Source organism: Nerophis lumbriciformis, linkage group LG17 (genome assembly GCF_033978685.3).
Source record: "Nerophis lumbriciformis linkage group LG17, RoL_Nlum_v2.1, whole genome shotgun sequence".
NCBI lineage: Eukaryota > Metazoa > Chordata > Actinopteri > Syngnathiformes > Syngnathidae > Nerophis > Nerophis lumbriciformis.
In genome coordinates, this window is record NC_084564.2 from 14497501 (window position 1) to 14554400 (window position 56900).

General features: G+C 38.5%; 1 protein-coding gene and 1 long non-coding RNA gene across 3 annotated transcripts in view; one reads left to right on the top strand and one right to left on the bottom strand.

The window, feature by feature from the left end:
• The window catches only part of LOC133614533 (cell adhesion molecule DSCAM-like), a 299360-nt gene extending 291871 nt beyond the window's left edge, over positions 1–7489 (bottom strand). For both annotated transcript variants that reach the window (XM_072914993.1, XM_072914992.1), the window contains exons 1-2: positions 7383–7489; positions 7112–7281 (exon numbers count right to left, since the gene is read on the bottom strand). In XM_072914993.1, coding sequence (XP_072771094.1) covers positions 7112–7154 — 43 coding nt within the window. In that variant the 5' untranslated portion in view covers positions 7155–7281; positions 7383–7489. The remainder of the gene's footprint in view (positions 1–7111; positions 7282–7382) is intronic.
• Positions 7490–30861: 23372 nt separating this feature from the next.
• Positions 30862–56552, top strand: LOC133614202 (uncharacterized). Its single transcript, XR_009816543.1, has 3 exons — positions 30862–30960; positions 42381–42537; positions 56251–56552. It is a non-coding gene; the product is annotated as an uncharacterized lncRNA (long non-coding RNA).
• Positions 56553–56900: the final 348 nt, after the last annotated feature.

A 56900-nucleotide genomic window follows, 5' to 3' on the forward strand; every position in this document is an offset into this window, starting at 1 on the left:
TCATAAAAACAACACAAATCTTAACATTTGAAGATATTTGTTTGCATTGGCCACTGCAGAATGTCACTTGAAAAGTACCCATGTCCAACTTTTGTCAGTTTTGTTTGTCTTATCGTAAAAACAACAAGAAAGGTCACATTTGGAGACACTTGTTTTTCATTGGACACTGCATTTCACTGACTGTCACTTGAGGAGTATCTATGTCCAACTTTTGTCAGTTTTTGTCTGTTTTATCCTAAAAACAACAAAATAAACTAACATTAGGAGATACCTGTTTTTCATCAGACACTGCATTGCACTGACTGAAGATCATCTATGTCCAACTTTTGTCATTTGTGTCTGTTTTATCATATGAAGAGCACATATGTCCAATTCTTTTAAGTTTTGGTTGTTTTATCGTAAAAACAACAAACAAGTAACATTTGGAGATACGTGTTTTTCATTGGACACTGCATTTCACTGACTGTCACTTGAAGAGTATCTATGTCCAACTTTGGTCAGTTTTTGTCTGTTTTATCATAAAAACAACAAAAGAAACTAACATTTGGAGATACTTGTTTTTCATCAGACACTGCATTGCACTGACTGAAGATCATCTATGTCCAACTTTTGTCATTTGTGTCTGTTTTATCATATGAAGAGCACATATGTCCAATTTTTTTCAGTTTTGGTTGTTTTATCGTAAAAACAACAAAAAAGTAACATTTGGAGATACGTGTTTTTCATTGGACACTGCATTGCACTGACTGTTACTTGAAGAGTATCTATGTCCAACTTTTGTCATTTTCATACTTGCCAACCCTCCCGGATTTTCCGGCAGACTCCTGAAATTCAGCGCTTCTCCCGAAAATCTCCCGAAATTCAGGCGGACCTGAGTGACGTGTCGACAGCCTGTTTTCACGTCCGCTTTCCCACAATATAAACAACCTGCCTGCCCAATCACGTTATAACTGTAGAATGATCGAGGGCGAGTTCTTAGTTTCTTATGTGGGTTTATTGTTGGGCAGTTTCATTAACGTCCTCCCAGCGCCGCAACAACGCACAACAACAGCAGTCACGTTTTCGTCTATCGTAAAGCAGTTCGTCTGCCGTAAACAGCAATGTTGTGACACTCTTAAACAGGGCAATTCTGCCATCTACTGTGCATGCATATGTGACATTAACATCTAGGGCTTTTAGAGAGTGCAGTGCACAACTGCGCACACAACAAGGAGACGAAGCAGAATGCATCATCAGAGAGGGTGTTATATTTATATATATATAATAATATATAATATATATATATATATATATAGCTAGAATTCACTGAAAGTCAAGTATTTCTTATATATATATATATATATATATATCTATATATATATATATATATATATATATATATATATATATATATATATATATATATATATATATATATATATATGAAATACTTGACTTGGTGAATTCTAGCTGTAAATATACTCCCCCACCCCCCAACCTCCCGAAATCGGAGGTCTCAAGGTTGGCAAGTATGGTCATTTTTGTCTGTTTTATCATAAAAACAACAAAAAAAACTGACATTTGGAGATACTTTTTTTTCATTGGACACTGCATTGCAGTGTCTGTCACTTGAAGATCATCTATATCCAACTTTTGTCATTACTGTTTAGTTTATCATAAAAACAAAAACAAAAAAAACCTAGCATTTGGAGATACTTTTTTTTCATTGGACACTGCATCACTCTGTGACTGTCGCATGAAGAGCACATACCATACTTGCCAACCTTGAGACCTCCGATTTCGGGAGGTGTTGGGTGGGGGGTGGGGGCGTGGTTGGGGGCGTGGTTAAGAGGGGAGGAGTATATTGACAACTAGAATTCACCAAGTCAAATATTTCATACATATATATATATATATATATATATATATATATATATATATATATATATATATATATATATATATATATATATATATATATCCTGAAAATATGCAAACAAAACTGTGTTTAGATAACTGATACTTCAAACTTGCATAAATAAATATTAAGGAATATAACATAACTTGACTTCTGAGAGCTTCAAAATGTAATGAATAAAATGCTAAAGTTGTTGATAAACAAGCAATTATTTTAATAATTAAATATGGTCATTTTAAATGAATTATTATGATAATTTAAAATTAATTATTTCAAATATGTTTATTTTAATGTATAATTCTATGGCTGGATGTAATAAGGAGTCAGAAAAAATACAAATAAAAATACAATTAATTTTGACGTTTTTAGCAAAATATAGTAAAAATGTATTTAGTTTTTGTTTTTTTTAATTAATAAATATATTTATTTTTAGGTAAGATAAACATAATAATACAATTTATCTCTAGTCTGGATGATTTAGTTCTTGTCACCCTGTTGTCCTCCCGTCATGAAAAAAGGCTGTCCTCACTCAGGTCTGCATGGAAATCGGGAGATTTTCGGGAGAATATTTGTCCCGGGAGGTTTTCGTTAGAGGCGCTGAATTTCGGGAGTCTCCCGGAAAATTCGGGAGGGTTGGCAAGTATGGCACATACGTCCAACTTTTGTCAGTTTTTGTCTGTTTTATCATAAAAACAACAACAAAACTAACATTTGGAGATACTTGTTTTTCATCAGACACTGCATTGCACTGTCTGTCACTTGAAGATCATCGATGTCCAACTTTTGTCATTTTTGTTTAGTTTATCATAAAAACAACACAAATCCTAACATTTGGAGATACTTTTTTTCATTAGCCACTGCATTGCACCGACTGTCACTTGAAGATCATCGATGTCCAACTTTTGTCAGTTGGTGTTTGATCACAAAAAACTCCTCCCACCCCCCACCGAGGACTGTTTTCACTGCTGGACTCTAGAAAGAGGTTCCGCAGCCTCCAAAGCAGAACCTCCAGGTTCTGTAACAGCTTCTTCCCTCAGGCCGTAAGACTCTTGAACGCATCATAATAATGCCCTCAATTCCCCCCAAAAATGGATTAACTCGCTGGAATATAAAGACAATATAACATACATCCATAAACCTGGATGCATATGCAAAAGTGCAATATATTTATCTGTACAGTAATCTATTTATTTATATCTGCACCTTATTGCTCTTTTATCCTGCACTACCATGAGCTAATGCAATTAAATTTTGTTCTTATCTGTACTGTAAAGGTCAAATTTGAATGACAATAAAAAGGAAGTCTAAGTCTAAGTTTAAGTCTAAAACTCACAATTGGAGATACTTGCTTTTGCATTTACTCTGTCACTTGCGTAGCATGTACTGTATATCCAACCTTTTCTAGGGTTTTCCACTAATTATGAAGACAAGAAAAACTGGGGATACTTGCTTTTCATTTGACATTGCCGATAAACTCTTTGTGTATGTTCTAATTTAACACCGCGACCAATGATGTGAGTGGTGAATGGACTTCATTCTCTACAACAACGTTACGAAAATTCATGGTAATGTACGTGGACGTAGATTTTTAGAATAATTGTACTTGTGTGTTAGCCTAAGACTGGGCAACTGCAGGATTTTCTCAAGACGAAATATAATATCCTGGGGGAAAAAATCGGTTTGAAAGAGTTGAACGTATCAGTTTAAAAAAAAAAAATACCCCTGTCAGTCTAAGACAGGGGTCGGCAACCCGCGGCTCCGGAGCCGCATGCGGCTCTTTGACCACTCTGATGCGGCTCAGCTGCATTCTTGCCAACCCTCCCGATTTTTCCGGGAGACTTCCGGATTTTACTGTCTCTCCCAGGGCAAACATTCTCCGATTTTCACCCGGACAACAAAATTGAGGGCGTGCCGTGATGGCACTGCATTTTGCGTCCTCTACAACCTGTCGTCGCGTCCGCTTTTTCACCGAAGAAACAGCGTGCCGGCCCAGTCACATTTTGTATGCGGCGTCTGCTCACACACTAAGTGACAGCATCGCATACTTGTTCAACAGCCATACAGATCACACTGACGGTGGCCGTATAAACAACTATAACACTCTTACTAATATGCGCCACACTGTGAACCCACACCAAACAAGAATGACAAACACATTTCGGGAGAACATCCACACCGTAACACAACATAAACACAACAGAACAAATACCCAGAATCCCATGCATCCCTAACTCTTCCTGGCTACATTACACACCCTGCTACCACCAAACCCCACCCACCTCAATCTACGCACGGGGGGTGTTGTTGATGTGTGGGGGGGCAGGGTTGGGGTGGCGGGCTTTGGTGGTAGCGGGGGTGTATAAAGTAGCCCGGAAGAGTTAGGGATGCATGGGATTCTGGGTATTTGTTCTGTTGTGTTACGGTGCGGATGTTCTCCCGAAATGTGTTTGTCATTCTTGTTTGGTGTGGGTTCACAGTGTGGCGCATATTAGTAAGAGTGTTAAAGTTGTTTATATCGCCACCCTCAGTGTGATCTGTATGGCTGTTAACCAAGTATGCATGGAATTCACTTATGTGTGTCTGCAGAAGCCTCATATAACATGTAACTGGGCTGGCAAGCTGTTTGTTCAAGCCGTAGAGGGCGCTAAAGGTAGTGACATCACGGCACGCCCTTATTATTGTTGTTTGGGTGAAAATCAGCATACATTCGAGAGAATAGTTTCCCTGAAATTCGGGAGTCTACCGGAAAAATCGGGAGGGTTGGCAAGTGTGACGGTGTCAAGTGCCCTTCATATAAAACTCGCGGGCCGCACTAACATTACATTTCCATATTATGGTGCGGGCCGCGTGTCTGAGACCCCTGGTTTATACATAGCCATACTTGCCAACCCTCCCGAATTTTCCGGGAGACTCCCGAAATTCAGTGCCTCTCCCGAAAACCTCCCGGGACAAATATTCTCCCGAAAATCTCCCGATTTTCAGCCGGAGCTGGAAGCCACGCCCCCTCCAGCTCCATGCGGACCTGAGTGAGGACAGCCTTTTTTCATGACGGGAGGACAACAGGGTGACAAGAACTAAATCATCCAGACTAGAGATAAATTGTATTATTATGTTTATTTTACCTAAAAATAAATATATTTATTAATTTAAAAAAAAATTAAATACATTTTTACTATATTTTGCTAAAAACATCAAAATTAATTGTATTTTTATTTGTATTTTTTCGTGACTCCTTATTACATCCAGCCATAGAATTATACATTAAAATAAACATATTTGAAATAATTGATTTTAAATTAAAATAATAATTCATTTAAAATGACCATATTTAATTATTAAAATAATTGCTTGTTTATCAACAACTTTAGCATTTTATTCATTACATTTTGAAACTCTCAGAAGCCAAGTTATGTTATATTCCTTAATATTTATTTATGCAAGTTTGAAGTATCAATTATCCAAACACAGTTTTGTTTGCATATTTTCATATATATATATATATATATATATATATATATATATATATATATATATATATATATATATATATATATATATATGTATGAAATACTTGACTTGGTGAATTCTAGCTGTCAATATACTCCTCCCCTCTTAACCACGCCCCCAACCACGCCCCGCCCCACCCCCGACCACGCCCCCACCCCCACCTCCCGAAATCGGAGGTCTCAAGGTTGGCAAGTATGTACATAGCACAAAGCAAAAAAAACTTTGTATGTAGTGTTATTTCATTTTAAATTTCAAAAGAGTTTTGTGGCTCCCATTGTTTTCTTTAATATGTGGAAACGGGTCAAAATGGCTCTTTGAGTGGTAAAGGTTGCCGACCCCTGGTCTAAGAAAACCATTCCACATACACAAAAGGTGAGAGGCGCTGCCATTTTAAAAGAGCGCGGTCTTGAACGACGACGCGGTAAACAACTGTGCACGACCACCACAATACGATTATTCCGTAGACCTCGTCTTACGGCGGCTCTTTTCGGGAACCCGTTGAGCAGGTTACCATAGAGACAGGGCCAGCGAGGATGTGATAGGCCCTAACTCTGAAACAACAAGAACTGTCTGGAATCCAATCACGGTGCTGCCTCCTGTCGACAAGGTCATTCATCCAGTCGGCCACTGAACGCCTCGTTTCGCAGCTAATCAGCGACTGCTATCAACAAAACCAAAAAAAAAAAAAAATAACCCAGCGAAAAACGCACTCATGGTTCCTGAGTCAGCTTAGGAACCATCCCAATAAGACCCTCGACTCGCCTGTTTTGATTAATGATGATTCCTCATTGTTCTTTTATGAGTTTCAGTAGCGGGAGATACCATTTTAGACAGTGTCAATAAATGGAGAGAAAAAAAAAGGAAAAAAAAGAGCGTCGCCAAAATCCATTCCGAAGCCTTCATTTATCGTCCCAGCAAGAAGGGAAAATCAATTTTAGGCACACACCGTCTCACATTACGGCATATTCACGTACCATATTTGTGATTTCAGCTTTTTCCTTGACCCTCCATTTTGATTGTGTGGACCCTCTTAGACATTTGCCTCTTTTCTTTGCACACACCCAAGCAGCCATAATCCTCCCTTCCTTTATACCGTATAACATCTTTTTTCTCCAAGTGATCATGGAAAGGAAAATCCACCACACAAACGTGTATGTGTGTGCACGGGTGCCCTATAGCTCATGCAAATATTGACACCAAAACAAAAACAAAAAAATAGATATTTCAATGGCGAGAGCGTGAGATCTTCCCATTTGCATTGTTTGGTCAGCTAGAAAACACGCATTTTAAAGTTTTTCGCATTGCTAATAGAATATTAAAATATGAACACTGGATAAGGAAATTGTACTGCGAAAACAATAGTGATTTGGAGTGAATAAGCTGAAGGAAGGAGAGTGGCCGTTCAAATCAAGTACGTCACCTATTACTAAGGGCCTCTGACAGGATAGATATCCTTAAAAAATAAAAACAAATAAATAAAATGCACAATATCCATGCAAACGACCACAATAAAAGAGAAAACAAATTGGATATTTTCAAGGGGGTTATGAATAATGCATGTTATGGTTCCTATATAGTTCACCCCCAGCCGTGCAAAATCATGTTCACGTGGGTCACAGGTGACCCCACACACACACACACACACCCCTCCCTCATGTAAAATGCATGAATAGTAATAATAATAATAATAAAGAAAAAGCAACTTACCATTCAAGATGCTCTGGAACAAGGTAAAAGCCAATATCCACATGCCCTGCTCCGTTCAAGCCCCCCCCTGCAGCCTATGCTTCTTTCTCCTCACACCGGTGGCGCCTTGATGGGCTTCTCTGGGTGATGTTCAACATTTGTCGCTCCAAGACTCTCAGTCTCAACCTCCTCTTAAAAAAAAAAAAAAAAAAAAAAAAAAAAAAAAAATTGTAAATCTTCTCCTGGTTACTTTTTGGGTGTGTGTGAGTGTGTGTGTGTGTGTTGTCCTCACTTAGTTGCATCAAAGAGGGAGGCTGATTGTCTCGGGGAGAGCTGCGCACACTCTCCTCTGCTGCGCGCCTTGCTGCTTCTCAAAAAGGATGCTGGAGGAGGAGGAGGGGGGGCTGGGGGGGGGGGGGGGTGAAGCCCAGGTGCGTGCGTGTGTGTGTGTGTGTGATGTGTGTGTGTGTGTGATGCTGAGTCAGAGTCCGACAGCTCCTTAAAAAGAAGATAATGCTACACCTGCCTTAATTGGATGTTGGAGGAAGAAAAAAGAAGAAGAAAGTGGTGCGGCAGCGTCCAAAGTCAGAGCATCTTCTTCTTCTTCTTCTTCTTCGCCTCCGCGCGTCCAGCAAGAGGCGAGCAAGCGCATCTTTCTTCTCCCCGCTGCTGCCGCTCGGCTCTTCTGTCATCCACCGTGGCAGCGTGGAATAAAAGCCCCCCCCCCCTGCCCTCCCTCCCTTACTTCTTCTCACTGCCCCCTGCAGACGCTTTAATTCCTCCTTGTCTTAAAGGAGCAGAGGCGCACATATAGCCGCCTGGTCCTGAGGGCGAGGAGCCCCTGGAGACTTGCAAAGCTCGGCATTTTTACTGGCATGCAAAAAAAAACCACATGAATGCAATTAGTAATGTGTCGTCATACTAACTTTTTTTTTTTTTTTTTTTTTCCAACAAGGCTCCAGCACCCCCCGCCACCCCAAAAGGGACAAGCGGCAGGAAAGTTAAGCGGTAGGGGTTAAGCTATGGAATTCTCTTTACAATGAGATAAAAGATTGTAAAAATATATTCCAATTGAAAAAAATATATAAAGACAGAACAATAAGATCATATGGACAGCCATAAGTGTTTACATTTACTTTATATAATATTATATATATATATATATATATATATATATATATATATATATATATATATATAACATAACTAAAACTAAACATGCAAAATAGCTAATAATGCCTGAAACAATTTATCTTTGTGAGTTTTACTCGAAACATATGCTTTTTTCAGGCTTGCAAACACAAAAATGTGTTTTTTACTCAATATGACAGTAATAATCTTAGAATCCTGAGATAATGCGGAAAAAAAGCAATAAAAATGTATTCAAACAATTCCAAAACCAAACATGCAAAATGTCTAATAATGCCTAGAATAATGTATCTTTGTGAGTTTTACTAGAAAAATTATCTTTTGTAAGGTTTGCAAAGACACAAATTAGTTTTTTTACTCAATATGACAGTATAACTGTCATACTAAATAAGAAAGTTATACAAATATAACTCCAAAACCAAACATGCAATATGTGTGAAAATGCCTGTAATAATGTATCTATGTGAGTTCCACTAGAATCAGGTGTTTTTTTGTAAGGTTTGCGAATACAAAAATGAGGTTTTACTCAATATAACAGTATAACTGTCACACTCAATATGACAGTTATTTAAACATAACTATTTAAACCAAACATGCAACATAGCTAATAATGCCTGAAACAATTTATTTTTGTGAGTTTTACTCGAAACATATGCTTTTTTAAGGCTTGCAAACACAAAAATGTGTTTTTTACTCAATATGACAGTAATGTTCTTAGAATCCTGAGATAGAGTGAAAAAAGCAATAAAAATGTATTCAAACAATTCCAAAACCAAGCATGCAAAATGTCTAATAATGCCTGGAATAATGTATCTTTGTGAGTTTTACTAGAAAAGTGATCTTTTGTAAGGTTTGCAAAGACACAAATTAGTTTTTTTTACTCAATATGACAGTATAACTGTCATACTAAATATGAAAGTTATACAAATATAACTCCAAAACCAAACATGCAATATTTCTGAAAATGCCTGTAATAATGTATCTATGAGAGTTCTACTAGAATCAGGTGTTTTTTATAAGGTTTGCAAATACAAAATTTTGGTTTTACTCAGTATGACAGTATAACTGTCACACTCAATATGACAGTTATTTAAACATAACTATTATAAAACCAAACATGCAAAATAGCTAATAATGCCTGAAACAATTTATCTTTGTGAGTTTTGCTCGAAACATGCTTTCTTCAGGCTTGCAAACACAAAAATGTGTTTTTTACTCAATATGACAGTAATAATCTTAGAATCCTGAGATAATGCGAAAAAAAGCAATAAAAATGTATTCAAACAATTCCAAAACCAAACATGCAAAATGTCTAATAATGCCTGGAATAATGTATCTTTGTGAGTTTTACTAGAAAAAATGATCTTTTGTAAGGTTTGCAAAGACACAAATTAGTATTTTTACTCAATAGGACAGTATAACTGTCATACTAAATATGAAAGTTATACAAATATAACTCCAAAACCAAACATGCAATATGTCTGAAAATGTCTGTAATAATGTATCTATGTGAGTTCTACTAGAATCAGGTGTTTTTATAAGGTTTGCAAATACAAAAATGTGGTTTTACTCAGTATGACAGTATAACTGTCACACTCAATATGACAGTTATTTACACATAACTATTAAAACCAAACATGCAAAATAGCTAATAATGCCTGAAACAATTTATATTTGTGAGTTTTACTCGAAAACATATACATTTTTAAGGCTTGCAAACACAAAAATTTGTTTTTTACTCAATATGACAGTAATGTTCTTAGAATCCTGAGATAATGCGAAAAAAAGCAATAAAAATGTATTCAAACAATTCCAAAACCAAACATGCAAAATGTCTAATAATGCCTGGAATAATGTATCTTTGTGAGTTTTACTGGAAACATTATCTTTTGTAAGGTTTGCAAAGACACAAATTAGCTTTTTTACTCAATATGACAGTATAACTGTCATACTAAATATGAAAGTTATACAAATATAACTCCAAAACCAAACATGCAATATGTCTGAAAATGCCTGTAATAATGTATCTATGTGAGTTCTACTAGAATCAGGTGTTTTTGTAAGGTTTGCAAATACAACAATTAGGTTTTACTCAATATAACAGTATAACTGTCACACTCAATATGACAGTTATTTAAACATAACTATTAAAATCAAACATGCAAAATAGCTAATAATGCCTGAAACAATTTATTTTTGTGAGTTTTACTCGAAACATATGCTTTTTTAAGGCTTGCAAACACAAAAAATGTTTTTACTCAATACAACACGACAGTAATGTTCTTAGAATCCTGAGATAATGCGAAAAAAGCAATAAAAATGTATTCAAACAACTCCAAAACCAAACATGCAAAATGTCTAATCATGCCTGGAATGATGTATGTTTGTGAGTTTTACTAAAAAAAGTATCTTTTATAAGGTTTGCAAAGACACAAATTAGTATTTTTTCTCAATATGACAGTATAACTGTCATACTAAATATGAAAGTTATATAAACATAACTCCAAAACCAAACATGCAACATGTCTAAAAATGCCTGTAATAATGTATATATGTGAGTTTTACTAGAATCAGGTGTTTTTTGTAAGGATTGCAAATACAAAAATTAGGTTTTACTCAATATGACAGTATAACTGTCACCACACTCAATATGACAGTTATTTAAAGGCATAAGACAAACAAAAAAACATTAAAAATAAAATTATGATCAACAATTTAAAAACAAGTATCAGTACCGTCAATAACGGCCATGTATGTACTTGATATCGGATGCCAAAATGTGCAGTATCGGTCAACCCTGCTTGCAATGCATTCTGGGTCTATTAGCTGTGGGAGATATTATTGTTTTGAATAAGACATACTGTCTTCATATAAAAGGGAAAATACCATTTCAGAAACTAGTATTACAAATGCTGTATCATTGCTACTGTTTGTTTTAGGTATTGCTGTACAATTTAAATTACAATTTTAAATATTGTCTCTGTTTTGAATTCATAATTATTGCACTGTTTTTATATTATTTTATTGTATTGTATTTATACTTTGATATTTTGATCTCAGGTTAAAAAAAAAAAAGGGAGAAAAACATTTATTTTAAAGACATATTTTTCTCACTGAAACGACCCGCAGTGCAGAAAGGATAAAGAATAAAAATGTAGGGCAACACTTTAGTAAGGGGAACATATTCACCATTAATTAGTTGCTTATTAAAGTAACAAAGACACTATGGGAACATATAAGGGTTAGGGTTAGGGTTAAGGTTACTAATAAGCAATAATTCTGAGGTTATTGAGGGAAGACTCTTAGTGACGGGACGGCGTGGCGTAGTGGAAGAATGGCCGTGCGTGACTCGAGGGTCCCTGGTTCAATCCCCACCTAGTACTAACCTCGTCATGTCCGTTGTGTCCTGAGCAAGACACTTCACCCTTGCTCCTGATGGGTGCTGGTTAGCGCCTTGCATGGCAGCTCCCTCCATCAGTGTGTGAATGTGTGTGTGAATGGGTAAATGTGGAAGTAGTGTCAAAGCGCTTTGAGTACCTTGAAGGTAGAAAAGCGCTATACAAGTACAACCCATTTATCATTTATCATTTAATGACTTACTGATTGTATAATAAGGCCATGCAGAATAAGCCATTAATAAGTACTTAATCATGACTAACTAAGAGCCAATATGTTACTAATTTGCATGTTCATAAGCAACTAATTAATGGTGAATATGTGTTCCCCATACTAAAGTGTTACCAAATGTAGAAATGTCAAATCAATTACAAAATTTGAAAAAGCCTACAGCCAGTACAAATATAGCAAAATGCACTATCATATAGGTTAATTAATCATGAATATGCTCGTGCAAATGTAAATAGAAGCAATACAGTCCAGTCAATGAGGTCAATAAGACAGTTTTCGCAGGAATTTAGTGTAAATACAGCACAATGCTTGCAGAAAAGACAGGGTTAAAACCCAAGCATCCCCCACCCTTGAGGCAAAGGCATCATGCACACATGCGTGCCCCCCCCAACCCCTTAATCCAGCCAGCACCAGCGACGCCGCCACCCCTCCATTTTAATGCCTGCCTTCGAGTCAAGGGTGTATGGAGCTGCAGCAGCCGTGGACGCCTGTGGGTCCTGTCCACAGAGCCGGCTTCCACTGGACGTGATTTTACCAGCAGGGTAGAAAGTCTGCATCTCATTCTCTATTCCACATGACAGAATACAAGGAGAGTTGTGTTTGTTTACCGCAGGATGTTCACTTACTTTTAAGGCACGGAGGCTCCGCAAGGAAAACACACAAAACACCAACAGTATTTAGTTCCTTTCCAACATGCTTGTACGTTGCGTGTGTACTGCTGCACAATTCAACATGTCTGAAAAGCAGAAGGAAGAAGCAGAGCTTATGAAATCCATGTGCTTAATTAACGACCTCATGGCCAATGATATGGAACACTATGGTATTGGTTTGGTAGTGATAAATGGTGAAGTCAGGATAAAAATATCAGATGCTGTGTTTTTAATAAATATAACAAATATTGAATACTGGATAAATGATAATAGGCACTGTGGTTTTTATCAAACATTAATCTAGACCAGGGGTGTCAAACGTACAGCCCGAGGGCCGGATCAGGCCCGCGAACAGGTTTTATCCGGCCCGCGGCATGAGTTTGCTAAGTACAAATATTAACCTGAAATTTTTGAATGAAAGAAACAGCTGTTCTAAATGTGTCCACTGGATGTCGCAATAGCAATTATTTGTATCTTTGTAGATGATGCCACGGACCGTATTTCCTTGAATTGCCGCCGGGTATATAGTATGCGCATGCCTAGAATTACCGCCGGGCAGGGGCGTCACTAGCTTTTAAGGACAGGGGGGGCTTTGCCCCCAGGAGATGCACAGGATGCGAGCGAATGTTACGCACGAGCACAAAACTTCACAAACGGCTAACAAAGACTTAGAAATTATTCATTGTTATTACTATTATTTTAAAAAAATGCACGGGACGAAATGAAATGCTCCCCGGGACGATGGCTTTTAACCATATATTTTCTTTTTCTTTTTATGTATTTATTCATTTTACATTTTATATTAAATGTCTTGGTTTTTCCTCCCTCTGAAAATCCTATTAAATGTTTAACAAGCCATCCTATAATAATAAAACAGCTATTAATGTAACTATACAATAAAACAAATATATTTAATGATATTTTTTTCATTATTTTAACAATAGGCTTATGTATATTACTTTATATAGATTCTACAAGAAACACAAAACTTAAAAAATAAATGATTTACAATTGCACACACAAGGTTTTGTGCAGCTTCACTCATTGTAAAGGAAGATAATGTGCTTTGTACACCTGCAGGACCGCAAGCAAGGTCGCAGAGAAAATGCGGGCTGGAATTTGAGTGATGTGGGCATTTTCTATATGAACAAGTGGAATGGATTGGATACCGACGCACGAAAGGGGCTCTCTACCTTACGCTACAAAGTGAGGGGAAACTGAGTGAATAATAACAGGTTATATGATTATTTATTTAAACTCATATTTGGGCCACTTTATAATGAATATGTCGGAATTTATTTGTAAAAAAAAACAAAAAAACACCAAATTATGTAGGGGGGCTTAAGAATATTTTAGGGGGGCTTGAGCCCCCCTAAAATAGGCCTAACAACGCCAATGCCGCCGGGTCAAATTCGTTTTGCAAAATATTATTTTTATTAGCGCATGTCTACAATTTCCGCCGGGTCAAACTTGTCACGTCACGAGTGACACTTCACCTGTCATCATTTTCAAAATGGAGGAGGCTGATTCCAATAATTTGAAATCGCATAAAGGGAAGAAGGTAAAGAGCTATTCAGTAGGATTTAAGGTCCAAGCTATTGAATATGCTGAAAAGAACAGTAAGCAGCTATGTTTTATTAATATACCGTAGCTGCGTGTGTCAAATATGAGTCATTAAATGACTCCCGCCTCCTGGTGGTAGAGGGCGCCAGTGATCCTTCTTGCGACTTCTCGGCTGCAGAAGAAGTGACAACAAGCAGCAACAGTTAGCAGCGATCGTTTATTTTTTCCTCTCGCTTGCACTTTTAACATGGAGGATTACATATCTAAAACAAAACAGTTTTCTAAACTGGACTTTCAATCGAAGCAGGAGGTAATAATTAAAGGAAGATCTCCATCGAGACAGAGAGACTTTTGAAACTGAAGAAAGATAAGGAAGACTTCTATAAACAAGTTATCGATGCTTTTGGTCAGAAGGAGCGGCGCATGGACTTCATTTATAAGTAAAGGTAAGACCATAATAACGTTTTTTTTTTAATTAAATGTGCTTTTCATGATGGTATCCTTACATCACACTCAAATCGCAGGCCTAAATTTACCGCATGCCTTTGGTAAGTGCCGGAGTGAGAAGAGGTTTTAAATTAATTACCGACCCGGCGGCAATTCAAGGAAATACGGTATGTACAAAATAAACAACATGATGTTAGTACATCAGTCAAGGAAAATGATCAAACTACATAAATAACATCCTGTAATTTGATATTGATATAATGTTTTTATCTTGACAGATTGAAAATGAACATCGATGAGTTGACTGATGAACATTATCACATAATTTATAACGAAAATATAAATAACGACAACTAAAGATAGAATACTATTAACCGCAACATGTAAGTGTAAAAAAACAACAACATTATGATTTGTACATTTTCAGAATGTGCTTGTTCTATTTTTAAACAAAGAAAACAATCTGAAGTTGTCTTTGTTTTTAAGTTATCGTGCCGTGATTTTACCAGTCCGGCCCACTTAGGAGTAGATTTTTCTCCATGTGGCCCCCCATCTAAAATGAGTCTGACGCCCCTGATCTAGACGCTGTGGTTTTCATTCAAAATTAAATAAATGGCTTCAGGATAAATGATGTCAGACACTGTGTTATTCCATATATTACAACAAATAATGACTTAAGGCTAAATGGTATCAGACACCGGTTTTTACTCATAAATAAATTCATGATATCAGACACTGTGGGTTTCATTAAATAACGATAAATCAATGACTTCAAGAAAAATCCTATATCAGACACAGTGGTACAGTATTTCTTTGATAATAATACATGATTAATTCAGGATAAATTATATCAGACACTGTAGATTTGATTAAATCATAACAAATAATGAATTCAGGACAAATTGTATCAGACACTGTGTGTGTTTTTTTTTTTAAACTTTTTTTTATGTATCCAATATATCAGAGGCAGTGCTTTTATTTGAATAACAATAAATAAATACATGGCTGATAAATGAAGAATTTGGGCTAAATAACATTAGACACAACAAATCATCAATTACGGATAAATTATGTCACATTTTTTCAGTTTAATCTATTATATCAGACGATGCAGTTTTCATTGAATAACAGTAAAATAATGACTTCTGGATAAATAATATCAGACAATATAGTAATTATTTCATATTAAATGATGAACTCAGGATAAATTATATCAGACACTATGCTTTTCATTAAAACACAACAAATCATGATTTACAGATAAATTATATCAGACACTCTGTTTTTCCCCCAATTTAATCAATTATATCAGACATTGCGGTTTTCATTGAAATGCTACAAAAAAATGACTTCAGAATAAATAATATTAGACACTGTGGTATTTGTTTAATAATTCTAAATGATGAAAACAGGATTAATTATATCAGACACTGCGATGTTCATTAAGTCATAACAAATAAGGAATTCAGGATAAATGATATCAAACAATGTGTTTTTTATTTTTTTTAAAGAATCCATTATATCAGACACTGTGGTTTTCAGCGAAAAACAAAGAATAAATGACCTAAACATCTATGGTATCAGACATTGTGGTATATGTTCGATAATAATAAATTATGAATTCAGGACGAATGATACCAGACACTTTGGATTTCACTAAATCATAACCAATAATGAATTTAGGATGAATGATAGCAGACACTGTTTGGTATTTAAAAAGTATCCATTATATTAGATGCTTTGGTTTTCATTGAATAACACCGTATTGACTTCAAGATCAATGATATTAGACACTGATATTTGTTCGATAATAAATGATGAATTCAGTATGAATGATATCAGACACTGGGGTTTTTAACCAAATGTAATCCATTATATAAGACCGTGTGGTTTTCATTGGATAACAATAAATAATGACTTCAGGATAAAAGATATCAGACACTGTGGTATTTGTTTAATAATAAATAATAAATGACATTACCATGTACAATGTACAGTATATGTAACAGCTGCAGCAAAATAAAATAAAAAATAAAAATAATATAAAACTAGTGCAATAATCGGCCCTGTGATGAGCTGGCGACTTGTCCAGGGTGTACCCCGCCTACCGCCCGAATGCAGCTGGGATAGGTTCCAGCAACCCCCGCGACCCCGAAAGGGACAAGCGGTAGAAAATGGATGGATGGATGGAAGTCAGGGTAAATTAAAGCAAATAGAGGGGCTTTCATTAAATCATAACAAATAATGCAATCAGGATACATGGGGAAATAGATGGATGAATATCAGACACTATGGCTTTCATTAAATAATAACATAAGGAATTCAGAAACAATTACATTTTTAATAATGATAAAAAATATATATAACGGAGGTTGTGTTTTTTTTAATTGAATTAAATAACAATAAATACATTACTTCAACATAAATAATATCAGACACCGTGCTTTTCGTTAAAAATTAGTCCATTATATTAGACACTGTATTTTTCCCTATAACAATAAATTTATGACTTTAGGATCAATGATATCAGACATTGTGTTATTTAATATTAATACATTAAGGACAAATTATATCAGACACTGTGTTTATTTATTTTTTCATCATAATAAATAATGAATTCAGGGAAAATGATATCCGCCTTCCGCCCGATTGTAGCTGAGATGGGCTCCGGCGCCCCCCGCGACCCCGAAGGGAATAAGCGGTGGAAAATGGATGGATGGATGGATGGATATCAGACACTGGTATCTGTTTGATAATAATGCATGATGGATTCAGGATGAACGATATCAGCCACGTTGGTTATCATTGAATAATAAATGAATGAATTCAGGATGAATGATATCAGACACATTGCCAAATGTTTGCTGATGTGGGGTCCAGTTGGTTCTTTCTTTCTTTCTTGTTCTATTTTGGAATGCTGCTAATGGCACAGGGGTACGTGGGACCAGACGATCTGTGCTTCTTCCCACTCCTTTTGGACGGTTGATTACTTGAGCAAAAAATGTGGGCTTGTGAAGTTTTAACATCTTCCAGATAAAATAAATTGATTAATTGACAACTGATTTACTGTTTCTATTAAAAATAATCCATTATATCAGATGCTGTGGTTTTTCTTTGAATAACGATTAAAAAAAACTCAAGGATAAATTATATCAGCCATTGTGGTATTTGTTTAATAAGAGAAAATGACAAATTCAGTATGAATTATATCAGATACTGTGGTATCTTTTTATAATCATAATAAATTGATGATGATGATGAATTCAGGATGAACGATATCAGCATCTTTGGTTTTCGTTGACTAATAAATGATAAATAATACATTGAGGGTACGTATACTGTATGTGATATCAAAGACTGGGGTTTTTTATTAAATATTAAGGAATTAATTTGAGATAATTGATATCAAACACCGTGGTGTTTATTAAACACTCGTAAATGATGAATTTATAATGTATTTTAAGATATAAACACTATATGCTGTTAACACTATTGTTTGAGTTCCGTGCTAAGTCCGTCATTTTGTTAAAGTTCCACTCGACACATTGATATGCTAAAAAGTTTTTTTTTTAATGTTTTGTAGTTCTAGTGTACACATCCTGTAGTAACATACAGTCGTGGTCAAAAGTTGTAAAGAACATAATGTCATGGCTGTCTTGAGTTTCTAATCATTTCTACAACTCTTATTTTTTTTTGTGATAGAGTGATTGGAGCACATACTTGTTGGTCACAAAAAACATTCATGAAGTTTGGTTCTTTTATGAATTTATTATGGGTCTACTGAAAATGTGACCAAATCTGCTGGGTCAAAAGTATACATACAGCAATGTTAATATTTGGTTACATGTCCCTTGGTGAGTTTCACTGCAATAAGGCACTTTTGGTAGCCATCCACAAGCTTCTGGTTGAATTTTTGACATCACATGGACAAAGATAAGACCTTCTGGAGGAAAGTTCTGTGGTCAGATGAAACAAAAGTTGAGCTGTTTGGCCACAATACCCAGCAATATGTTTGGAGCAGAAAATGTGAGGAACACCATCCCTACCGTCAAGCATGGTGGGGGTAGTATTATGCTCAAGGTTCAAGGGTTTTATTCGTCACATGCAGAGTACACCACAGTGAAATGCTTTTTTTCCATGCTCTTCAGATATTGCGTACAGTGGGATCCAAACACTAGTTGTCGAATCTAATGCACTAAATACAAAAAATACAACAATTTGAATAGCTCTGATGTACTTTAATCACAAGGCAATAAGTTGCACAATAAGTCCCAGTAATTATGGTCGAAGTATCAGTACAAGTAAAAGTACAGTAGTCACATACAGTACCAGTGCAATATCAAATAGTATAACAGTATATACAGTATAGGAAGTAATAAATATTAAGGTGTCTACATTTCTTTTGGCAGTTGAGTAGTGACAGTGGTAATGGAACAGTATGACTTCTTTATACTCTTGTTTTTACATTATTTACAGTCATTGAATGAAGAGTATTGTAGTCCGGTAATTACAGCGGTAAGTAAAGTCATTCTTGTGCGTGCGGTTTTGTGCAATTGTGATAAGTGTTAAAGGGGAACATTATCACAATTTCAGAAGGGTTAAAACCATTAAAAATCAGTTCCCAGTGGCTTATTTTATTTTTCGAAGTTTTTTTCAAAATTTTACCCATCCCGCAATATCTCTAAAAAAAACCTTCAAAGTGCCTGATTTTAACCATCGTTATATACACCCGTCCATTTTCCTGTGACGTCACATAGTGATGCCAACACAAACAAACATGGCGCATAGAACAGCAAGCTATAGCGACATTAACTCGGATTCAGACTCGGATTTCAGCGGCTTAAGCGATTCAAAAGATTACGCATGTATTGAAACGGATGGTTGTAGTGTGGAGGCAGGTAGCGAAAACAAAATTGAAGAAGAAACTGAAGCTATTGAGCCATATCGGTTTGAACCGTATGCAAGCGAAAACGACGAAAACGACACGACAGCCAGCGACACGAGCGAAAGCGAGGACGAATTCAGCTATCGCCTTCTAACCAACGATTGGTATGTGTTTGTTTGGCATTAAAGGAAACTAACAACTATGAACTAGGTTTACAGCATATGAAATACATTTGGCAACAACATGCACGTTGACAGCCCAATTTTCATCAATTAATATATTCTGTAGACATACCCTCATCCGCTCTCTTTTCCTGAAAGCTGATCTGTCCAGTTTTGGAGTTGATGTCAGCAGGCCAGGGAAGCTAGGGTCGATATTCTTCTCTTGATCATCTTCGGTGGCAGAAGGGACGGTGTGAGCCAAGACATCCAGGGGGTTTAACTCGCTCGTCTGCGGGAACAAACTGCCGCCATTGCTTGCCGTGCTACCGAGGTCCTTTGTCCCTGATTTGCTCACACACTCCGGCAGATTCAATGGGGGTCTGGCGGCAGATTTATTTGACTTTATCGTTGGAAATGCATCTGCTTTGAGTGTCGCAGGATATCCACACATTCTTGCCATCTCTGTCGTAGCATAGCTTTCGTCGGTAAAGTGTGCGGAACAAACGTCCAATTTCTTGCCACTTTCGCATCTTTGGGCCACTGGTGCAACTTGAATCCGTCCCTGTTCGTGTTGTTACACCCTCCGACAACACACCGACGAGGCATGATGTCTCCGAGGTACAGAAAACAGTCGAAAAAACGGAAAAAACAGAGCTGATTTGACTCGGTGTTTGTAATGTGTTTGAGAAAATGTTGTGACGTCATCGCTCCGAGAGCGAATAATAGAAAGGCGTTTAATTCGCCAAAATTCACCCATTTAGAGTTTGGAAATCGGTTAAAAAATATATGGTCTTTTTTCTGCAACATCAAGGTATATATTGACGCTTACATAGGTCTGGTGATAATGTTTCCCTTTAATCAGCGGTGCAGTTGAGCAGTCTGATGGCTTGGGGATAGAAGCTCCTCCTGAGTCTCTCCGTGTTGGTCATGAGACTCCGGTAGAGTTTGCCTGACTGCAGCAGTGAGAAGAGGAAGTTGCTTGGGTGGCTAGAGTCCCTCACTATCCTCTTGGCCTTAGATCTACACCGCCTGGTGTAGATGTTGCAGATGGTTGGGAGCACACCTCCGATGGTGCGCTCGGCTGATCTGGCCACTCTCTGCAGTCTGTTGCGCTCGTGTGCGGTGCTATTCCCAAACCAGGAGTGTGATGTTTCCAGTCATGACACTCTCTGTTGTGCATGAGTAGAAGTTTCTGAGGATCTTGTGGTTCAGCTTGAACTTCCTGAGTCTACTTTTTTACCGCGTTGTCTATGTGTGTGTGGTCCAGGACAGGTCTTCTGATATTGTCACTCGGAGGTATTTGAAGTTGGTCACTCTCTCGACCGGCGTCCCGTCTATGCTGAGTGGACTGTAGTTCCTTGCCCCCCGTCTCCTAAAATCCACTATGATCTCTGGGCCTGTTTTGCTGCCAATGGAACTGGTGCTTTACAGAGAGGAAATGGGACAATGAAAAAGGAGGATTACCTCCAAATTCTTCAGGACAACCTGAAATCATCAGCCCGGAGGTTGGGTCTTGGGCGTAGTTGGGTGTTCCAACAGGACAATGACCCCAAACACACGTCAAAAGTGGTAAAGGAATGGCTAAATCGGGCTAGAATTAAGGTTTTAAAATGGCCTTCCCAAAGTCCTGACTTAAATGTGTGGACAATGCTGAGGAAACAAGTCCATGTCAGAAAACCAACACATTTAGCTGAACTGCACCAATTTTGTCAAGAGGAGTGGTCAAAAATTCGACCAGAAGCTTGTGGATGGCTACCAAAAGTGCCTTATTGCAGTGAAACTTGCCAAGGGACATGTAACCAAATATTAACTTTTGACCCAGCAGATTTAGTCATATTTTCAGTAGACCCATAATAAATTCATAAAAGAACCAAACTTCATGAATGTTTTTTGTGACCAACAAGTATGTGCTCCAATCACTCTATCACAAAAAAATAAGAGTTGTGGAAATTATTGGAAACTCAAGACAGCCATGACATTATGTTCTTTGCAAGTGTATGTCAACTTTTGACCACGACTGTATGCATGGTTTTAAAACACTAGTAGCTCATGACTATCATCTCTAATAGTGGTCTTCACTACACACCACTTCAGAAATACGATCAATGCTGAGCAATGAGACGAAATCAAACATCAATTTTCCTTTCCCAGTGGCAGTGAGAAGACTGCCTGGTGAATCAGGGCAGTGGGTCATGCATCCTGCCTGTCGTTTACACTGGATTAGGAGTACTACGCTGGCGTTTTTAGCTCTGGATGCTTGGCATTTGAAGCCAATATCGTTAGCAGCACAAAAACAGGCTGCATGGAAGCGATGTAGGACCGATCGAAGCTTATTTCTGCAACATAAAACACAAAATGTAAGCCTCTGATACCAAATATGAAGCATATTCAAGCCCTATAGGTGACCAGTTGTAGCATTGTGTACATTCCCTTAAGTCAGGCTTCAGCTAAATCAAATAGGGGTTTTTAAAAGCCTGCAAATGATGACAAAATAAATGTAAGGAAGCAAGCAAACAAGGCAATGGACAAGCTAGAATAGATAGAATTATTTTTATCAAGCTAAATTTTGGAGAGATTTCTTTTTTTTTTTTTTTAAACAAATGAACATGGTAATAATAAAGTAATGGTAATTTTGATAATAATAAATGAGTAACATGTAAAAAAAAATGATACAATAAATTATCAAATGTAATATAGATCGGTAGGTTGTGAGTTCAAACCCCGGCCGAGTCATACCAAAGACTATAAAAATGGGACCCGTTACCTCCCTGCTTGGCACTCAGCATCAAGGGTTGGGATTGGGGGTTAAATCACCAAAAACGATTTCCGGGCGCGGCCACCGTTGCTGCCCACTGCTCCCCTCACCTCCCAGGGGGTGATCAAGGGTGATGGGTCAAATGCAGAGAATAATTTCGCCACACCAAGTGTGTGTCTGCATGGTACTTTAACTTTAACTAAACGTATATTGTGTGTATTATATAATATGTATTTATTAATTATTGCATACGATTATTGCACTATCCATCCATCCATCCATTTTCTACCACTTGTCCCTTTCGGGGTCGCGGGGGTTGCTGGAGCCTATCTCAGCTGCATTCGGGCGGTAGGCGGGGTACACCCTGGACAAGTCACCACCTCATCGCAGGGCCGATTATTGCACTGTTTTTTTAATTTGTTTTTTATTTTGCTGAAGCTGTTACATATACTGTAATATTGTACATGGTAATTGGGATTTTTATATATTGCATATATTATATAAAAATATAATATAATGTAATATATCAATATATATTTTATAATGTATATATAATATGTAAATATTACATATATGTTATATTTTTTATTTTTTATTTTTTATTTGATATATTATCCTTTCCATTCTTACCCTTTCCATCCTTTGAAACTGAGCTACTGTGTGGAACAATTTCCCTTGTGGATCAATAAAGTTTGTCTAAGTCTAAATATATTTATTTTATTTACCCTTTTATTATTTATTTTTATTTATTATTAAATATTTGTTGTATTTATTTTTTATTCAGTGTTTTGCAGCTTTAGCTCTGCAGACAAATACTGTGGTACTTTCTAAACAACGCACAAAGCTGCGATCCTGGCAGCATTTGCAAGGGTGTGGAGGGGGATTGTGTGTACGGCATATACACACTCACACCACTGTATATATACACACAAACACATGTTCCATACGTTTATAAGCACACTTCTACAATGTGTGTTTGACCACAAACAAACATGGACGTTCACATCAATACTGACCGTACGACCTGACTCAGTGACAACAGGTGGGAGGAACATAAATAGGTAGATATTGTCCAACAGTTTGTAAGCCGTTCAAAAAGACTGCAAAAACTGAAATCTAAGTAAGATTAAATATCTCAAATAATGGTGATATTTGCTTATTTTCTGTCTGATAAGATAATTCTTCTCACTAAGCAGATTTTATGTTAGAGTGTTTTACTTGTTTTAAGAGTTTTGGTCCTAAATGATCTCAGTAAGATATTACAGCTTGTTGCTGAGATTTGATGACCTATATTGAGTAAAACATGCTTGAAACTAGAATATCAACTGTTGCAAAGCTTTGTCATCAACACTCACAAGTATAAAACTACTTTTTTAAAGTAATAATTTCTTACTTCAAGCATGAAAAAACAAAAATCATGATGCCGAGCACATATGATTATGTCAAGATAATGGCACTAGCATTTACTTATTTAAGAATATTTTTCAACATATTAAACAAAAAGGTCTAATTTTTTTTTCTACCAAGAAAAGTGCACTTGTTATTAGTGAGAATATACTTATTTTAAGGTATTTTTGGGTTCATTGAGGTTAGCTAATTTGACTTGTTTTGGAAAGTCTTGACAAGCCAAATTTTCTTGTTTTATTGGCAGATAATTTAGCTTAGTTCAAGTAAAATACCCCTAATTTTTGTATTTTTTGTTTTTGTTTTTGAACAATGACTTTTTGCAGTGTAGTTCTTATAGATAACACTGAGGATCCAAAGGTCCCCGCACGGGCTCTTGTGTCCTTACGGAAAACAGGTGCTGAGTTCATCACTTACACAAGGAGGACAGCTGGACAATTGAGTAGCAGCCGACTGATAGGAAAGACAATACTCCAAATTTTCACACCCAAGACAAGAGCCTTGACCTTGTCAACTGTGCATTCAGGGGGGACTCCTATTAGATTCAATTCAGGCATGTGACACTGACTGTGAATGCCTCGTAGCTTTAAAAACATGCATATAGATACTAGGGTTGTGTACTAATTAAGTACTGCGGTACTAATGCATTAAAAACGGTACTATACTGCCTCTGAAAAAAAAAAGACATTGCTGGTAAAACGAGCAGACTGCCGCATGTTAGGCAACGCACACGCACGGTGTACTTACAAGCAGACAAACTGTGGAGACATAAGCGGGAGAATGGACGCATTGAACAAACGATAAAGGTGAAACTTTTCACACTAGTGTTGTCCCGATACCAATGTTTTGGTACCGGTACCAAAATTATTTCGATATTTTTCGGTACTTTTCGATACTTTTCTAAATAAAGGGGACCACAAAAAATTGCTTTATTGGCTTTTGTTTTTTTTACAAAAAATCTTAGGGTACATTAAACATATGTTTCCTATCGCAAGTTTGTCCTTAAATAAAATCGTGAACATACAAGACATCTCAGCCTTCCCGGTAAGGTCTGTTCAGGTGTACTGGAGAGGAGACTACGCCGGATAGTCGAACCTCGGATTCAGGAGGAACAGTGTGGTTTTCGTCCTGGTCGTGGAACTGTGGACCAGCTCTATACTCTCGGCAGGGTCCTTGAGGGTGCATGGGAGTTTGCCCAACCAGTCTACATGTGCTTTGTGGACTTGGAGAAGGCATTCGACCGTGTCCCTCGGGAAGTCCTGTGGGGAGTGCTCAGAGAGTATGGGGTTTCGGACTGTCTGATTGTGGCGGTCCGCTCCCTGTATGATCAGTGTCAGAGCTTGGTTCGCATTGCTGGCAGTAAGTCGGACACGTTTCCGGTGAGGGTTGGACTCCGCCAAGGCTGCCCTTTGTCACCGATTCTGTTCATAACTTTTATGGACAGAATTTCTAGGCGCAGTCAAGGTGTTGAGGGGATCCGGTTTGGTGGCTGCAGGATTAGGTCTCTGCTTTTTGCAGATGATTTGGTCCTGATGGCTTCATCTGGCCAGGATCTTCAGCTCTCACTGGATCGGTTCGCAGCTGAGTGTGAAGCGACTGGGATGAGAATCAGCACCTCCAAGTCCGAGTCCATGGTTCTCGCCCGGAAAAGGGTGGAGTGCCATCTCCGGGTTGGGGAGGAGATCTTGCCCCAAGTGGAGGAGTTCAAGTACCTCGGAGTCTTGTTCACGAGTGAGGGAAGAGTGGATCGTGAGATCGACAGGCGGATCGGTGCGGCGTCTTCAGTAATGCGGAAGCTGTGTCGATCCGTTGTGGTGAAGAAGGAGCTGAGCCGGAAGGCAAAGCTCTCGATTTACCGGTCGATCTATGTTCCCATCCTCACCTATGGTCATGAGCTTTGGGTTATGACCGAAAGGACAAGATCATGGGTACAAGCGGCCAAAATGAGTTTCCTCCGCCGGGTGGCAGGGCTCTCCCTTAGAGATAGGGTGAGAAGCTCTGCCATCCGGGGGGAGCTCAAAGTAAAGCCGCTGCTCCTCCACATCCAGAGGAGCCAGATGAGGTGGTTCGGACATCTGGTCAGGATGCCACCCGAACGCCTCCCTAGGGAGGTGTTTAGGGCACGTCCGACCGGTAGGAGGCCACGGGGAAGACCCAGGACACGTAGGGAAGACTATGTCTCCCGGCTGGCCTGGGAACGCCTCGGGACGAAGTGGCTGGGGAGAGGGAAGTCTGGGCTTCAACAATATTTACTTTTTAAAAGTAACTTTCAGAACCCTGGTTATTGTTAATGTTGTTAAAATTGTATGCATGTTCGAAATAAACCAACCAACCAACCAACCAAATTGTGCAGTAGCCACTTTAGTTTGTTAACAAAAATGTTTATTTAGCATTCAATACCACAAATGTAATACCCAATCTGATTCAAACAATATCCCGCACATTCTAAATAAGATAAGCTTTATAAAAATGTGTTATCTTGTTTACTTTAGTTAGTTGCTATAAAACGTTTTCAGTTGTATATTATATTGCCAAAGTATCGGACCAGAAACGGATATCAGATCAGATCATACCAAAGACTATAAAAATGGGACCCATTACCTCTCTGCTTGGCACTCAGCATCAAGGGTTGGAATTGGGGTTTGAATCACCAAAATGATTCCCGAGCACCGCCACTGCTGCTGCTCACTGCTCCCCTCACCTCCCAAGGGGATGGGTCAAATGTAGAGGGTAATTTCACCACACCTAGTGTGTGTGTGACTATCAGTGGTACTTTGACTTAACTTTTTTTTTTAAATAGGAGTAATACAACTTTAATTTTTGTTGTTGTTGTATTTGTTCATTTGTATGCACGTACAACACTTAAAACCTTTAGTACATCAGTATGTGGAATTAAATTATGGAATGGATTAAGTAAAGAAATCAAACAATTGTAAGTAATACGATCCAATTTAAGAAACTGTAAACATTTTGAGTTTGAACAAAGTACAAAGAAGAACCATGATAAACATTTTATTGATAATAAACTTATTGATAATCGTATTCATCTCACTATATAAAATAAAACTTACTTCACTATTTATTTTCAATTTTTTTTATTTAATATTTATGGAGTCTATTGTGAATAAACCATACTTGCCAACCTTGAGACCTCCGATTTCGGGAGGTGGGGGGCGTGGTTAAGAGGGGAGGAATATGTTGACAGCTAGAATTCACCAAGTCAAGTATTTCATACATATATATATATATATATATATATATATATATATATATATATATATATATATATATATATATATATATATATATATATATCCTGAAAATATGCAAACAAAACTGCGTTTAGATAATTGATACTTTAAACTTGCATAAATAAATCTTAAGGAATATAACATAACTTGGCTTCTGAGAGTTTCAAAATGTAATGAATAAAATGCTAAAGTTGTTGATAAACAAGCAATTATATTAGTAATTAAATATGGTCATTTTAAATGAATTATTATGATAATTTAAAATTAATTATATCAAATATGTTTATTTTAATGTAATAATTCTATGGCTGGATGTAATAAGGAGTCAGAAAAAATACAAATAAAAATACAATTAATTTTGATGTTTTTAGCAAAATATAGTAAAAATGTATTTTTTTTTTAATTAATAATTTTTTTTTTTTTTTAGGTAAGATAAACATAATAATACAATTTATCTCAAGTCTGGATGATTTAGTTCTTGTCACCCTGTTGTCCTCCCGTCTTGAAAAAAGGCTGTCCTCACTCAGGTCCGCATGAAAATCGGGAGATTTTCGGGAGAATATTTGTCCCGGGAGGTTTTCGGGTGAGGCGCTGAATTTCGGGAGTCTCCCAGAAAATTCGGGAGGGTTGGCAAGTATGGAATAAACTGAGAAGAGGACGTGAACAAAAGTGTTAGCGATTGCTATGTAAAGGAAAAGGTCTAAGATTAAATAAGATCTGCTTCTTCCTACTTATTTTCAAACATGTTGAAAAGAGAAACTGGAAATTGTGATTTATCATGTTGTAACGTAAAACAAATATTTGACTCTTCTAAAACATTTGCAAGCACTAAATAATAATAAGTCATTCATTGCTTTGACATTTTGACTAGTCAACTTCTTTTTACACACGTATGACAAATAAGAATGTCCTCCCTCGTCGCCAAAGTTCAGATTGAGAACACGTTTTATGAGCATTTTTTTTATTGTTTCAATATCAAAGACACCGTCTCCCGCCGTCGCCATGGTTAGAGTCGTAATAGTCTTTGTTAGCGGGATATAAATAACCGAGGCACTGCGCAATATATTCAAACGTGAACACAATATAAGCATGAATAAAAAATGATTTCATTTCTCTCCAGCCATATTTTACAATAAACATGAGCTGAATATAGTTTTGGGTGGGCTTATTGAGTTTACTATGTGGGCAGCAGTGGGGGGGAAGGGTGGTGTAGTTCATTTTAGCCCCCCTCCCTGCAGCATGATGCCCAAACCATGATAAGTGAATGTGACAATGAGACCCTTGGGCTTGGCCGTGCTGTGTGGCCCTGTGTGAGTGTGTGTGTGTGTGTGTGTGTGTGTGTGTGCATGTGTGCATGTGTGTGTGTGTGTGTGTGTGTGTGTGTGAGCAGAAGTAGAGCACATATGAGGTAAATCATGAGCAGACTGCACACATAAGGCCACAGCTCCTTGTTGTGGAAAACACACACTGGCATCCTCTCTGGTGGTCTTTGTGTCACTGTTAACGTCTTAAGGAGTGATACAGCATGTGGTATCAGTACTGCTGCTGTTGTTGTTGTTGTTGGAGTATTCTGAATAAAACTTGTACGCAGTTTGGAGTCTTCTTGCTGAAATAAGCAGGGGCGTCCATGATAACGTTGCTTGGATGGCAACATATGTTGCTCCATAACCTGTATGTACCTTTCAGCATTAATGGCGCCTTCACAGATGTGTAAGTTACCCATGCCTTGGTCACTTATACACCCCCATACCATCACAGATGCTGGCTTTTGAACTTTGCGCCTAGAACAATCCGAATGGTTCTTTTCCTCTTTGTACCCGGAGGACAAGACGTCCACAGTTTCCAAAAACAATTTGAAATGTGGACTCGTCAGACCACAGAACACTTTTCCACTTTGCATCAGTCCATCTTAAATGAACTCGGGCCCAGCGAAGCCGGCGGCGTTTCTGGGTGTTGTTGATAAATGACTTTCGCCCTGCATAGTAGAGTTTTAACTTGCACTTACAGATGTAGCGACCAACTGTAGTTACTGACAGTGGTTTTCTGAAGTGTTCCTGAGTCCATGTGGTGATATCCTTTACACGCCGATGTCGCCTTTTGATGCAGTACCGCCTGAGGGACCCAAGGTCACGGGCATTCAATGTTGGTTTTCGGCCTTTCAGTGATTTCTCCAGATCCTCTGAACCTTTTGATGATATTACGGACCGTAGCTGGTGAAATCCCTATTCTAATATTCTAATGGACAGAATTTCTAGGCGCAGTCAAGGTGTTGAGGGTATCTGGTTTTGTGGATGCAGGATTAGGTCTCTGCTATTTGCAGATGATGTGGTCCTGATGGCTTCATCTGGCCAGAATCTGCAGCTCTCACTGGATCGGTTCGCAGCCGAGTGAGAAGCGACTGGGATGGGAATCAGCACCTCCAAGTCCGAGTCCATTGTTCTCTCCCGGAAAAGGGTGGAGTGCCATCTCCGGGTTGGGGAGGAGATCTTGCCCCAAGTGGAAGAGTTCAAATACCTCGGAGTCTTGTTCACGAGTGAGGGAAGAGTGGATTGTGAGATCGACAGGCGTCTTCAGTAATGCGGACGCTGTATCGATCCGTTGTGGTGAAGAAGGAGCTGAGCCAGAAGGCAAAGCTCTCGATTTACCGGTCGATCTACGTTCCCATCCTCACTTATGGTCATGAGCTTTGGGTTATGACCGAAAGGACAAGATCACGGGTACAAGCGGCCGAAATGAGTTTCCTCCGCCGGGTGGCGGGGCTCTCCCTTAGAGATAGGGTGAGAAGCTCTGTCATCAGGGAGGAGCTCAAAGTAAAACCGCTGCTCCTCCACATCGAGAGGAGCCGGATGAGGTGGTTCGGGCATCTGGTCAGGATGCCACCCGAACGCCTCCCTAGGGAGGTGTTTAGGGCACATCCGACCGGTAGGAGGCCACGGGGAAGACCCAGGACACATTGGGAAGACTATCTCTACCGGCTGGCCTGGGAACGCCTCGGGATCCCCCGGGAGGAGCTGGATGAAGTGGCTGGGGAGAGGGAAGTCTGGGCTTCCCTGCTTAGTCTGCTTTCTCCGCGACCCGACCTTGGATAAGCGGAAGAAGCTGGATGGATGGATGGATGGAACTTGTCCTTACACCCGCATTTATCTTCTGGTTAGAGTAAAAAGAAATACAAGCTGAGTCCAGTCCAGCCTGACAAAGTCTTTGGAGTGCTGAGTGGTATTAATAATAGATTTTTACTGGAGAGAAAGTGTGCGAAATGCTGCCACCTCAGAGCATACACACTATCATACAGTAGGCCGCTCTCTTGCGTGGCGAATGAATGGAAACAGATTGGTAACAATGCACAATGCGCTTGACTGGTCAAACTAATTCCATCATAAGCTGAATCAAATCAAGTGTTGCCATTTATTGAAATTGTACTGCGTTCCACCATCGCTGTGGTCAAGTCTGCATGTAATCCTATTAACCACCCCAGAAATAGTACGGAGCAGAATTGTAGTTTCCGTCTTCTCACGCACCCACGCTCATAGCTTTGGCAGGTCCCCCCCAGGGCACCCCATGCCCGACGTGTGTGCAGGCCGGCCGGGTAATCCCTCAGGATGGGGCCTCTTGTTTTGACAGCTCCCGTGAAGCTCAGTGTCTCTTACAACACAACACAAGCTGTCCTATCCTTGGTCGCCCTAGAGGGGGATCAGGTTTCCCTGTGCGCTACGCCAGCCATTAGCTCAGAATAGAAACAATCTCAGCGCCGGGATAATGATACCCTTTGTTTGTGAGGACAATGACGTTGATAAGAGACACGGCACGCTCATGGCTTCTGACGGGAGCGCGTATAAAGTTACAGGAGGGCGCTGGACGCTGGACTAAAACCGGGCGAGTGTACGCTTACCCGGGGGCGGGCAAGACGCAGCCGATCAATCGACATGAAGACACATGCATGCTCGTCGTGCTTCTTCTGGAATGCACCAACTGTGCAAGGTCAGCAGAAAAAACTAAGAATTTGCTAATCGTAAATACTCCAATTAATCGCAGACAGCAGTGTGTGTGTGTGTGTGTGTGGTGAGGGCGGGGGGTAAGTGGTGATGTTGCTGCTAGGATCCTAGATCCTAGGATCCTGGTGAGAGTGCGGAAATATGACCATATCACACCAATTCTCAAATCCCTTCAATAGCTTCCTGTTCCACTCAGGATTGAATACAAAGTCTCCCTACTAACCTACCAGTGCCTCCATGGAAATGCCCCCCTCTACCTCAAAGAACTGCTCACCCCCAAATCCTCCACTCGACACCTCCGCTCCGGACAGGCTAACCTCCTCCAACCGCCGAGGACAAAGCTACGAACAATGGGAGACCGGGCTTTCTGCTCCGCCGCTCCCAGCCTGTGGAACGATCTCCCTGACCACATGAGGGCACCACAGACTGTGGATGCTTTTAATAAAAGGCTTAAAATCCTTCTTTTTAAAAAAGCCTTTTTTTTTAGATATATGCATACTAGTTTTAGCTATTTGGCTGTTCTAGTTTTTATTTATTTATTTATTTATTTTTATTATCTTTTTATTTTTATTTTATTTATTTATTTTTTAGTACACTGTAGCACTTTGCTCCGCCGCTCCCAGCCTGTGGAACGCTCCGCCGCTCCCAGCCTGTGGAACGATCTCCCTGACCACATGAGGGCACTACAGACTGTGGATGCTTTTAAAAAAGGCTTAAAAATCCTTCTTTTTAAAAAAGTATTTTTTTTTTATATATATATATGCATACTAGTTTTAGCTATTTGGCTGTTCTAGTTTTTATTTTTTTATTTTTTTTTAATCTTTTTATTTTTATTTTATTTATTTATTTTTTAGTACACTGTAGCACTTTGCTCCGCCGCTCCCAGCCTGTGGAACGCTCTCCCTGACCACATGAGGGCACCACAGACTGTGGATGCTTTTAAAAAAAGGCTTAAAAATCCTTCTTTTTAAAAAAGCCTTTTTTTTTTAGATATATGCATACTAGTTTTAGCTATTTGGCTGTTCTAGTTTTTTATTTTTTTATTTTTTTGTATTATCTTTTTATTTTTATTTTATTTATTTATTTTTTAATACACTGTAGCACTTTGAGGTTGTCTACTCAATGTAAAGTGCTTTTTAAAAATACAATATATTATTATTATTACTATTATTATTATTATGTTGCACCTGGGCTTTTGTAAAGTTTGAAGATTATTTTTGTGTACCATCTAAATCAGGGGTCCGCAAACATTTTGCCTCCTAAATGAAAATGTGCCAGTGGTCCGCGGGCAAAATAGCGATTTTTACCATGCAACAGCACCATGAGTGAGGAATTGTGCCTCATACTCCCATATACAGTCGTGGTCAAAAGTTGACATACACTTGTAAAGAACATAATGTCATGGCTGTCTTGAGTTTCCAATAATTTCTACAAATCTTATTTTTTTGTGATAGAGTGATTGGAGCACATACTTGTTGGTCACACAAAACATTCATGAAGTTTGGTTCTATTATGAATTTATTATGGGTCTACTGAAAATGTGACCAAATCTGCTGGGTCAAAAGTATACATACAGCAATGTTAATATTTGGTTACATGTCCCTTGGCAAGTTTCACTGCAATAAGGCGCTTTTGGTAGCCATCCACAAGCTTCTGGTTGAATTTTTGACCACTCCTCTTCACAAAATTGGGGCAGCTCAGCTAAATTTGTTGGTTTTCTGACATGGACTTGTTTCTTCAGTATTGTCCACACGTCAAGGCCACTCTAAAATCTTGATTGTAGGCTGATTTAGCCATTCCTTTACCACTTTTGACATGTGTTTGGGGTCATTGTCCTGTTGGAACACCCAACTGCGCCCAAGACTCAACCTCCGGGCTGATGATTTTAGGTTGTCCTGAAGAATTTGGAGGTAATCCTCCTTTTTCATTGTCCCATTTAAAGCACCAGTTCCATTGGCAGCAAAACAGGCCCAGAGCATAATACTACCACCACCATGTTTGACAGTAGGAATGGTGTTCCTGGGATTAAAGGCCTCACTTTTTCTCCTCCAAACATATTGCTGGGTATTGTGGCCAAACAGCTAAATTTTTGTTTCTTTTGACCACAGAACTTTCCTCCAGAAGGTCTTATCTTTGTCCATGTGATGTCAGATGAAACAAAAATTAAGCTGTTTGGCCACAATACCCAGTAATATGTTTGGAGGAGAAAAGCTGAGGCCTTTAATCCCAGGAACATTCATTAAAGAACCAAACTTCATGAATGTTTTGTGTGACCAACAAATATGTGCTCCAATCACTCTATCACAAAAAAAATAAGAGTTGTAGAAAGTATTGGAAACTTAAGACAGCCATGACATTATGTTCTTTACAAGTGTATGTAAACTTTTGATCGTGACTGTATAAATATAAGGTAGTGTGCCTAATTCACTTAACATGTAACTTAATTTTTTGAACCTCAAAACATTCTAAAAAGGTCATATTCTGTATATCTTCGCCATTTCCAGGTGTTGTTCTGTAACCAGCTCCTCCGAGATGGCTGTCAAACTTTACCCAGACAGGTTAGATATATTGAGGATGCTAAATTACAAAGTGTTTAGGACGTGGGCGAAGCATGGTGTCCAAGATTATCCTTTCCCAGGAAGTCTCGAGTGCCTTTTTTATCGGAGACTTCTCAAACCAATCACACTCTTCTGGCTTCAAAATGATAGCGCAAAATTAAATATCATCTTACGCTTTGTCAAAGATGTTTTGTAATGTAATCTGTGATATTTCTACCTAAATAAATGCTAGTACATCAATTGAGGAATAGTAATAGAACATGTTGTGGCAGTTTAAAATAAAGTGTATATTATTTTATAACACGTTCTGGTTGATAGTCCTCAATTACAGAATGTTTAGCAAGCAAAATATTACACTTTATTACTAAATAGAGAATATTAAAACATTGTCATGCAGAGATATGAACACAATTGACTTGTACAACATAGATTACATTACCAAACATAACTGACAATCAAACAGTGATCGTAACAGTCCACATTTTGTGTTATTAAAGCGTGAAACTGGAATCCAAACATGGTGTAGCTCCTCTCCTCTGAACGCAAGTGCGCCGACAGCAGGAATACAAATTGTGTATTCCTACAAAATACAGACACCCAAAAATAGTAACAAAGTGAATTTTATAGTGACAATCAATGCAAATTGCATATAAATTAAGAATGAAATTATTGAAGACTCTTGTTGGCAAATACAGTGAGACGCAGAGAGGGAGGAGGAGTGTCATTTTTTTTAATTCAAAAGTGTAGGAATCATTAATTATGAATAAAATATTTTCATAGCTAGCGCATGAAAAACCTGTTTACTTCTAAATGTTACAAACACAACAGCGCTCTAGACATGAAATAACACCATCTGCATTCTTTTAATCCAATATGCTGCCTGAGGCTGAGCCAATCAGTGGCTACGATACTGAACAGCACGCAATACTACAGTAGTACTGGACAGTACTACTGTAGTATTGATATTTTTAGTTCATTATTATTAGGGATGTCCGATAATGGCTTTTTGCCGATATCCGATATTCCGATATTGTCCAACTCTTTAATTACCGATACCGATATCAACCGATACCGATGTATACAGTCGTGGAATTAACACATTATTATGCCTAATTTGGACAACCAGGTATGGTGAAGATAAAGTTGTTTTTTTTAAATTAATAAAATAAAATAAGATAAATAAATTAAAAACATTTTCTTGAATAAAAAATAAAGTAAAACAATATAAAAACAGTTAGTAATTAATGAAAATTAGTAAAATTAACTGTTAAAGGTTAGTACTATTAGTGGACCAGCAGCACGCACAATCATGTGTGCTTACGGACTGTATCCCTTGCAGACTGTATTGATATATATTGATATATAATGTAGGAACCAGAATATTAATAACAGAAAGAAACAACCCTTTTGTGTTGGTGCACTTATTGTAAGTGTATCTTGTGTTTTTTATGTTGATTTAATTTAAAAAACAAAAAAATTAAAAAAACGATACCGATACTGATACTTTCCGATATTACATTTTAAAGTATATATCTCTAATTATTATTATTATTATTTAGCCATTATTATGCTTGAAAATTCCTAATTTAGGGCAAAAATATGTGGTGAGGGATATACTGTAAGAGTATAAATATTCAATACAAAAATTGCCTATACATTTGATCATCTTTTTTTTTTTTTGCTAATAAACTGATCGATAACTTACTTTGACATCGTAAGACAAGGTGACAAGCAGATGTTTAGCTATTTATTTTGATATAAAAAAAATATGTTGAACATTAAAGATATGCAATTGGATGCACTACTTTTTTTCCTGCCAAACTTTAAAAAGTTAATACATTTAGGAAGAAAGATGAAGTACTTTGACACACATTACTTTCATGCTTTTCATGCCAGGTCTGAGTTTGACACCTGCGATCTAATGCATGGGATTCTTGTTTTAGCACAAGATTTCACGGAATAACAGACAGGCAAATTGACGAGTCTGTTACGCATTACAGGACAGTATACAAAAACAGCGGCAAAATCTTGGCCTATGTAATATATAATAATATAATATTCAGCGTATTCTGTTTTTTTCCTCATCCTTTTTATCAAATGTATTGTTTTTTTTCTAATTATTGTATTAGTCTCTAAATTTGCTTTGTCTCTTGCTATTGTGTTTGTTTCCGTCCCCTTGCTTGGTGTGGTGTTTGTTTACATGACAACATTCCAATGTGTGCTGCTCTAAAGTGGTGTTGCTGAAAATGTTCATTCTTAAAATAAATCATATCTAAAAAAATAAAAAATAAATGTATTAGGGCATACAAAAACAGAGATTGTGCTTTCATTCAGTTAGACCAGGGGTGTCAAACTCATTTTAGATGGGGGGCCACATGGAGAAATATCGACTCCCAAGTGAGCCGGACTGGTAAAGGGATAACTTAAAAATAAAGACAACTTCAGATTGTTTTCTTTGTTTAAAAATAGAAAAAGCACATCCTGAAACTGTACAAATCATAATGTTGTTGTTTTTTGGGTTTTTTTTAAATTACCTGTTGCGGTTAATAGTATGTATACTTTATGTGTTGTTATTTATATTTCCTGAATAAATTATGTGATAATGTTCATCAGTCAACTCATTGGTGTTCATTTTCAATCTATCAAAGTAAAAAAATTATATCAAAATCAAATTACAGGATATTATTTATGTAGTTTGATCATTTTCCTCGACTGATGTACTAACATCATGTGGTTTATTTTGTACATATGTAGCGTCATCTACAAAGATACAAAGAATTGCTATTGCGACATCTAGTGGACACATTTAGAACAACTGCTTCTTTCATTAAAGGGGAACATTATCACCAGACCTATGTAAGCGTCAATATATACCTTGATGTTGCAGAAAAAAGACCATATATTTTTTTAACCGATTTCCGAACTCTAAATGGGTGAATTTTGTCGAATTAAACGCCTTTCTATTATTCGCTCTCGGAGCGATGACATCACAACGTGACGGGAAGCAATCCGCCATTTTCTCAAACACCGAGTCAAATCAGCTCTGTTATTTTCCGTTTTTTCGACTGTTTTCCGTACCTTGGAGACATCATGCCTCGTCGGTGTGTTGTCGGAGGGTGTAACAACACGAACAGGGACGGATTCAAGTTGCACCAGTGGCCCAAAGATGCGAAACTGGCAAGAAATTGGACGTTTGTTCCGCACACTTTACCAACGAAAGCTATGCTACGACAGAGATGGCAAGAATGTGTGGATATCCTGCGACACTCAAAGCAGATGCATTTCCAATGATAAATCAAAGAAATCTGCCGCCAGACCCCCAGGAAAAGAGAGCGGATGAGGGTATGTCTACAGAATATATTAATTGATGAAAACTGGGCTGTCTGCACTCTCAAAGTGCATGTTGTTGCCAAATGTATTTCATATGCTGTAAACCTAGTTCATAGTTGTTAGTTTCCTTTAATGCCAAACAAACACATACCAATCGTTGGTTAGAAGGCGATCGCCGAATTCGTCCTCGCTTTCTCCCGTGTCGCTGGCTGTCATGTCGTTTTCGCTTGCATACGGTTCAAACCGATATGGCTCAATAGCTTCAATTTCTTCTTCAATTTCGTTTTCGCTACCTGCCTCCACACTACAACCATCCGTTTCAATACATGCGTAATCTGTTGAATCGCTTAAGCCGCTGAAATCCGAGTCTGAATCCGAGCTAATGTCGCTATAAACTTGTTGTTCTATCCGCCATGTTTGTTTGTATTGGCATCACTGTGTGACGTCACAGGAAAATGGACGGGTGTATATAACGATGGTTAAAATCAGGCACTTTGAAGCTTTTTTTAGGGATATTGCGTGATGGGTAAAATTTTGAAAAAAAATTCGAAAAATAAAATAAGCCACTGGGAACTGATTTTTAATGGTTTTAACCCTTCTGAAATTGTGATAATGTTCCCCTTTAAAAAATTTCAGGTTAATTTTTATACTTAGCAAACTCATCCCGCGGCCCGGATAAAACCTGTTCGCGTGCCTGATCCGGCCCTCGGGCCATACGTTTGACACCCCTCAGTTAGACTTTATGAGGAAAAAAAAAAGTAAAAGATGCCTGTTGGGATACGCAAAGGTCGTCTATGCCTGTGCATTTGTCGTTATTTACGTGCAAGTCAAAGTTGTGACCAAAAAACGCATTAGCTATAAAAATTGGAGAGACCTTTGTACAGCAGACCTTTCACCAATATTTCAAGCCATTCCGAAGGCGACGCATAGCGGTAACCTTTTCCACGCATCGGGCTGCCTTTGGTTAGCCCCCAGGCCCCCTGGAGAATATATCTGTAGCCAACCTTGACAAGCTAAACTAGGACGCTGAAGGGGACAGAAATGAGGAGTTGGAAAAAAAAAAAAAAAACATAATGGAGGTGCGTCAGAAATCAGAGGCGAAGAAGAAGATGGATCAGCGGAGAAGTGGACGAGCTCTGCTGATTTGTACTCCGGCTGCATGTGAGCTTGTCTCCAGCTCTCTTATTGTCTGCTTGAAAACTGGAGAAATCAATACACGAGCTGTGGACTGTATACCCACATGAACTAGATCATTAAAAATATATAAATCATTAAAAAAAAAACGCTGCATGTTTCACCCTCCGACACAAAACAAGCAGTTCGACTCCTAACTACAGGCTTCGTACACCGTTTCCATGGCCAAATTCAAGCACATTTTAAGGACTTTCAAGATCAATTTTCCAGTTTTTCCAGTACCCTTGAAAAGGCGAAAACCAGTGTGACTCAATCCATAGCCTTTGAAGTGGCATAAAACACTGAAAGTGATTGTTCCTATAACCCCTTTGTTTCAAATGTTTGTTCCACATCGGGCATCTTGTCTGACTCACACCATACACAGCCTTCCTTGTCACGTATTCTTGTCATGTCTGTGTGATCATGTTTTGTTTTAGTCATGTTCGGTTTTGTTTTTGGACTTTTTGTGCACTTTTGTTTGTTTTGTCACCATAGCAACCATTAGTTTTCACCTGTCACATCACGCACCTGTTTCACGTTTTGAGTCACGCACCTGTTTTCACTAATCATGTCTGTAGTATTTAAGTTCATTGTTTTCAGTTTGTCTTTCTGGCGACATCCACATTTATGCTCTGCACATTCCTGACACTTGTTTTCATGTCCATCGTTCATGCTGCTCGTTAGTGATGGGTTGATGAGGCGTCATGAAGCGTTTCGACACATTGCAAAACTGTATTGATACTGTGTCAATACTGTGTCACTAACTACTGACATCTGCTGGACATTAAAAATCCCTACAGGCAACCTATGGACCGACTCAACTGACACTGATTTTATGACCTAGTATATACAATAATATAAACCAAGTCATTGTATTTCATTTAGGATTATTTCATAACTTCATTTAAATAAAAATATATTTTTTATCTTTTTTAGATACAGTCAATAAATAATGTGAACATGTATCATAACATGGAAATCTAAGAGAACGTGTTGTGAATGAGGATGCTTGTGGACTGGGAAATTATTTTTATTAAAAAAAAACAGTTTTTCCAACGTATTCAATTTTAGACGCTTTCTCTTCTTAGTTATTATTTCACCGGCTGTAGAAAAGACCCGCTCACAGGGCACAGAGGAGGCGTCAGTGCGACACAGTTCGCGTATCGGTCACGTGACCAAAACAGCTCATGATCGGTCACGTGACTTTCTAAAAGCGGTACGCGCACCGACACAGGGTTTTGCTCTATGAGCTCGACGCATGCGCCGATGCATCGGTGTTGCCGAACCCATCGCTACTGCTCCTTTACTCCATGCCAAGTAAGTTTTTGTTTATTAATGCCACAGTTAGTGTTTTTTGTTGTTCATAGTTTCTGCCTTTGTGCAAGTTTTGTGTTTATAGCCAAGTTTTGTACCTCCACTGTGAGCGCCTTTTGTTTGTTCCCTTTTTTTGAGTGTTAATATTAAATCATGTACTTACATTCCCGTCTCGCCCGAGCCAACTTTCCGTTGCCTTCCGGAAAAACAAAACCCAAGGACCAAGTCCTGACAATTATTCCTTTTCCCGCTATCCATCCACTAATTCAAACTGATCCAGCAGCACAATTGAAGATTGTTTTATTTACAATAATCAAGGAACAGAATATTCGGGAAACAAAATAAATGGTAGCCTATATAAAGCCGAGGTCTACAGACAGGTTAGGTCAAAGACGGTATGCTGCCAATCACGCGCCCAGCACGCTCCTGCCCCTTATAGGCCTGCGTGGGAACTTTTCACCACCTGCAAAGGGTGCACACTGACATACACATCAATCACTCAAAATAATAAAATAAACATAGATTCAAGTATGCTCTCTATTTGGCTCCTACAGCCTTGTTGTTTGAGGTCACCAAATGCTGTCTGTAGGTAAAATAGGGAAAATCTGCTTAAACCTAAGCCTAACATTGAACCAGCAGTTATCATTAACTGAATGGGGCATAGAAAACGAAGTAGAGTTTCTGTAGACTATTCAATGTCATTGGTGTTTGCAAACGTTGTTTACTTATTTGTTTGTATCATCATCATCATCATCCATGAATACATCATTCCTTACAGGAAATAACATTAATTATTATTGTTTACTTGTTTGATTGTATCATAATTCATGCATACATCATGTTCATTAAAACGACAACATCCCGGCATGATGGGCCGATGCACCACTGTCCTCTTGGGGGCGACACAGAGCCGTATTGGCATGACAACAACCTAATGTAAGGGCTCGTGCAAAGCCAACAGATCAAGCGTGTGGCTTTTAGTTTTAAAGGGGAACATTATCACCAGACCTATGTAAGCGTCAATGTATACCTTGATGTTGCAGAAAAAAGACCATATATTTTTTTAACCGATTTCCGAACTCTAAATGGGTGAATTTTGGCGAATTAAACGCCTTTCTATTATTCGCTCTCTCGACGTGACGTCACATCGGGAAGCAATCCGCCATTTTCTCACTTTCGTCGGTGTGTTGTCGGAGGGTGTAACAACACGAACAGGGACGGATTCAAGTTGCACCAGTGGCCCAAAGATGCGAAAGTGGCAAGAAATTGGACGAAATTTGTTCAAAATACGAGGCTGTGGGGAAAGCCGACGAAATGGTCAGTCGTTTGTTTCGCACACTTTACCGACAAAAGCTATGCTACGACAGAGATGGCAAGAATGTGTGGATATCCTGCGACACTCAAAGCAGATGCTGACATCAACTCCAAAACTGGACAGATCAGCTTTCAGGAAAAGAGAGCGGATGAGGGTATGTCTACAGAATATATTAATTGATGAAAACTTTATACATTACTCGCGGTTTTACGTAAATTATTATACATAAACTGTGTTTACCAATAATTTAGCTTAAAAACATTTATTTTTTTCAATCATTCGACTAGTCTTGTGTAATGCAGTATTTTGTGTCTATTTAGGTATGGTTAACCTGAGTGCTGAAATCGTGGAAAAATATATGTTCTTAGCGCGCCTGAAATGGGCTGTCTGCACTCTCAAAGTGCATGTTGTTGCCAAATGTATTTCATATGCTGTAAACCTAGTTCATAGTTGTTAGTTTCCTTTAATGCCAAACAAACACATACCAATCGTTGGTTAGAAGGCGATCGCCGAATTCGTCCTCGCTTTCTCCCGTGTCGCTGGCTGTCGTGTCGTTTTCGTCGGTTTCGCTTGCATACGGTTCAAACCGATATGGCTCAATAGCTTCAGTTTCTTCTTCAATTTCGTTTTCGCTACCTGCCTCCACACTACAACCATCCGTTTCAATACATGCGTAATCTGTTGAATCGCTTAAGCCGCTGAAATCCGAGTCTGAATCCGAGCTAATGTCGCTATATCTTGCTGTTCTATCCGCCATGTTTGTTTGTGTTGGCATCACTATGTGACGTCACAGGAAAATGGACGAGTGTTTATAACGATGGTTAAAATCAGGCACTTTGAAGCTTTTTTTAGGGATATTGCGTGATGGGTAAAAATTTTAAAAAAACTTCGAAAAATAAAATAAGCCACTGGGAACTGATTTTTAATGGGTTTAACCCTTCTGAAATTGTGATAATGTTCCCCTTTAAAACGACAACATCCCGGCATGATGGACAGATGCACCACTGTCCTCTTGGGGGCGACACAGAGTCATATATACGGCTCTGGCATGACAACAACCAAATGTAAAGGCTCGTGCAAAGCCAACAGATCAAGCGTGTGGCTTTCATTTTTAAGGAAACTTATTTGATCTTTTTCCATTTTATAATTAGCCTATTGAGTCAGACTGCTGAGAAATATGATGAACATTTCCAAGCATTGACAAGCACCAAAATTCAAGCCTTTTTCAAACCTTGAAAACACAACATTAAAACCCAAGCATTTTCAAGGTTTTTAAGCACCCGCCTGTAATTATTTGACAGTGTGTCGTCTAACAAAAAAAACCAAAAAAAACGAGACACACAAGAAGCGGATCTGTCTTGTTGTGTTGTCGAGATATCGGACTTCTCGGCTTCACAACTCCATCGGACTCAGGGTCACAGTGTTGCCTAGTAACCATAGCACAGGAGTGACCTTATCTATGCGGTCATAAAAATGTATGAAGAAGCCCCCTACACACATACACATGCCGCCTTTTCTTCAACCTCCTCCCTGCAACTCCCCCAAGTGCCTTTTCCTCCAACCAGACCACCACCCTCAATGCCCTTATCTTCCCCATCACAGAGCATCTCGCCGGGGGATAAGCCCCCCTCTACACCCCTCCTGCCACCGGAGCTCCGCACTGGCTCTGTTTATCTGCCCCCTCTTTTTTTTCCAAGACATTCACTTTGTGCTCAGAGACAACGCGCCTGACTGAGTGCGGCGAACAATTCACGGAACGAGCACAGGTGGGCGTCCGTGGGAGGCATGAAGGATGCAGATTGCGTGCTATGAAACTGACTGATAGCCGCAAGGAACGACGGGACACACTCGAGTGCAGCCAGCACACTGCAAGGTGAGTCCAGCCTTCAAGAACATGTCACCTCAGAGTGCAAGTAGGAAACATGGAGAAATATGTACAAGCTCTGCGTTCAATAACACCTGAAAGGAATATGACTGCACAATTTTTTTCCAACAAATGTAAATGTCTTTAAACCACATTAGCAATGATGCAACACACCAGGTTATTCGGTCGCTGCTGGGCCAATCACAAAGCTCTTTTAGGTTCCCCGTGATTGGCCCAGAGCACATTTTTAGCATGTGAAGAGTAGATCATTTTGTAACAACAACAAAAAAGACAAGCATAAGAGCGATAACCCTCAAACCCTACACAGTAATAATAATGACACAAACCCCAAAACCAATGAAGTTGGCACGTTGTGTAAATCGTAAATACAACCCCCGTTTCCATATGAGTTGGGAAATTGTGTTAGATGTAAATATAAACGGAATACAATGATTTGCAAATCATTTTCAACCCATATTCAGTTGAATGCACTACAAAGACAACATATTTGATGTTCAATCTGATAAACTTTTTTTGTTGTTGCAAATAATCATTAACTTTAGAATTTGATGCCAGCAACACGTGACAAAGAAGTTGGGAAAGGTGGCAATTAATACTGATAAAGTTGAGGAATGCTCATCAAACACTTATTTGGAATATCCCACAGGTGAACAGGCTCATTGGGAACGGGTGGGCGCCATGATTGGGTATAAAAGCAGCTTCCATGAAACGCTCAGTCATTCACAAACAAGGATGGGGTGAGGCTCACCATTTTGTGAACAAATGCGTGAGCAAATAGTCCAACAGTTTAAGAACAACCTTTCTCAATGAGCTATTGGAAGGAATTTAGGTATGTCACCATCTATGGTTCATAATATCATCAAAAGGTTCAGAGAATATGGAGAAATCACTGCACCAACATTGAATGCCCGTGACCTTGGATCCCTCGGGCGGTACTGTATCAAAAACCGACATCAGTCTGTAAAGGATATCACCACATGGGCTCAGGAACACTTCAGAAAACCACTGTCAGTAACTACAGTTGGTCGCTACATCTGTAAGTACAAGTTAAAACTCTACTATGCAAAGCGAAAGCCATTCATCAACAACACCCAGAAACGCCGCCGGCTTCGCTGGGCCTGAGCTCATCTAAGATGGACTGATACAAAGTGGAAAAGTGTTCTTTGGTCTCACGAGTCCACATTTCAAATAGTTTTTGGAAACTGTGGACGTTGTGTCCTCCGGACCAAAGAGGAAAAGAACCATCCGGATTGTTATAGGCGCAAAGTTGAAAAACCAGCATCTGTGATGGTATGGTGGTGTATTAGTGCCCAAGACATGGGTAACTTACACATCTGTGAAGGCGCCATTAATGCTGAAAGGTACATACAGCTTTTGGAGCAACATATGTTGCCATCCAAGCAACGTTACCAAGGACGCCCCTGCTTATTTCAGCAAGACAATGCCAAGCCACGTGTTACATCAACGTGGCTTCATAGTAAAAGAGTGCGGGTACTAGACTGGCCTGCCTGTAGTCCAGACCTGTCTCCCATTGAAAATATGTGGCGCATTATGAAGCCTAAAATACCACAACGGAGACCCCCGGACTGTTGAACAACTTAAGCTGTACATCAAGCAAGAATGGGAAAGAATTCCACCTGAAAAGCTTCAAAAATTGGTCTCCTCAGTTCCCAAACATTTACTGAGTGTTGTTAAAAGGAAAGGCCATGTAACACAGTGGTAAAAATGACAATGTGCCAATTTTGCACTGTGTTGCTGCCATTAAATTCTAAGTTAATGATTATTTGCAAAAAAAAAAAAAGGTTTCTCAGTTCGAACATTAAATATCTTGTCTTTGCAGTCTGAATATAAGTTGAAAAGGATTTGAAAATCATTGTATTCTGTTTTTATTTACAAATTACACAACGTACCAAATTCACAGGTTTTGGGTTTTGTAAAAGCATCACATATTTTGTGTTAAAACTGGGCTATTTATATGAAAAATATGTAATTGTATGTAATATTAATACCAATGTTAATTAATGGCTGGTTTATACTAACATGGCCGACATCCCTGTTCATTTCCAAACATGGGTTTTTGGGACATTTGCGTCTGTCTTGTCAAAATAGATGTCTGCAACAAATTTTGTGAGGATCCTTGAAACTGGTGGCATGAGGGTTGAATTATCCCCCAAAAAAATTAGTGCTTAAATTTTGGGGGATTGTGTTTTTGGACCACTGAAATATTACAAACTAATTTGGGTTAAGGCACCCCAAAAATGGGAGGAAACGCCAAGAATGATCATCATCATTATCGTTAGGGATGTCCGATAATGGCTTTTTGCCGATATCCGATATTCCGATATTGTCCAACTCTTTAATTACCGATACCTATATCAACCGATACCGATATCAACCGATATATACAGTCGTGGAATTAACACATTATTATGCCTAATTTGGACAACCAGGTATGGTGAAGATAAGGTACTTTTTTTTTAAAAATAACAAAATAAAATAAGAAACAAATTAAAAACATTTTCTTGAATAAAAAAGAAAGTAAAACAATATAAAAACAGTTACATTGAAACTAGTAATTAATGAAAATGAGTAAAATTAACTGTTAAAGGTTAGTACTATTAGTGGACCAGCAGCACGCACAATCATGTGTGCTTACGGACTGTATCCCTTGCAGACTGTATTGATATATATTGATATATAATGTAGGAACCAGAATATTAATAACAGAAAGAAACAACCCTTTTGTGTGAATGAGTGTGAATGAGTGTAAATGGGGGAGGAAGGTTTTTTGGGTTGGTGCACTAATTGTAAGTGTATCTTGTGTTTTTATGTTGATTTAATTAAAAGAAAAAAAGAAAAAAAAACCCGATACCGATAATTTCCGATATTACATTTTAACGCATTCATCTCTAATTATCGTCATTGCAACAGTCATAATCATGGCTATATTTCCTTTGATAATAAATTATAATAATAATAGATCCATTTAATTGTACTAGTATTTTTATTATCATCATTGTTATATTCCTAAACACTGCAGTATCATTATAGCCTTTGCACCGTTATCGCTCAGTGCTTGGGCCCTAAGTAAATGATGGTTAATGTAATAATTTTTGAAAAATATTAAACAAACATTTTTAAAACTGTTTTCTCTCGCTTTCCAGCACGGGGCGATCTTACCATGTCAGCAACTATCAGATTTAGTTGTTTTCAATCCTAAACACTCGATGTGTTTACACAATGTAAGTTTAGCAGCTTTGCATACAAACACACTTTCCCTCAAAATGAACTATGTACACATGATATGTCTGCTCTGCAGGTGGTGTGTGTGTGTGTGTGTGTTGTGATACTAAATAAAGCCTACAGTGTTACGGTTGCGCATGGTGGCAGAGACGGCAGGCGACGTGCAGGTATCAATAACTTTAACGCAGGCAAAAGCAGGTAGCACAAATGCAGATGAGACGGTTGATTGCGGGGGAATCAATTCACAGCCGGAACGCTGCCACAAACAAAATACAGACTGCAGTGGTACCTCAACTTAGGAGTGTTTCGAGATAAGAGCTGTCTCTTGGCTAAATGTTTCGTTTTAAGCCATACTTGCCAACCTTGAGACCTCTGATTTCGGGAGGTGGGTGTGGGGGGGCGGGGGGGGATTGTGGTTAAGAGGGGAGGAGTATATTTACAGCTAGAATTCACCAAGTCAAGTATTTCATATATATATACATATATATATATAAGAAATACTTGACTTTTAGTGAATTCTACCTATATATATTTACATTTATTTTATTATATATATATATATATATATATATATATATATATATATATATATATATATATATATATATATATATATATATATATATATATATATAAATAAGAGAAATACTTGAATTTCAGTGTTCATTTATTTCCACATATATGTAGCAGGTATATAATATATATGTTATGCATTCCACCAAAATTCCCTCACGTTTTATTTGATTGCTCTATTGTATTCATTGTCACTTTTATTTTGTAATTTTTTTTTCAGAAAATAGTTTGTTTTGGGAGCATTTGTCATTTTATTTTGAAGTCCTATACCTTCTTCCGGTAGTGACGTTGTCGTCCTCACTTGCTGTTGAGACATGCTGTGAGGAGACTGGTGTGCTGCAGACTCGTGTTTCGCCATCTGTTTCGGCTAAAGGCAACTACCGAGTCCCCTTGTCTTACAAGCGACACAGCAATACACAACGCAGACTCGATCCGGCTACATATACACACACATAACACTCATCTACTCATTGTTGAGTTAAGGGTTGAATTGTCCATCCTTGTTCTATTCTCTGTCACTATTTTTCTACTCATTGTTGAGTTAAGGGTTGAATTGTCCATCCTTGTTCTATTCTCTGTCACTATTTTTCTAACCATGCTGAACACCCTCTCTAATGATGCATTCTGCTTCGTCTCCTTGTTGTGTGCGCAGTTGTGCACTGCACTCTCTAAAAGCCCTAGATGTTATTGTCACATATGCCTGTACAGTAGATAGAAGTATTGCCCTGTTTAAGAGTGTCACAACATTGCTGTTTACGGCAGACAAACTGCTTTACGGTAGACGAAAACGTGACTGCTGTTGTTGTGTGTTGTTGCCGCGCTGGGAGGACGTTAATGAAACTGCCTAACAATAAACCCACATAAGAAACCAAGAACTCGCCCTCGATCATTCTACAGTTATAACGTCATTGGGCAGGCACGCTGTTTATATTGTGGGAAAGCGGACGTGAAAACAGGCTGTCGACACGTCACTCAGGTCCGCATGAATTTCGGGAGATTTTCGGGAGAAAATTTGTCCCGGGAGGTTTTCGGGAGAGGCGCTGAATTTCGGGAGTCTCCCGGAAAATCCGGGAGGGTTGGCAAGTATGTTTTAAGCTGCAAACAAAAATTTGAGCAACAAGCCTCCACACCATTAGTCGAGTGAACCCTGTAAGATACACTCATCTGGTCTTACTCGCTTGCATTAGCTTATGGCTAGAGACTAACATACCTTTGTTTTCCCGTGATAGGAATGAAGATCAATAGTGTGAAGGAAGATGGTGATGTGAACTTTGTTTATAAATTAAATTTAAAAAAAAAAGAAAAACATGACTGAGCGTGTCGCCAACTTGGCGAACCAATTCAAGCGTACCACTGCAGCATACTGACGCAGAATAAGTCTAATGCTAGCCAGGAATGTTAAAATAATATCTTAACGACAGGCTTTTATCTATGAAAATATGGGAAAGCTGCTGACGGTGTGTTTGACAGAGAAGCATCTGCAAGGAGATACTGTCGAAGTCCTCGTTCCAAGGTAAACTCTGTACATTATTATTACATTACTTCATAAAACTACTGTAGTTGTTTGAAGTACATTCGATTGCATTGTTTTTATACAATGGTTCTTATTTAAAAGTTAGTTTTTCTTTTTAAAAGGCATTTTACATTGATTGATTGATTGAAACTTGTATTAGTAGATTGCACAGTACAGTACATATTCCGTACAATTGACCACTAAATGGTAACACCCGAATATGTTTTTTAACTTGTTTAAGTCGGGGTCCACGTTAATCAATTCATGGTAAACTGGTGCCGTTTTGGAAGGCCACGCACCAATTAAATAGATTTCAACTCACTTCAATGAGAGACGTTGATTTGAAATACCAGTGTTTTGGGTAAAGAGCTCTCTCACAGAACCAATTAAGCTCGTAAGTTGAGGTACCGTATTTTCCGGACTATAAGGCGCACTTAAGATCCTTTTTTTCCCTCAAAACTCGACAGTGCGCCTTATAACCCGCTGCGCCTAATGTAAGGAATAAGTTTGGTTGAGCTTACCCACCTCGAAGCTATTTTATCTGGTACATGGCGTAATGATAAGTGTGACCAGTAGATGGCAGTCAAACATTAGAGCTAAGTGTAGGCTGCATTATGATGGCAATATGACTCAAGTAAACAACACCAACATTTTATATGTTCCATTGAAAATATAGAACATTACACACGGCGCTCAAAAATCTATCAAAATGTTTTAATACGACTTTGGTAAGATATGAAGCGCATTAAACATACAAGTATTATTATGGTGTGTGTATAAGGCAGGGGTCGGCAACCCGCGGCTCTAGAGCCGCATGCTGCTCTTTAGCGCCGCCCTAGTGGCTCTCTGGAACTTTTTAAAAAATGTATGAAAAATAGAAAAAGATGAGGGGAAAAAATATATATTTTGTTTTAATATGGTTTCTGTAGGAGGACAACTATAACACAAACCTCCCTAATTGTTATAAAGCACACTGTTTATATTAAACATGCTTCACTGATTCGAGTATTTGGCAAGCACCGTTTTGTCCTACTAATTTTGGCGGTCCTTGAACTCACCGTAGTTTGTTTACATGTATAACTTTCTCCGACTTTCTAGGACGTGTTTTATGCCACTTCTTTTTCTGTCTCATTTTGTCCAAACTTTAAACGTTGTGTATGAATGCACAAAGGTGAGTTTTGTTGATGTTATTGACTTGTGTGGAGTGCTAATCAGACATATTTGGTCACTGCATGACTGCAAGCTAATTGATGCTAACATGCTATTTAGGCTAGCTATATGTACATATTGCATCATTATGCCTCATTTGTAGCTATATTTGAGCTCATTTAGTTTCCTTTAAGTCCTCTTAATTCAATGTATATCTCATTACACACTGTCTGTATGAAATATGGCTTTTAATTTTTTGCGGCTCCAGACAAATTTGTTTTTGTATTTTTGGTCCAATATGGCTCTTTCAACATTTTGGGTTGCCGACCCCTGGTATAAGGTAAGACATATTATCTGGCCGTTTATTTCGCAATATTATGCAAAAGAAACTTTTCTTACCTTCTGGTACCTGCTGATCTGTATTTTTTCGATCTACATAAATCCTGAAAAATTGCGCGCGTCAGCCTTTGTAGTCCGTGTCGACACCGTAGTCGATAAACTTCTTATTTTTCTCTATCTTCTTGTTATGGGACATTCATCCTCCGCTGTTGCCATTTCTAATATAAAGTAGTGTAAAGTTCTTACTTATATCTGCCATGAAAGCGCTAAAACATACCGATGTAGTGAGTTTACATAATTCACCAAAGGAACTTTAGTTATTAGAGAGTTTTTTCACGGGACACATTTCGGGTGTTGTTGTTTCCGGATAAGGAGATGCTGCTCCGTTATTGATTGAAGTAAAGTCTGAATGACGTTAAAACAGTTAGTTCCATCTTTTGACACTTCTTCCACTCCCGTCCTTGCACGCTACACCGCTACAACAAAGACGACGGGGAGAAGACGCTGCCTAAGGTGAGCCACGTAAATAAAACCGCCCACAAAACGGCGCATCCGGAAGAGACTGTCAGAAAGCGGCTTGAAGATGATCTGTAAAACATAATCTATGCAACATTTTCACCAAAGAACCACCATTACATGTTATGTAGACCACAAGGAAGTGTTTTAAATTCAGAAGAAAAAAATAATAATAATATGATTCCTTTAATGCGCCCTATAATCCGGTGCACCTAATATATGAAAACAGATCAAAAATAGACCATTTATCGGCAGTGCGCCTTATAGTCCGGTGCGCCCTATGGTCCAGAAAATACGGTACTACTATAGTTGGGTCTGCTTCTAAAACTTCAAGTTCATCCTCTGTATATTCAGGTCAAAAAAGATAAGGTTTTGGATCATCAATTGTCCCAAAGTAGTCATTGTTGGCCCTCCACATCCCACCTCCCCGGATTGTAAATAATCAAATGTAAATAATCAAATGTATATACTTGTTCTTATGCTTTCTGAACTCACTTTGTTCACTGCTTGCTGTACATATCCTACCAAGTCAGACCTACACTGTTTCAATGTCCATTTCTCTGATGATGCAATTGTTGATGACTGAAGTGCTGATATCAACCCCCCCAAATAATGTAAATAATTCAATGTATATACTCTGATGACGAACTTGTGTGGTGACTGTATTATGCTGATAGTATTTATTTGTACCATGAATTGATTAACGTGGACCCCGACTTAAACAAGTTGAAAAACTTATTCGGGTGTTACCGTTTAGTGGTCAATTGTACGGAATATGAACTGTACTGTGCAATCTACTAATAAAAGCTTCAATCAATCAATCAATCAAAACTCACAAAGTCTGACATCATTAGTGGTCGTTTTTGTTGTTGTTGTTGTTGTTGTTGTTGTTGACAGAAGTAGTGTTAGATGCACCCAGGAAAAAACTTGTAATGCCTAAAATGACCAAAATACTGTTAAATGTTATCATGAATGGGTCTGTTCGTACAAGGTTATAGCACGCACGGCAAATTCCGGACTATAAGCCGCTTGGGGTGGCATGGCTCAGTTGGTAGGGCGCCCGGCAGAAGCCCTGCATCTGCCATCCTGGTCACTGCTGTTGTGTCCTTGGGCAAGACACTTTACCCACCTCCTCCAAGTGCCACCCACACTAGTTTAATTGTAGCCGAAAGTTGTAGATAGTGGGTTTCTGTCAGGTTTAAACGCTGATGACATCTATTAAAAAAGACAAGAAGCAAGGAATTAACCAGAGACAGAATTAAATTTGGCTCAATTGAGGGTAGCGCATACACCTGACGGAATACAATGATTTGCAAATCATTTTCAACCTATATTCAGTTGAATATGCTACAAAGACAACATATTTGATGTTCAAACTGATAAACATTTTTTTTTTTTGCAAATAATCATTAACTTTAGAATTTGATGCCAGCAACACGTGACAAAGAAGTTGGGAAAGGTGGCAATAAATACTGATAAAGTTGAGGAATGCTCATCAAACACTTATTTGGAACATCCCACAGGTGAACAGGCTAATTGGGAACAGGTGGGTGCTATGATTGGGTATAAAAGTAGATTCCATGAAATGCTCAGTCATTCACAAACAAGGATGGGGCGAGGGTCACCACTTTGTCAACAAATGCGTGAGCAAATTGTTGAACGGTTTAAGAAAAACCTTTCTCAACCAGCTATTGCAAGGAATTTAGGGATTTCACCATCTACGGTCCGTAATATCATCAAAGGGTTCAGAGAATCTAGAGAAATCCCTGCATGTAAGCAGCTAAGCCCGTGACCTTCGATCCCTCAGGCTGTACTGCATCAACAAGCGACATCAGCATGTAAAGGATATCACCACATGGGCTCAGGAACACTTCAGAAACCCACTGTCAGAAACTACAGTTGGTCGCTACATCTGTAAGTGCAAGTTAAAACTCTCCTATGCAAGGCGAAAACCGTGTATCAACAACACCCACAAACGCTGTCGGCTTCGCTGGGCCTGAGCTCATCTAAGATGGACTGATACAAAGTGGGAAAGTTTTCTGTGGTCTGACGAGTCCACATTTCAAATTGTTTTTGGAAACTGTGGACGTCGTGTCCTCTGGACCAAAGATGAAAAGAACCATCCGGATTGTTATAGGCGCAAAGTTGAAAAGCCAGCATCTGTGATGGTATGGGGGTGTATTAGTGCCCAAGACATGGGTAACTTACACATATGTGAAGGCGCCATTAATGCTGAAAGGTACATACAGGTTTTGGAGCAACATATGTTGCCATCCAAGCAACGTTACCATGGACGCCCCTGCTTATTTCAGCAAGACAATGCCAAGCCACGTGTTACATCAACGTGGCTTCATAGTAAAAGAGTGCGGGTACTAGACTGGCCTGCCTGTAGTCCAGACATGTCTCCCATTGAAAATGTGTGGCGCATTATGAAGCCTAAAATACCACAACGGAGACCCCCGGACTGTACATCAAGCAAGAATGGGAAAGAATTCCACCTGAGAAGCTTAAAAAATGTGTCTCCTCAGTTCCCAAACATTTACTGAGTGTTGTTAAAAGGAAAGACCATGTAACACAGTGGTGAACATGCCCTTTCCCAACTACTTTGGCACGTGTTGCAGCCATGAAATTCTAAGTTAATTATTATTTGTACAAAAAAAATAAAGTTTATGAGTTTGAACATCAAATATCTTGTCTTTGTAGTGCATTCAATTGAATATGGGTTGAAAGGGATTTGCAAATCATTGTATTCTGTTTATATTTACATCTAACACAATTTCCCAACTCATATGGAAGTTTGTAAGTGGGCCAAAACACTTAGATTAGAAAATAATCTCATGGAAATGACAGCTGTCATTTGATTATAATAATAAAACATTTAATTTGTTATTTAGTCATGTTTGGGACAGGTGTGCTCACATGTGCTACACTGAATGCTCAAGGAGTTTTTGCGTTTGCTCACGCATATGGAAAATTAGAGTGAACGTTGTTTGAGGGTATCGATAATACGCCGATAGGGAGAAGTTTTTATTTACACAATGAGTCGGGTGTGTCTTGACCTCCGCGGCGGAGGCTCCGCCGAACCCCTGAAGCCGACTTTCGATCGAACCCAGGTTAAGAACCACTGGCCTAAGCGCTGAAGAGTTGATTCATTCACCAACTTCTGCTTGTAGAGCAACGACCATCAAACAGTGCATTCATGTCGCCGTGTGTGAAAATCCAGCAGATGCCTGATGGGATAATTGCGGTTGTCTATGGCCATGAATTTAAGTCAGAAAAAACCCAAATACCATAGATAAATAGATGAATATAAAGCATAAGTGTAGGGGATTTTCTCCCTGTAAAACTTAATTAACCGCCTCATTGGCAATGTAAATAGCATGTCACTAAAAAGCACAGTGGCAGTTCCCCAGACATGCAACGCATCAGGTGGGTACCAGCGTGTTACAGCAACAAGGGATGCTGGTGGAGGGCATGGAGCCGTGCCCGGAGGCAATGGTGGAAGCGACGCCGACGTGCATGACGGCCCGTTTAGACGCCGGCCTCCGTGACTCATCTATTTGTCACGAACGCTTGAGCTATGAATGAACAAATAGAGATACACTGCACAGAGGCCAACAACAACAACATCATATTGGAGCCTGCGAGACACCATGCTTAGTCATAAATCAGCTTGGAAAGCTAGACATGGGACCAATGTCGAGTATTGTCAAGTATTGTCAAGTATTGTCAAGTATTGGTAGTACACAAGAAAATCTGACGTCAAATTTGAAACGCCAACCATTGTAAAAAAATATATTAGTTATTTTATCCACAAAAGGAGACGGTTGTATGATGAATTCTTTTTTTTCCCAAGATGGCGCCCATATATATATATATATATATATATATATATATATATATATATATATATATATATATATATATATATATATATATATATATATATATATATATATATATATATATATAAAAGAAATACTTGACTTTCAGTGAATTCTAGCTGATATATATGTATATATATATATATATATATATATATATATATATATATATATATATATATATATAAGAAATACTTGAATTTCAGTGAATTCTAGCTATATATATATATATATATATATATATATATATATATATATAAATATATATATATATATATATATATATATATATATATATATATATATATATATATATATATATATATATATATATATATATAAATAAAAGAAATACTTGAATTTCAGTGTTCATTTATTTACACATTTACACACACATAACAATTCTCTACTCGTTGTTGTATGAACTGAAATTCTTGTTTTCAATCATTTAAGAACTTGCAAGCGTACTTCTTCTTACTCGTCGCCGCCATGACCGTCTCTTCTTCGATCTCCTGCTTCGTCTCCTTCTTGTTGTGTGTGCAGTTGTGCACTCTCCAAAAGCCGTAGATGTTATGACTAGATTGGGCCGGCACGCTGTTTATATAGCGGAAAAGCAGACATGACAGGCTGTCCTCACTCAGGTCCGCACAGACCTGGAGGGGGCGTGCCTTAGTTGTCCGGCTGGAAATCGGGAGAAATTGGGGAGATTGGTTGTCCCGGGAGATTTTCGGTAGAGGCGCTGAAATTCGTGAGTCTCCCGGAAAATTCGGGAGGGTTGGCAAGTATGATGGCGCCGCTGTAGTGGCTGCTGGTGGCAGGAGCTCTGTGCTCTTGTATCATCCTTTTGTCTCCCTGATGTTTCCCTCTTGTTTTCATGTGTTTTTGGGTTTTTTGCCTTTTGGTTCGGGCCCCTTTGGGACTGTGTGACAAGGGGTGGCACTTTCGTGACTTCTGCTGTGCTTTTTTGTGAACTTCTGGATCTGTCTCCCGGGAACCTTTTGGCCATGGAGACCAGCTGCTGGGTCTCTGCCGCACCAGAGTCCGTTTGGAGAGACTGGAGGAGGTGTGGATGAAGAGACAGGGCTGGAGAGCTGGCGCTGAGCGTCGGGACCGACAAGCTTCACAGTGTCGTGGCTGAATGAGCAGGTATCGGACACCTCGGTCTCCTTAGACGCATCCTCGCTCAGTCATGCGGACTGGACACTGGCAGAGACTTGGTGGGCGGCTGAGGGTGGAGTCGGCTCTCTTGGTTGCTTTGTTGGGTCTGCTCCTGTCTCTGGCCATGCTCCCCCCACCCCAGCAGACGATGGCGTGGAACACCGCAGAGGCCACCACAGTGTGTATGGGTGTTGAAATTATGTTTTTGTTTGGTTGCTTGTAGAGGTGTGGGAAAAAATCGATTCGAATTCGAATCGCAGTTTTCACGTTGTGCGATTCAGAATCGATTCTCATTTTTTTTAAATCGAATTTTTTATTTCTATTTTTATTTTTATTTTTTTTAATTAATCAATCCAACAAACATAGTTTGTCATTACTGGCACATTACTTAAAATAACAGGCGGATTGTGTATTTACAGATAATGTCTTCAATTCTACAGTTTTATAAACTATTTTAAAAAAAATAGAAAAATTACAGTAGAAATTTAGAGTAAATTAACCATAAAAATTGGATTTTTTTTTTTACAGTGTATATACAAAGAGGGTCAAAGTAAAGGATATTAAATGAGCTCAAATATACCTACAAATGAGGCATAATGATGCAATATGCCCATACAACTAACCTAAATAGCATGTTAGCATTGATTAGCTTGCAGTCATGCAGTGACCAAATATGCCTTATTAGCACTCCAACAAGTCAATACCATCAACAAAGTGCACCTTTGTGCATTCACGCACAGCATAAAACTTTTGGTGGACAAAATGAGACAAAGAAGGAGTGGAAGATTTTACATGTAAACAAACTGTTGCGTCACAGTCCACACTATGGTGAGTTCAAGAACCGCTGAAATTAGTAGGACAAAACGGTGAAATCAGTGAAGCATCCACATAAACATATTAAACAGTGGGCTTTTCTAACAATTGGCAATGTTTGTGTCATGTTTGTCCTCAAACAAAAAACATAGTAAAACAAAAATAATATTTTTTCCCTCTATCTCTGTCCATTTTCAATCCTTTTTTAAAAATGCTCCAGGGAGCCACTAGGGCGGCACTAAAGAGCTCTAAAAACAACTGTACTGTTCAATAAAACAATGTATTATTGTAAAATGACTGCAACACAAAGCAATAGGGTGCAGCTCTCATGGTTGTGTTGTTCCGGCCAAGAAGAAGGCGCTTGTGTGCGTGTGCAGCCCACTCTCCTCCTCCTCTCTCATCAGCTGTAACGATCAGAGCTCAGGATTAAGCAGCAGTGTCCCAGTAAAGAAGATTTGTGCTGCCGAATGTAGGACCACAGCTTCTCCTAATCTGCCTAATTTGCTCACGCAGGCACACATGATGCTGATGCTGCTGCAACACATCCGCCTCTGAGGGGAGGCGAAACAGTGGAGGACAGCGCCTTGCTGTGGCCGAAAGTTGAATTGCAAGCAGTTAAGGACGCACATTTTAATAGACAACCCATCCAATTCTAATATTTTAGTCTTTTACAACACTTATAAATAAGTCTTAAAGTGTATTAGAACAATTTTATTGCTAGAATTTGTACAGTTTAAAAGTACTTTTTCTAAGCCTTCCTGGGAAGACACTGCTTTGTGTGACTGTAGCTTCAATGCTAATGCATACTTGCCAACCTTGAGACCTCCGATTCCGGGAGGTGGGGGGGGGCGTGGTTGGGGGTGGGGGGGCGTGGTTGGGGGCGTGGTTAAGAGGGGAGGAGTATATTTACAGCTAGAATTCACCAAGTCAAGTATTTCATATATATATATATATATATATATATATATATATGTATGTGTGGGGAAAAAAAATCACAAGACTATTTCATCTCTGAAATAGTCTTGTGATTTTTTCCCACACATACATATATTGCGCTCTACTACGGTATCGAGCACTATTTTTTGGATAACCTTATTAAGACATATATATATATATATATATATATATATATATATATATATATATATATATATATATATATA